General features: G+C 39.9%; 2 protein-coding genes, 1 long non-coding RNA gene and 1 other non-coding gene across 15 annotated transcripts; all 4 read right to left on the bottom strand.

The window, feature by feature from the left end:
* Positions 1 to 2,304: 2,304 nt before the first annotated feature.
* On the bottom strand, positions 2,305 to 25,409 carry VNN1 (vanin 1). Of its 12 annotated transcripts, none has more exons than XM_044924218.2 (11): positions 25,351 to 25,409; positions 24,391 to 24,465; positions 23,935 to 24,115; positions 21,579 to 21,735; positions 20,187 to 20,317; positions 12,586 to 12,778; positions 11,330 to 11,621; positions 10,558 to 10,919; positions 5,506 to 5,676; positions 4,162 to 4,296; positions 2,305 to 2,456 (listed from the first exon to the last, which is right to left on the bottom strand). In XM_044924218.2, exons 4-11 carry the CDS (start codon positions 21,630 to 21,632, stop codon positions 2,421 to 2,423), a joined length of 1,374 nt encoding a protein of 457 aa, XP_044780153.1. In that variant the 5' UTR covers positions 21,633 to 21,735; positions 23,935 to 24,115; positions 24,391 to 24,465; positions 25,351 to 25,409; the 3' UTR covers positions 2,305 to 2,420. The 12 variants fall into 12 exon arrangements, with proteins under 12 accessions (XP_044780153.1, XP_044780154.1, XP_044780156.1 ...); XM_044924219.2 differs by having other exon boundaries at positions 24,391 to 24,573; positions 25,351 to 25,387; XM_044924221.2 differs by having other exon boundaries at positions 25,216 to 25,352.
* Positions 13,531 to 13,639, bottom strand: LOC112587696. Its single transcript, XR_003112192.2, has one exon. It is a non-coding gene; the product is annotated as a U6 spliceosomal RNA (small nuclear RNA).
* Positions 25,410 to 31,573: 6,164 nt separating the features above from the next.
* Positions 31,574 to 40,287, bottom strand: LOC123327683. The gene is made up of 6 exons (XR_006542339.2): positions 39,561 to 40,287; positions 36,427 to 36,662; positions 34,551 to 34,734; positions 33,506 to 33,711; positions 32,981 to 33,359; positions 31,574 to 32,022 (listed from the first exon to the last, which is right to left on the bottom strand). It is a non-coding gene; the product is annotated as an uncharacterized LOC123327683 (long non-coding RNA).
* A 6,611-nt stretch (positions 40,288 to 46,898) lies between these two features.
* VNN2 (vanin 2) lies at positions 46,899 to 71,029 on the bottom strand. Its single transcript, XM_006059299.4, has 7 exons — positions 70,798 to 71,029; positions 70,547 to 70,677; positions 61,254 to 61,446; positions 57,330 to 57,618; positions 55,253 to 55,626; positions 53,561 to 53,731; positions 46,899 to 47,499 (listed from the first exon to the last, which is right to left on the bottom strand). Exons 1-7 carry the CDS (start codon positions 71,008 to 71,010, stop codon positions 47,308 to 47,310), a joined length of 1,563 nt encoding a protein of 520 aa, XP_006059361.3. The 5' UTR covers positions 71,011 to 71,029; the 3' UTR covers positions 46,899 to 47,307.
* Positions 71,030 to 72,089: the final 1,060 nt, after the last annotated feature.

Below are 72,089 nucleotides of genomic sequence, written 5' to 3'. Positions count from 1 at the left end.
TTCCCTTTTCAGTATCCTACCATTTTGCCTTTTCATACTGTTCATGGGGTTCTCAAGGCAAGAATACTGAAGTGGTTTGCCATTCCCTTCTCTAGTGGACCACATTCTGTCAGACCTCTCCACTATGACCCGCCCATCTTGGGTGGCCCCACATGACATGGCTTAGTTTCATTGTTAGACAAGGCTGTGGTCCGTGTGATCAGATTGGCTAGTTTTCTGTGATTATGGTTTCAGTGTGCTTGCCCTCTGATGCCTCCTCGCAACACCTACCATCTTATTTGAGTTTCTCTTACCTTGGACGTGGGGTATCTCTTCACGGCTTCTCCAGTCAAGCACAGCTGCTGCTCCTTACCTTGGACGAGGGGTATCTCCTTACGGCTACCCCTCCTGACCTTGGACGTGGAGCATCTCCACTCAGCCCTCCTGTGCCCGCACAGCTGCCGCTCCTTGGATGTGGGGCTGCTCCTCTCAGCCGCCTCAGCCAATTACAAACAGCCCACTAGACTTTCCCAAATAAGCCAATTACTTAAGCTATTGCCAATCAAATAATTTCTTGCTTTGGATCTCCATCTTTCCTGTAAAAGTCTTGTCCCTAACTCCCGTCAGAGGACCTCTTCTAACCACTTTTGGTTTGGTGCTGCCCTATTCAAACTCATATTTGCTCAAATTAACTCTTAGAATGTTTAACATGCCTCAGTTTATCTTTTAACAGTTCATGCTTGAAAACCTTCATTATTATTGTCGTTGTTGTTCAGTCCTCAGCAATAATAAAATACAGTTGAAATATTTTAAAAATAAACACAGCTGTTGTTGGTTCTACTACACATAGATGTCCCAATGCAATGGATGCTAAAGAGCTGTTATGGGCTGGAATATAGTGAGTATCCTTTGAGAGTGTGAGGAGTGGGATATTCCCTGGCTCCAGAAAATAAGGGTGAGGAGCCATGCATTCCTGCTGGGGCATTTTTATTTTGCATTTGTTTATTTTTTTCCCTTTTTGCAACTTTGAAATTTTTGGGAGATCAGAGATCAAGACAACATGGGAATATCATTATCACAGTGAGCAGACCACATGCATTTTGAACCCTCTCCAAGGACTGACTGCTCTTGGAATCTAGAAATTCTGTTTTATTTATGTTTTTATTTCTTTTAATTTTTATACAGATATATTCCTAGATCTAAGGAACTTTTCCCCTTCAGTATCTTCTTCGCCAACTTGAAAGTGAATACTTTTAGTAAAGGAAGAAAGAAAATACTATGGCAACATTTTGACAGTTTGGGGGATTTTTTATGAAAAAATATGAATTGAGATGGAGAAAATGTCCCTACCTTAAGCCCACACTAATCATTCTCTCCCAACTCCACTGGCTTCATTAAGTCTCTATTAAATAAGCCATTGAAGCAGCTCTCCCATCATCACAAAGATGCATTTAGTAAGGAATAAAGAAAAAGAGAAAGAGTTGGATGAAGAGAGTGACAGTCCATTGGTTCCTCCAGTCAGTGTTCTACAGCAGTTAGAATGTGTCTTCATGATCATAGTCTTCACGATCATAGTCTTCACATTCCAGAGCTATAGCTAGCTGCTTAACTGGCCCAGATCCTGGTCCTGGCATCTGGGTTCTATTCACCCAGCATCCTGTCTCAAACCTGCATGAAGAATCCCATCAGTCCAGGTCCACTGTTGTCAGAACACCACCAGACATGGAGTCCCATTGACCCTAACACCATTCATGTCCCCACGGGGTATGAACCAGATCAAGGAGCCCTTGCTTTCTCCAGCATCCATGCCCAGGAAATATTTGACTGCAGGAAATCTAAGTTTTCTAAGATTAAGCCAAAACCACAGTCCATAGTTAGGAAAGCTCACGAAATCTTTAACCCTGGCCATTGAAATTTACGAAGTTCTGAACTATGACTAGAAAGAGCAATAGAGCAGCCAAGTGCTCCTGCCATGCCTGGAGGCTGAAGGAACATGAGACTGTGGAGCAGGAGAACTCAGACCTCCAAGTGCAAGCAGGCTTATTTTCCTGTAGGATAGCATTTTTGATTGTTGGCTTTTGAAGAGACCCATAGTGTTTCCTGTTTGAGATCACCATACCCAAACCAACCTTTCTCCCATAAGCACTTTTCTAGAAGTACAAACAATACCGACTCATATTTTAATCTGCACCTGTGTCCAACTAGGTGCCCCTTCATAAGTGCTAGGGCCTCTGTGTATAGTCATTGGGGTATATCTGTGTGTGTGCATGCAAATTATGAATGAACACATGTCTTTTGCATTATTATCCATTTTAAGAGCCTTCATTTTTAGTTTTTAATGAAAGTGCCATATTTTTATTAAATTATGAAGAATCCTCATGGTTTTCCTCCGCTGTTTTTTTCTTTCTGCCTTCCCATTCAGCATTGTTTCACGTTAGACCTTATTTACTTTTCCATGCGTCTGTCTTTGGATTGAGCTGTTGGTATCAAGTGAGCATCACAAATACTTTCAGCAGAAGAAATAAAAATTACAGTTAAAAAGCACATCAAAACTATCATTAAAAAATCTATATTCATTAAAGAAATCCAGAGTGAAAATAACCAGAGCTGGGTATGAATGTAGTAAATGGCATTTTTTAGAGTAAATTCACTGCTGCAATGTTTAACTAAAAAAAAATCCTTTAAAGACAATGTAGCAAATTTGTCACAGGAAAAAATATCAGACAGTATATTAATATGAGCAGTTCTTAAGTGATCTCCAGGAAAATTTAATAACTAGGAACTAAAAACTAACACAACATTGTAAAGGAATTATACTTTCATTAAAATTGTTTAATTAAAAAATAAAATAAAAAAATGTTATTTCTTTCAGAAATGTCAGTTAATACCAAATGCAACAAAAGACTATGATGTAATATCTTAGAATGATTGAATATTAATCATGTTTATAAAATTATATTCACTTATTTGAGATATTAGCCTTTTAGACATATTTGGTCATAAGTTAATCAAGGTAATCTTTTTGTGATGTTAATATAACAGAAAGCAAATGAAAATATTTTATTTCTCTTTGGGTGGAAGAATAAGAAAGACTCAAGGATAATTTGCCCTTATTGGTTTTCAATACTAAGATGCATTGTTCTTTAATACTTTAGAGCAGGAGATGGCAATGTTTGTAAAGGTAGTAAATATTTTCAGCTTCTTTGGCCATGTAGTCTATGCAGTCTCCATCACAACTACTCAATTCCACACTGCAGCATGAAAAACACCATCAACAGTACTGAACTAATGAGCATGGCTTCCTTCAATAACACTTTAGGTATGGAGACTGAAATTTGAATTTCAAATGATTTTCTTGTGTCACAAAATATTAGTCTTCTTTTAATTTTCTTTTTCAAATCTTCATAAACCTGAAAACCTTTCTTAGCTCACAGGCCATTACGAAGCCAGATTTGACAAACGTCTACTTTATAGTCACCCTATTAATTTGCTTACAGGTTGACAAGACAGGCAAAGCTCTAAATAGGCAGTCAATCACTACTGAAAAGCGCATAAAAAATCTTCAGGCTCTCGAGTAGATTTCTAGATGTAAGCTCAACTGCTCTCTGGGATACATTAGTGCTAGCTATTCAAGCCACACCCAATTGGCTTTTGAGTTTCTTGACTTTCTAATCAAAATATACAGAGTGGCTGAACTATTAGAAAATATATGCACTTTAAACAATCAGGGATGATAGGAGTTTAGCAATAAATACATCACAATTAGTTTTCCTGTGACAGTCCCATAACACTGTAAAAGTTAACATATATACAATACTTACCATGAGCTGGGAAGTTGTCTAAGCACTTTAACTGTAGTAACTTATTTAATTCTCACTAAAAAAAAAAAAAAAAAAAACCTAACAGATGGGTATAACTGTTGTTCTTTTTCAAAATTTTATCACTTTATGTACTTCATATTGTCTGGTGTGTGTGTGTGTGTGTGTGTGTGTTTCTAAACAAGAGAAAAAATGTATTAGCAATTCATTGATATGAATGATCATGAGCACTATTATCAAAGTCCAAGACGCATTCTTCTTTTCATTTTTGTTATTTTTAAAATTATCCAAAATAAAAATAGAAAGTTTAAATATTCTACCAATCTAATGAGTACACAATAGGTATTATAACTATGAACATTACCCTTAGCGCTTGTGTCGTGAGGTCTGATAAAGCATTTGGAGCACTATCCTTCTCATATAACCTTCCAAAGAGAGTCACTGTCAAAACAGGTCCAGATGTTGGCTTCAGGCTGAACAAGCGTCCATCACTCGATACCTAATTAAAACACAGGGAAGCTGACTGAGAATAACTTTCAGTTGTACAACCTCACAACACACTTAAAATTCAGTACAACTCAATGAAGAAACAATGAAAATAATGGCCATATTCTACTCCATCTGAAATACTTGAAAAGGTACAGAGAAAAATTGGAGCTATAGAATTGGTACTTACTGAAATGTCTGTATTCTACATCTTACAATTTACTCATCTGAGAAGGCATCCCATGAGTTAATAAACACAAAACAATGGATTTGAGAATGCATGAGAGAACTCTTGTTTGCTCAGGCAAGAAAGACTCCTCCAAAGGCTCAGGAGAGCTTGACTAAGGGGCGTTGAGCTGAGCTTCTGTCATCCCTCATACTCATCACAGCCTCCTTATCTGCCCACTGTCCTCAACTCCCCACAGTAACTGTTTGGACCAAGAAAGGGGAGTAAGAGTGGCACCTGCAGATAAAGTCAGTGGGAGAATGTGGCTGAACAGAACACTTGTGCAAGAAGAAATTATTTCTGGAGTATTTTTTTAAAAGGGTTGCTTCTTGCCAGTTCAGCCACTATCCAATTCTTCAGCTTTTATTTCTTTCCTTTTCTGGATGGTCACCCAGGGCCTTCGAACACACCATGAAAAGAATTCTTTTCAACCGTTCTAGGCCATCCCTCCCCTAAACAAGGAGGCTTCCTCTGGTAGGACTGGTCCTGCAACTCTTCTCTAGTCTTCTTTCTACTTGATAGACCTTAAACAGTCCAGCCCACTCCCTGAAGTCCCCACAGCAAAATATATTTCTTTACACTAGTTATTCTCTAAAATAGGGGTCCCCAACCTCCAGGATCTAATGCCTGATGATCTGAGGTGGAAATGATGTAATAATAATAGAAATAAAGTGCACAGTGTCATGTGCTTTTTTGTTGTTGTTCAGTAGCATCCCAAAACTATCTCCCTACTACCACAATGGTCCATGGGAAAGTTTTCTTCCATGGAACCAGTCCCTGGTACCAAAAAGTTTGGGGACTGCTGCTCTAAAGGACTTTTAGACAAGAGATTCCACATGCTCCATGTCCTTGATGAGCCCTAAGTCCAATTTTACTCTCTCCAAATGAAGATTTTCATGATATTTGCAAGCACTTGGACAGGTTTTCTATTCAAAAGATGCTTCTTCTTACATTAAATCATTAAATGATTTATCAATATTAAGCAAAGATTTGTACCTGAAATTCTCCAGGTGCAAGCTGAATTTCACTCAGCAACACCTCAGGGAAGACATACTGGGTTCCGAACGTGCCACTGAGGGAGAACATTTCAAACCTGGTGGAAGCAGTCTCAACTGAGTCACCACAAGTGTGTAAATCTGTTGTTTTACACTTCAGCAGAGTACAAATCTAGGAACAAAATAAGAGAACAGTAAGTTTAAAAACAGTTAAGTCTTAGGAAAGCAAACTGAAACACTCTCTTGATCTAGAAAAAATGTCTATGTCCTTTTGTTATATTGCTTCCTCATTAGACTAATCTGCTTCGTTGCTGAATATTACTGAAATTAGCAAAAAAGAAAAAAGGACTTCGAGCCCTAATGCTTTCTGTGTACATGGCAAGTCACTTCAGTTGTGTCTGACTCTTTGTGACCCTGTGGACCATAAGCCCACCAGGGTCCTCTGTCCACGGGATTTTCCAGGCAAGAATACTGGAGTGGATTGCTGTGCCCTCCTCTAGGGGATCTTCCTAACCCAGGGATCAAACCTTCATCTCTTACATCTATTTCTGCAATTCACTGTAAAAAGATGAAACCACATAAAGAAATCATAGGTCCTTGGTCTATAGCCATGAACAATTATACCTTACTGTTTTCAAGTTAGCCATGCTTTTAGAAATCAAGAGTGTTCAATTATTTTTAAAAAGTTTAAACACTAGTTTAATTTCTATCTTATCACCTATTTCTAACAGTGAAGGAACTTTAAAGTTGTAGAGAACCCTAGAGTTGATCTAGAGACAATTCATGAACTGGCAGAGTCGCATACCGTACACCTGAGCAAGGGCTGAAAGCGCTTTCGTTATCTTACTTAGTTACACTATACTACACTATATTACAAAGCTATCTGTGTGTAAATCTAAGTGTATGAATCATCTCACCATGTGGATGCAAAACCCCCAAAAGGAAGAACCTTCTTCACTTATCTCCATCTATACTGCATCTTCAAAATTTTACTCCAAGCTATCTTCATTTATGGCCTGACTAAAGCAATGTCCCTTAACTGGTCTTCCTCCTTCCATATTTGAAGTTGGAGAGCAAGTGTTTTTGAGCAAGTGTGTCAAGATGAGATACAAATAATTTTCACGTAAAGGTACAGAGAACACATGCTTCTATTTTGTTCCCTTGCAATCCTACTAAAACAAACATTATTATTATTGTGGAAGATCTGGACCCACAAGATTAGGAGAACAGGAGGAAGACAGACTATAGCAAAAGTTTAGAAGTTTGGGTGTTGACACAAAAATGGTAACTGAGGAAGCAACTCACATACCTATAAATAGACTATTAGATAAAAAGATGTGGTACATATATACAAAGGAATAGTTGGAAGGTTTGTTGCTAAGTTGTGTCCAACTCTTCTGCAACCCCATGGACTGTAGCCTGCCAGTCTCTTCTGTGAATGGGATTTCCCAGGCAAGAATACTGGAGTGGGTTGCCATACCCTTCTCCAGGGGATCTTCCCAATCCAGGTATCGAAATGGAGTCTCCTGAATTAGCATGGGGAAAGCCTAGAATCAACCTGTCTACCTTGCAGAATAGGCTTCCTCGTGGCTCAGATGGTAAAGAGTCTGCCTGTGGTGCAGTTGGATCCCTGGGTCAGGAAGATGCCTTGGAGAAGGGAATAGTTACCCACTCCAGTATTCTTGCCTGGATAATTCCACGGAGCCTGGTGGGCTACAACCCATGAGGTTAAAAAGAGCTGGACATGACTGAGTGACTTTCATTTTTGCTTTCACATTGCAGAATACTCAAAAGATTCCATCCCTGGGAGTACTAGGTATCTCAGTAACTGAGAGTATGTTGGGGTGTTTAATGAAAGGAAAATTGGTAGGAAGTTGTTAAGGGTGCCTCAATGCTGAGTCTCCAGACATGGATGGGCAACGACCCTTCCCCAGTTCAAGTAAAAGATGGAACCTTTATTACCAGAGAGGGTAAAGCAGACAATGTTTAGATGGAGACTCTGAAAGACTTAGTAAGGGGATTTTTTGAATGAGTCATGCTGAATAGTGATACTATGCCCTTCTTGATTCTCTTGTTTTTCAGTCACCCAGTCATTTCCAGCTCTTTGTGACCCCATGGGCTGCAGCATGCCAGATCTCTCTGTCCCTCCCCATCTTCTGAAGTTTGCCCAAGTTCAGGTCCATTGCACTGGTGATGCCATCTAGCCATCTCATCCTCTGATACCTTCTTCTCCTTTTGCCCTCAATCTTTCCCAGCTTCAGGGACTTTTACAATGAGTCAGCTGCTAACTCTCTACATTCTGTTAAAAAGGCATTTTTTCCTTCAGGAATAGGGTTTCCTAATAAATTACAGGACAGGAGTCCCAGTTAAATCTGAAGTTTAGGTAAACTAAAAATACCAAAACCAGTTTTTAGTATAAATATGTCCCAACTATTACCTGGGCTTTTTTTTTTTTAAATCTGTGTTTATCTGAATTTTGAATTTACTGGGGCACCCTGTATTTTTATTTGCTAAATTAAGCAAACTTATTCAGTAAAGGAATTAGAAGAATTTTGAAATATGGGAAACTGACTCATCCCCAAAGGAAGTCTCTAAAGACACTTGCTTCAGGTATTCTGCTAGTAAAAAGCCCAGCTAGACTGTCCCCCCATGAAGCTTAAAGTTGGCAAGTATCAACCACATGCTCAGAGTTTTCAAACAGTTTCAGTTAAAAAGAAAGAAAGAAAAAAAAAGGTCATCATACACGTGAAGAAATTTTCTAAATTTAGAATTTTAAATTTAAAAGCCTGTCTGGCACCAGTGGCTTAGCTGAAGGATCACTGTTCAGCAATAATAACAAAGAGCTTCTTGGTTTTACTTGGAGCACTAAGCAACCTCCCAACACTAAGAAGAGACCTATGGCTGATCCCCTCAAGCGGAGTCAAGGCTCTGGGGCAGGCAGAGAGTTAGATAAGACTGAGAGGAAAGGAGGGAAAAGAGAGGAAGAGTTGAAAGAATGCTGTCTTGTTTTATAATCATTTCTTTAAACCTAAAATAGATCATAAATAATAAAAAATAATATATCCCATTTTTTTATTTTAAAAAGCAATATGGCAATAAAATACCATACATATGCACCACAAATATAATGCAATATATGTCAATATGCCATGTAATATATGATAATATTCATGTGGCAATAGATGCTTTTCTACAACATAATTTTTTTAACTAGTTTCCAATCATTGGACTTTTTCTACCTGTGTTCTTGATAGCATTTTTCCCCCTTTCTTCTAGCACCTCAGAGCTCTGAGAAGGAATATTGATTCCTCCCACATTTTCATCCTTTCCTTTTTTGTTGCTCTTTCTCTTAGGCCTATAAAGATAATCAAGTTTCTTTCATCTATTGGAAAAACAGAAACAGCATTATCATGAGTTCTCTGGCTAGCTCCTATCTTGTTTCCTTTCTTCCTGAATCAGATACACTTTTTGAAGTGTATTGATTGATTCACTCATTCTTTCAATATCCTCACTTACTTCTCACTTTTCAACCCACTGTAATCTGTCTTTCACTCTATCATTCTGAGCCCAGGAGATTCCAACAAAATTATATATTATTCATGCAATAATGGTAAACTTATTGCACAAATACACTTCAGTTTCCTCCTTCTGAGAGTCTCTACTTACCTTACCTTTGATAAGAGTTCTCTTTAACTGTTCCTTTATTTCTCAGTCATAATTGCAGGTTCCTATTCTTCTGTTTATTTCCTGCCCAAACACAGGAGCTTCAAAAGATTTCACCTTTAGCTCACTATTCTTTACCATTAGTCAATTTTTGCAATTCACTCTTTCTTGTGGGTTTATTACAACTTTTTTCCTGCTGATTCTCAAAACTGTATTTCTAAATCTAATATCTCCCTTAAGTGTCATATTACATTCAATAGCCTATTGGATACAACTGAATGTCCCCAAAGTAATGAAAAGCCCACACATCCAAAGCTGAATTTACCATCTCTCCCACTACCATCCAATTTGCTCCTCCTCTCAAATCCTGATCCGTCAAAGCATCCCATTCATCCATCTTGCCAAAAAGCTGGTACATTCTAGACCCTTCATTCTGTTTTCCTGTTCCATCTCAAATCAGCTACTAAGATTGGTTTTCTTAGTATTTCTTGACTCCATATCCTGATTTTATTCATATGAACATAATCTTGGTTGAAGCCCTAGTAGGACTATTTTAATAATACCACTAGTCATTTTGCCCTACGTTTCATGATCCACAGTGCAACCAAAACAATGTACTCATAAACAGTTGTGACAGCCTCATTCCCTTGCTGAACACCTTCTGGCAGAAACCATCACTGATAGAACAAAGTCCACATCTTAGGAATGACAGGTAAGGTCCTGCAGGGTGTGATCCTGGCTCTATGCTCATCTTCCATCCATCCTTGCTTCTTTAGTGACTTCTTTAGTGACTCAACTGTTTGCTCATTTCTGTATACCCTGCTTTTTGACACATCCACCCCCTTGCTCAGGCTCTTCACCCTATCTTGAATTCCCTCCCACTTTTTTTCACCTGGATAAAATAGCACAAACTCAAGCATCATGTCTTCAGAAACTTTCCTGGATCTCCAAATGAGACTAAATGTAGCTCTTTAGTATTATTACAGCAAAATGTGACTTCTTTGTTCAATCACATGCCAACCTATACTGAAACTATGGTCATCTGTCTTTCTCTGCTACTAAATTCCTCAAGAGGAGGGTCCACACTTACTCATCTTCATCTCATTAGTGCTGAATATATATCTGGTATGTGTTTGGCATTCAAGAAATGTTTGCCAAAATGAGCAAGCATTGGACTGACATTTAAGATCGAAAGTTTTAGCAAATAAAAATTTAGGATACCCAACTAAAGGGAAATTTCAAGTAAACAGCCATTTTTTTTAGTATACACATAAATACCAAAGTAGGACATACTCATAATAAAAGTAATCCATTGTTTTTTGACATTCACATTTAACTGGATGTCCTGTGTTTTATCCAGTAATTCCTCTGCCACCAAAGCAATCATTACCTGTAAATAATAGCTCCCTTCAACAGTATGTAGTCCATCAAATGCCCCCAGGGCATAAACTTCATCTGATCTTTTCTCAGACATCTTATAACTTAGATGACAGCAGAGATCTCTCTGACAAACTGTGTAATTTCCTCCAATTTCTTTGAGCTCCAAGAAGGTGAATTCATCAAAAAAGATGATGCCTGTAAATTCCTGGTTTCCCACTGAGTGGGCTTCTACACCACTGGCATAGGAAGTCCAATTCACCACCGGTGTGGGGTGTGGGTGGGAGTCCAGTTGTGCGAGGAGGAGTTTTCCCTCCTCTGTCTTCATATCATAATGAAATGCTCGTGGAGAATCAGGTGCATAGATGCCACTCCCTGGAAATGACATTTAAAAGAGTAAAACAAAAAGGAGTTGCATGGGTGTTATATTCTAAACTCATATGAACATTTTACTTCTTCTAAGCTGTATCTTTCATTAATTTCAGTAAAATATGCTGATAAAGTCAGAGGTGAAATCCAGTAAAGTATGACACAAAGAAGCCAAGAAGAAAATTTCATGTAAGAAGTGGTGAATTTTGAAAAAAAGAAAAAGAGTGTATATTCAAGTTAAATAAAACTAAACCAGTTTATGAAACAATTTGGGTTGAGATTGATTGTACAGCATGTCACCAGCTAGATATGCAAACATTAACAGTTGGAGGAATTTTGTTAAGGAGTACATGTTAGCTAGAAAACATATTTTTTTCCATTTTGATTACATCAAAATCTTAAAGACTACACATTACCTGTCATTTTCTTCAAGGGGTAATGTAGATTGGATGCTAGGAAGTTGACTTTCATGCCCATAGCCCAAGCTGAATGGAATTCAATAGCTGACAAATGTGGCAAAACATTCATCCAAGCTGTTGGGAAGAGTATGGTGTCCACACGGGAATCTCTCACCAGAGTCACAGCAGGATCGTGGAAGAGAATATCAAAGCACGTGAAAATGCCAAACTTTCCAAAGGTGGTGTTGAAAGTCACGACCTCGGGTTCCTTGGGTGCGTTGAATTGATCTTCATTCAAGAAAAGATTTTGCTGCGATAAACAGAAGATGATAGGGGGAAATCTCTTTAAAGAAGTTGGCCCAGATGTCATGGCATCTAAAAAAGTTCAAGCTCACATTTATTAAACTGTGCCAACCTCATCTATGACCACTGTCTCCACAGGGAAAGAACGTTAGAGAATTAGAGATGACTATGCTGATAGGAAACTTTGGCTCAGGTTCCACATTTGATAGATATGTATAAGGAAATCCTTATCTATTAACACCTTCTTGAATTATTATATAAGACATAAAAGAGAAATGATAGATAGCTTCTATTTGCCAAGTGCAGTTAACAATTTTCTGCAGACAAAGAACTTTGCTCCTTTTCTCTTTGAAAACAAGACTGGTAAGTTTTTCATTCTAGCTTTACCCTTTGCCAGGTCATGTCATGAAAAATACAAAATGCAGGGCTTCTCTGTTGGTTCAGTCCCTGGTCCAGGAAGATTCCACATGCCACAGGGCAACCAAGTCCATGCACCACAGCCACGGAGCCAGTGCTCTAAAGCCCATGCTCTGCAACAGAAGCCACTGCACGGAGAAGCCTGCACCCTGCAACAAGGAGCAACCTCTGCTCACCACAACTAGAAAAAAACCCACATGCAGCAACAAAGACCCAGTGCAGTCAAAAATGAATAAATAAATGTTTTTTTTTAAAGGAAAATGACCATCCATCATTAAAAAAAAAAAAAGGACAAGTCCAAAAGGCAACATTTTATTTCAAGTCAGGTCACTCCTATTGACTCCCACACACTTCTAATGACACACTCCTGTGTTCCTAAATGTACAGGAAATATCCTTTTTCTAGGACCTTATCACAAATAATCATTACTTTCTGTGCTTTGTTTATACTGTTTTTAAAATGAGCTTATTATCAGCAATAATGATTGTTTCCCTTCTTGTTCACTTTATTTTGTTAAGCATACAGTAATTGAATTACTTGCAAATAAATTCTACCTTATGGTAGCGTGCCACCAGTTTTCCCTTAGAATCAAACACCACATCAGTGTTGTATTGGTAACGACCGTCAGGGGGACACTGAGGGTCGCTGGCATTGCATGACTTCTTGTCCCCGATATTTGCCACAATGTAGATGGAGTTGTCCTTGGCCAGACAGCTGAGTCTTTGTTGCACTGGGGTGCGACCAAATCTGTTATATATTCATTGGAAGAGGAAAAAAACATAAAGCTTAGCTTTTAATAAAATTCAGAATGATAGTTTCTTGAATATATATGTAAACACAAAAATAAATTCTAAATAGCATAGATAGAAGGGAAAGATTAACACAGAAACTTCAGAGGAAGTACATGTGTGTGGCAATTTGGCTGTAGAAAACTATTCTATGATGAGATTCTGGGCTATGCATTTTTTTCATAGCATTTATCATATCTATAATTAATATATTTATGTATATGCTTATCTTAGGCTTCCCTGGTCACAAAGCTGGTAAAGAATGCACCTGCAATGCAGGGGAGCTGGGTTGGGAAGATCCCCTGAAGAAGTGAATGGCTACCCACTCTGGTGTTCTTGCCAGGAGAATTCAGTGGACAGAGAAGCCTGTCAGACTACAGTCCATAGTGTCGTAAAGAGTCGGACATGACTGAATGACTTTCACTTCATAATGTATATCACATCTTATAAATATTATGGGACAAAGACCCATATCTCTTGTTTGCTGAACCCATGCCTGAAAGAAAAATGGCATTAAAAAGTATTCTGAATGATAGAACAACATCTTGGAAGTAAGATGATTATGGGAAGAAGGCACCGGGAATCCTATCTTTCTACCTAATTCTAGGACTTCATCCGTTTCTTCCAAGTTGTCCAGTTTGTAGCATATAATTGTTCTTATGATCCCTTGTATTTCTGTGGTATTGGTTACAAAGTCCACCCTTTCATTTCCAAAATATGGAATGCTTCAGGGATTTTCATGCCATCCATGGACAGGGGGCAATGCTAGTCTTCTCTACCTTGTTCCAGTTTTAGCCTATGTGCTTCACAAGAGGAGTGCCTGTTTAATGGGTATAGATTTGAGTTCTGCTTGATGAAAACAGTTCTGGAGAAAGAGGACGTGATGGCTGCCCAGCAACGTGTTATGTACTTAATACCACTGACTACGTTTAAGGATGGCTAAGATGGTAAATTTTATGTAATGTGTATTTTTTTAATCACTTTTTTTTAAGTGGAGAAAAAAAGCTTTGGCTTGTTCAAGATGCAATAGCATCTTTAGGGGAAAAAAGGGAATTTTAGAGATGCATTTTGGGTCATAGGAGACGAGCTCTGCATAAGAGGTTAAGAAATCTTTTCCAAATGTAATAGACAAAGAGGTACTATTAAATGTTTTGAGAACAGAAGTCACATGATATGAATTTTCTTCAAAATTAATAGGGCATCGGAACATAGAATGTACTAGAATATCAGAGTATAAATGTGGGGAACCATTAGGAAGCTGTTATCATAGTTTAGTTTAGAAGCAATAAGGGTTGGACTAGAGCAGTAACAGCCTATATGGAAAAACAGAAATACTAAAATATTTGTTAATGCTTGATTTCTTTATTCCTTATCATGTTACCAGTAGTTGTCCCAGTAAAGCAATTAAAACACAATTTTGAACAGTAAGACCTCAGAATATATAACATATAGCCATATTTATTCTTTATTTGGAGAAGGCAATGGCACCCAACTCCAGTACTCTTGCCTGGAAAATCCCATGGGCAGAGGAGCCTGGTAGGCTGCAGTCCATGGGGTCGCTAAGAGTCGGACACGACTGAGCGACGTCACTTTTCACTTTTCACTTTCATGCATTGGAGAAGGAAATGGCAACCCACTCCAGTGTTCTTGCCTGGAGAATCCCAGGGACGGGGGAGCCTGGTGGGCTGCCGTCTATGGGGTCGCACAGAGTCGGACACGACTGAAGTGACTTAACAGCAGCATTCTTTATTGGCATAACACTAAAATAGTAAATGGCTAATAGAGGTACTAAAGAATATGTGACAAAACTGTGATAACTGTTGGAAGAATGAAAATTTGGTGCCATCTGCTGGCAATATAATCAAAATCATAGCAATGACCCACAAAACATATCCTTGAAAAAACCAACGATAGGAAACATCTTTTAAAAATTATTATTTTAATGCATCTATATAAAATGACCATTTAATAATATTTACCTTAATTTGCTTAAATTAATATCTGAAATGCACAAATATAAATATGAGACATTAAACCATTTGAAACATATTTATCTCAAATCTTTTCAAATACTCTAAGTGGTAGAATAGGCACATGAAATAGAATCCTACTGTTCTGGATTTCTAAAACAGCCGTGATTGCATATTTTCCTCTTGTCTATATTAATTTTGAAAGGGTAGCATGTATTCTAATCTATTTCCATCTAAACTAATTGTTCAGACTCTTTGCTATACCCAGAAAGGCTCCAAAATTCTTTGTTACACCACAAGTTTTGATTTGGAGTTTAAAAATGCATTTTGCTTACGTTAGACTGAATCTGCTTCTCACTTAATCCATAATATTTTCCAAGCCCTTAATGTACCCATTTGAATGTAGAGTTCCAAAGAATAGCAAGGAGAGATGAGAAAGTCTTCCTCAGTGATCAATGCAAAGAACTAGAGGAAAACAATAGAATGGAAAAGACTAGAGATCTCTTCTAAAAAATTAGAGATACCAAGGGAACATTTCATGCAAAGATAGGCTCAATAAAGGACAGAAATAGTAGGGACCTAACAGAAGCAGAAGATATTAAGAGGTGGCAGGAATACACAGAAGAACTGTACAAAAAGATCTTCACGACCCAGATAATCACGATGGTGTGATTACTCACCTAGAGCCAGACATCCTGGAATGTGAAGTCAAGTGGGCCTTAGAAAGCATCATTATGAACAAAGCTAGTGGAGGTGACGGAGAAGGCAATGGCACCCCACTCCAGTACTCTTGCCTGGAAAATCCCATGGATGGAGGAGCCTGTTAGGCTGTAGTCCATGGGGTCGCTAAGAGTCGGATACGACTGAGCGACTTTCCTTTCACTTTTCACTTTCATGCATTGGAGAAGGAAATGGCAACCCACTTCAGTACTCTTGCCTGGAGAATCCCAGGGACGGGGGAGCCTGGTGGGCTTCCGTCTATGGGGTCGCACAGAGTCGGACACGACTGAATCAACTTAACAGCAGCAGCAGTAGCAGCAATGGAGGTGATGGAATTCCAGTTGAGCTATTTCAAATTCTGAAAGATGATGCTGTGAAAGTGCTGCACTCAATATGCCAGCAAATTTGGAAAACTCAGCAGTGGCCACAGGACTGCAAAAGGTCAGTTTTCATTCCAATCCCAAAGAAAGGCAATGCCAAAGAATGCTCAAACTACCACGCAATTGCATTCATCTCACACACTGGTAAAATAATGCTCAAAATTCTCCAAGCCAGGCTTCAGCAATACATGAACCGTGAACTTCCTGATGTTCAAGCTGGTTTTAGAAAAGGCAGAGGAAAAAGAGATCAAATTGCCAACATCCGCTGGATCATTAAAAAAGCAAGAGAGTTCCAGAAAAACATCTGTTTCTGCTTTATTGACTATGCCAAAGCCTTTGACTGTGTGGATCACAATCAACTGTGGAAAATTCTGAAAGAGATGGGAATACCAGACCACCTGATCTGCCTCTTGAGAAACCTATATGCAGGTCAGGAAGCAACAGTTAGAACTGGACATGGACCAACAGACTGGTTCCAAATAGGAAAAGGAGTACGTCAAGGCTGTATATTGTCACCCTGCTTATTTAACTTCTCTGCAGAGTACATCATGAGAAACGCTGGGCTGGAAGAAGCACAAGCTGGAATCAAGATTGCCGGGAGAAATATCAATAACCTCAGATATGCAGATGACACCACTGTTATGGCAGAAAGTGCCTCTTGATGAAAGTGAAAGAGGAGAGTGAAAAAGTTGGCTTAAAACTCAACATTCAGAAATTTAAGATCATGGCATCTGGTCCCATCACTTCATGGGAAACAGATGGGGAAACAGTGGAAACAGTGGCTGACTTTATTTTTGGGAGCTCCAAAATCACTGCAGATGGTGATTGCAGCCATGAAATTAAAAGACGCTTACTCCTTGGAAGGAAAGTTGTGACCAACCTAGACAGCATATTAAAAAGCAGAGACATTACTTTGTCAACAAAGGTCCATCTAGTTAGTTCAGTTCAGTTCAGTCGCTCAGTCGTGTCCGACTCTTTGAGACCCCATGAATCGTAGCATGCCAGGCCTCCCTGTCCATCACCAACTCCTGGAGTTCACTCAGACTCACGTCCATCGAGTCAGTGATGCCATCCAGCCATCTCATCCACTGTCGTCCCCTTCTCCTCCTGCCCCCAATCCCTCCCAGCATCAGAGTCTTTTCCAATGAGTCAACACTTCGCATGAGGTGGTCAAAGTACTGGAGTTTCAGCTTTAGCATCATTCCTTCCAAAGAAATCCCAGGGCTGATCTCCTTCAGAATGGGCTGGTTGGATCTCCTTGCAGTCCAAGGGACTCTCAAGAGTCTTCTCCAACACCACAGTTCAAAAGCATCAATTCTTTGGTGCTCAGCCTTCTTCACAGTCCAACTAGTTAAGGCTATGGTTTTTCCAGTGGTCACGTATGGATGTGAGAGTTGGACTATAAAGAAAGCTGAGCACCGAAGAATTGATGCTTTTGAACTGTGGTGATGGAGAAGACTCTTGCGAGTCCCTTGGACAACAAGGAGGTCCAACCAGTCCATCCTAAAGGAGATCAATCCTGGGTGTTCAGTGGTAGGACTGATTTTGAAGCTCCAACACCAATACTTTGGCCACCTGATGCGAAGATCTGACTGAGTTGAAAAGACCCTGATGCTGGGAAAGATTGAGGGGAGGAGGAAAAGGGGACGACAGAGTGTGAGATGGTTGGATGGCATCACTGACTCAATGAACATGGGTTTGGGTGGACTCCGAGCATTGGTGATGGACAGGGAGGCCTGGCGTGCTGCGGTTCATGGGATCGCAAAGAGTCGGACACAACTGAGTGACTGAACTGAACTGAATAAATGCAGAGCTCTGTCCTCGGTCTACTGGGAACAGAAAAGGTGAAATGGAAGCATTAAAGTATATTTCCTAAGACAAAGCATTCAATCTCAAAATATAATAAAAAACTGTCAATTATGGAAGACAACTTTTACTAACTTTTAAAAAGTGCACATGAAATATTCAGCAAATATTTGTTGGGTCCTACAACTACACAAAGGCTTCCCTGGTGGCTCAGTGGCAAAGATTCTGACTGCAGTGTGGGAGCCGGAGAAGACACGGCTTTGATCCCTGGGTTGGGAAGATCCCCTGGAGGAGGGCATGGTAACCCACTCCAGTATTCTTGCCTGGAGAATCTCAAGGACAGAGGAGCTGGCAGACTATAGTCCATAAGGTCGCACAGAGTTGAACACAACTGAAGTGACTTAAGATGCACTCAGAGGCATGCACCACTACAGGGAACACCATGCTAGATATGTGGGCATCTGGGGAAAAGGCATTCTATGCAGAGCTGTCCACGCGCACAGAGTGGGAGATACAGGGTAAAGCAGGGCTGGTGCCCTTCAAAACCCTCTTCAAACTTCCACCATCTTCATCCAAACAGCAGCATTTCTTTGCCTAGCTTACCTTCATAGCTTTTAAACTATCTCCTGCATTTTTACTGATCTTTCTGAAGTCTTATCTCCACGAGGACACAGGAATGATCCTTATAAAACTGAAGTCAGAGCATGTCACTTCTCTGCTCAAAACTCACCAATGGCTACTTTCTCACCTAAGTACCAAGGTCATTAGCATGGCCCATGAACCCTTATACTATCAGGGCCCTCCAATCTGTCTGCCTTTCTGCCTCCATCTCCTACTTTTCTCCCACTTCTTCACATCATTTCAACCACACTAACTTTGTTGCTGTTCCTAATATGCCAGACATGCACTCTGACCACGGAACCTTGGTATTTAGAATTCCCTTGGCCTGGAAGGTTCTTTTCTCAGAAACCCATATGATTTCCTTCCTCACTTCCTTTAAGTTTTGCTTAGATACCACCATGAAGCCCTCTGGTGACATAAAAATTTAAACCTCATTGTTTCCACCATATTCATCTTTCCTGTTTTATTTTTTTCCTATAATATTTATTTCTACCCCATACTGTAGATAGGTTGACAGGTGATAGATAACTAAACAAATATCTTTTTTTTTTTCTAATTTCAATTGGCTGTTTCCACACTTGAATATAAGCTCCAAAGGACAAAGATTTTTAATTCTTTTTGTCCACTCCACTGTCCAGAACTGTGCTTGGACATAATAGGTATTCAAAAACTGTGTTAAATAAAAGCAAGGACAGAGATGTCATTGGTTGATGGGAAAAAAGAAAGACTACCAAACTTCTTGAAATGGAACAAATGCAACATCCTGGTGGGAATTCTCAGAAGGCCCTAGGAAATTTGGTTCTAGGGAAAAGTCATTCAGAAAGAAAGAAAGGCAATTCCTAATGGAAGTGAGAATAGAAGGCTTGTCATTTAGAACTGAACCTTGAGCATGGGACATGGTTAAATAAGAAATAATTATGATGCGATGCCTTGCAATTAAAATAGTTTGTTAATATTAAGGTAAATAACATTGAACTTTGTAAAAAATCAAGGAGTCCCTATATGCATAGTTGTTAGTTTGTGTGGTTTTGAGAGCTTTTCCAAAAAAGGAATTCCTACAATTTTAGCAATAGTGCATTTGGAAATGTGAGTCAACTGACATGATTCTCTTAAATGTATAGTTCATATGTTTTCCTTTATATTATAAGTAATAGTGTACTTTTATCAGACTTCATATTTCTTATTCTAGATTTGATTTAAACCACTTATATGGGACTTCCCTGGTGGTCCAGTGGTTAAGACTCCAGGTTCCCAATGCAAGGGGCCCAGGTTCAATCCTTGGTCAGGGAACTTGATCCTGCATGTAGCAACTAAGCTCCAGAACAGCCATATAAATTTAAAAAATAAAATAACCACCAACACAATTCTGCTCTATCCACCTCCTAGGTCCTCATCTTAAGCTTTAAGAATTTCATATACATTCATGTTATCCAACTATCTTATTGATGAGAAAGGGAAAATTTTAATATTAAGCTGACATGTGACTCTGTTTCACTATTTTCTCACATTGTTGTAAAAGTACAGACCTACACAGGAAAGCAATTTTCTGCTCACTGGTATGGAGTCAGAAGAGTAGAGTTTGGATATGGTTCTTCCTCTAACCAAACACCCTGTGACCTTAAGTAAGTTATACTATCATCTCTCCAGATTCATTCCCTCAGTGGAAATTCACATTGGAATTAGATTCTGATGTCATCTTATAGCACTAACTTCATATTCACTTTCTTAATACACATATTTGTAGGAGATGAAAAATTATAAAACTATCCTGAAACTTACAGATGATAGTGAAGCTTATACAATGATCTACAAAGTTTTCTCAGATTAAGTTCATGTTCATGGTTAAATTCTCCATAATACATTTCTTTACCTGTCAGGATTATTACAAGGGATCCAGTTCACTTGAGGGTCTGGGATATCCTCCAAGTATGGGAAGATAGATTCCCTGGTGAAGTTAAAACCATAAATGCCATCTTCTGGGGTCACAATGATATGTGCACCCTGTTACAAATGAAGCAGAATCAATATATTGTTCAAATAAGCAAACAATAAAAGAGGAGGCCTGCAAGAGGACCTGAGTGGCTGAGAAACAAAATTTGCCTTTTTTTTTTCATCTTATTCTTCTGTTTTTATATATTTATAATTTATTTTCTTTGCCCAACCACTTTCATTTCCTAATCCCACAGTTATCATTTCTATGTCACTTTTTCATCATTTCATAGCTGTTAATATTTTTCCAGGCTACGCACAGGCTTGCCACCTGCTGCAGTTGTTAACTATAAACCTAACTCTTCCCTGAATAAACCCCCTCCCTGACCTTTGGCCAGTTATCTTGCCTGAGTATGTAAGGATACTTATCACTCACTTTTCTGCTCCAGCCTTCCCCACCTCATACCCTACAAATGCAATCCCCATTTCTCAGAAAGGAGCTCTGATATGGTTATCTGAATGGTGCCAGGCCTAGAGGTACAACCTGAGCTCACCTGGGCAACTCTAGTGGAAGAATCACCCTGGAAGCTGCTGTGTGTGTGACCGTTAAGGAAGCAGTTGAAATAAAAGTGAAAAAAAACCTCAGAATTCTTAATAACCTTTTAAATCTTTGTATGTACAAGAATGTAGGTTGATAAATACATGCTATATGTATACATTCATGACTCTCATCAGACTTTATATATCCCTTGTCTTTACCTGCTCTACGCATAATTTATTTCAACCACATTCATTCAAACCACACATGCAAACTTAACCCTTCATTCAATTCAAGAACTTACTAAGCACTAACATATGTACTTTTGTAATTAGTATGAAGTATATAATATACACTGGTAAGTAATTTGCAACTTAAGTTTGTTTTGGTGTTACAAACTAACCTACAAACTCTTAATAGCACAAAAGTAGCCAGTACTCTAAGAATAGCTATTAATTCCTGATCCATTTATCCTCCAACCCTCCACCTGTAACAGAAAAGAGCAACAAAATCAACAAAACAGTTGAATTCATAGCAAGTTCCTCTAAGATTTGTTGTCACCTAATAATAACCAAGTTGTGTTTTCCAAATGTTGCTCTCACTGTTAGGGAAGTATGTAATAATGTCTTTGCCCTAAAAACTAGGAGCAGGAAGGACTTTGATTGCAAAACAAGGTCTTGGCTACCTGAGACATATGTCATTCAAAGGTGTAATTGACCCTGACAGTGGTTCTATCAAACTAGGATGCCACCCTTTCTCTACATAGGAGCCAGAAGCACACTTGAGAAATGGTACCTGCTTTGATGCTGATGTCACTGCTCCCTCCAGAAGATCCAAATTCCGGTTCATTACTGCCAAGGCCTCTTCAGGAGACACTGGCACGAGGGTGGCATTAGGCAATATGACTGCATGCTCATAAACAGCTGCAATAAAGGTATCCAGGGAGCTGGCTCTGGAGACACAGAAAAACAAAACGGCCACATAGTTCAGCAACTGAGACATAATCATGCTGAAGTCCAGCGACTGCTGAAAAGCAGAGTAAGCGCTGTTATTTATAGAGAGAGAGAACACAGTGAATCACGTGGCTCCCAGAACTTAGTACTTTAAAAATAAGTGACAAAAGCTAGCTTCAAGAAAGCCTTGTGATTTTTACATCTCCAGACAAAGATGTGAACAGATCTTACATAACAAATGACCTTCTCTTCTTACAGGGCTCTGTGAGGATCAAATAAGAAAATGCATGTACTTTCCATCTGCTGGGGTTATCCTAACAAAGTACCATACACTAGGTGGTTTAAACAACAGAAATGTATTGTCTTGTGGTTTTGGGGGATAGATGTTTCAGAGGAAGGGATTAGCAAATTGGCTCCTCCTGAGGGCTGTGAGGGACAGATTTGTTCATGCCTCTTTCCTTGTATTTAGCTGTCTCCTTTCTGTATGTCTTCACCCAATATTCTCTCTCTGGGCACGTCTGAGTCCCCCAGACTTTTACTTTTTTTACAAGGCCACCAGTCAATGGCTTTAGTGCCCATCCTACTCCAGTATGACATCATCTTAACTGATTACATCTGAAATGATCATATTTCCAAATAAACTCACATGCTGAGGTACAGAGGGTTAGAACTTAAACATAGGATATTTCTGGAGTTCATACATCTTAGAACTCAACACCTAGTAGTTTATGTAAATAATTTGAAGAATAAACAGCTTTTCAATTGTGAATTATTATTACTATCACCTTGTGAATATTTGAATTTCATATTTTGTTCACTTTCGTTTCCTCAAAATGGTGAAGACTCAGGACAAAGAGGAATATTCATTGTCTATATGACAAATCACTCCCCAAAAATAATGGCTTCTAAGAGCAAGCTTGTATGATCTCACATTTTCTGTGGGTCAGGAAACCTAAGGCAGCTTGGCTGGGTGCCTCTGTCCCACAATTACCAAAGTTTGACTGAGAAAAGAGTCAGTTCTAGATTCTAGGCTCACATGGCTCCAGGCAGGCCTCAGATCCACATTGGCTATGGCCCAACATGTTCCTTTCTGTGAAGGCCCCTGGTCACACTAAAAGGAAACTCACATGCTGGCATCCAGCTTCCCTCAAACCTAGGTAACAAGAGAACCCACCATCCAAGATAGAAGCCGCAGTCTTTAGTAATGTCATCTAGAAAGTGACAGCCCATCAATTTTGTTGTATTATATTCATTAGAAGTACGATGCAGGGAACCCAAAGCTGGTGCTCTGTGACAAGCTAGTGGGGTAGGATGGGGTAGGAGATGGGAAGGGGATTCAAGAGGGAGGGGACACATGTATACCTATGGTCAATTCATGTTGATATATAGCAAAAACCATCACAATATTGCAAAGCAATTATCCTCTAATTAAAAAGAAATGTAAAAAAACAAAAAAACAAAAACACCCAGTCAGTACACTTGTTGGGAGGGACTTACTTACCCAAGGGCATATATGAGGCACAGATTACTGTGGACCATCCTAGAGACTGCAAACCACACAAGTCGTAGAGGGTGAGTATAAAGAATGAGAGGGAGAATAAGAAGGTGATAGAGGGAGAGAGAAGAGGGGGGAAATAATATAAAATAGAAAAAAGCTTAGAAATTTTAATATGGAATTAGAAGGCAAATTTTAGTTGTGAATTAAGGAAAACTTTTTTTTTGATGTTTACAGAATTAATGCTTATGGTTATTTTAGTTTTAGATTTCACTTTGGATGGTGTTTTTATTTGTTCAGGTTGCAGAAGAGTATATATTATTATTTTTTTAAACTTCAGGACTATCGTAACTTTATTCTGTGACTGCCAAAGCAGCCAAGAGGTTGTGTTAACCCGTTCCTCTTAAGTCTGTAGCAAATACCAGCTCCCTCTGCTTGCTGATCTCCTTTGGGCTTTCCCTTCCCAGGTGGTCAGAAACACATGTACTTCAGTACTTCACAAGGGTGTTGACCCGAAACAGACTATGGGATATTTCTCCAGCAAAGACGGGTTTATTCAGGATCAGCAGAGAATTGCAATTCGGGATCTGCCACCATGGTGAGCAGGGCAAGAGAAAGAGAATGCTTTCATAGAGAGAAAAAGGAAGTTGAGAGGACTAGAGTTAACAAAGAGTCCCTGGTTTTTCCTTGGCTGAGTTCTTACCACAAACAGTCCTTGCCAGGAAAGGAGAGAGTGGTCTTCTTCCTCTATGGCTCTGCTGTTGTTACGGAGCATAAGAACTTCCCCTCTGGTCTCCCAACTCTATTTAATAGAGGTTTCCATTTATCCATTTTTTTCTCACAAGGAGATTGTAATCATTCCATACAAATTTATAAAGGAAGCTCTGAAAGAAAAGTTAAAACTGGAATGAGTCACCTAGAGATTTAAAAAATATACCTCTTTGATCTTATTCAAATTAAAATTTAAATAAGAATCTCCCATTGTGTTTCCAGTCTGATATAACTAGAACTTCAAAGTCCTCTCTCTCATTTTCTCAACCAAAAAAAAAAAAAAAAAAACCCACAGCTGAACAACTGAAAAGCAGCAACTTTTTTAGATATGCCAGAGAACTGAAGTCAGCATACATCATTACCCGCAAAGTTAGAGAGACAGGCTTACCTGGAGTAGAAGTCCACTGAGGCAGGCAGTCCTGGTACAATCACTCCAGCTGTGTTTGCCAAATTACTGGACAGCCTTGCAAGATAAACACGAGGTCAGGGGGGCAGGGTTTGGAGGAGGTTTCAGTATTAGGAGGGTCCTCACGTTTTTATAACTTTTACTCCAGAATCCCAACCAGGTTCTCTGAGGGAATAATGAGGAAGTAAAACATCCTGTGCTGTTTCTTAAAGGAGGAGGAAAAATGCATCTACTTTGAAATACATCCAGAGCATTCTGTTCTTTTAACCAAACCTGTCTTCAATGGAAGAACTTCCCTAGTGGCTCAGACAGTAAAGCGTCTGCTTACAATGAGGGAGACCCGGCGTCGATCCTTGGGTCGGGAAGATCCTCTAGAAAAGGAAATGGCAGCCCACCCCAGCACTCTTGGCTGGAAAATCCCACGGACGGAGAAGCATGGTAGGCTACAGTCCATGGGGTCGCAAAGAGTCAGACACAACTGAGCGACTAAACTGAACTGCACTGAACCTTTCTGGGGGACAGTAAAACCCCATCTCTAATCCCCTTTAACCTGCCTGTCCCAACTAAAGGAGGAAAGAAAACAGCTGAGAAACACTTGTGAAGGTCAGAGCCCAGGGACACAATCCTACTAAAAGACAGAGATTTAATAGGGCTATTAAATAGCCCTATTTAAGCTGATGGATGGAATTCTATTGCAAGAACAACAAAAAATAAACAGATTTAATAGACAGAGGGCTAGATAACTCCTCCCCTTCCCCACATTTACTACTACATCAAGCTGGCAGTTCCAGCCTACCTGACACATACCATTTGGGAGAAATCTTTACGTGGATGATTATTGTTCTTGCAATAGAATTCCATCCATCAGCTTAAACTGGGACTGGTGACACCAATAGCCTCTCTTAGGATGCCTCAGTTAAATCTTCTGATCCCTAACATTACCTTAAAACTGGGTTTTCCTCTTGCTGTGTGTTGAGCCAGAAGATATAATCAACCTAAAGGGCAGAAGGAAGGATTTTTTTACTTGCAACAAATAAGAACACTGAGGATATTGCGAAATGGGGGAAGTTTTACACTAAGGGTACATTGGTATTCATGAAGGGCCTTGAGCAAAGAAGAATTCAGCATAGGCTTAGGGCCAGTTGGCAGACTCCAGGCTCTAGTTGGCTGGAGTTAGGAGTGCTAAGTCACTTCAGTCATGTCCGACTCTTTGCGACCCCTTGGACTGCAGCCCGCCAGGCTCCTCTGTCCATGGAATTCTCCAGGCAAGAATACTGGAGTAGGTTGCCATTTCCTTCTCCAGGGGATCTTCCCAAACCAGGGATCAAACCCGTGTCTCTTTTGTCTCCTGCATTGGCAGGTAGGTTCTTTACCACTAGCACCAGGAGGGTCATCATCTCTTCTTAGATTCCAGTCAGCCTGGTGGTTGAGTGAGTAAGTCCTCAGTAGGTGTTTGGATCCTACAAAACAGCTCAAGAATGTGCTTCAGACTGATCTTTACCTTCAGAATTGAACTGGGAGTCTTTACAACTGATATATTGTCTCCAATACAGTCAAGTCCTATTTCTGGCCTCAATATAGCTGTCTGTTTTTTAATTTTTTTTAATTGGAATATAATCTTTATAATGTTGTGTTAGTTTGTACTATACAATGAAGTAAATTGAAGTAGCCATATGCACACATATGTCCCCTCCCTCTTGGACCTTCCTTTCACCTCATCCCCATCCGACCCCTAGGTCATCACAGAGCTCTGATCTGAGCTTCCAGTGCTTTACAGCAGCACACACAGCATTGCATGTATGTCAATCCCAGTCTCCTGGTTTGATCTCAGAGGTTCCTTTAAAAAAAAAAATCTTTAATTTTTTTGTTCCCTTAAAATCATTCTCTATGGAGACCTCTTCTGCAAAGACAAGCATTGTGGCCAGGCTTAAATCACAAAATGGTATAGGTCTAAACTGGCTTCTCTCATGTTAAGAAAGCCATGTCTGATTCTTCTCCTCTGGGAGGCCCCCCTCTCCTATCTGTCTACAGGTACACAAAGGAAACAATGAATGTGGCAGTTTAAGGGATTAGACTAATTCTTGTCCCAGCACTGCCACTAGCTTGCTGTGGGACCTCGGAGAGTTCATTTCCCTTATCAGCGATCTTCTCAGTTGATCCAGCTAATCTAGTTGATCTAGCTGATCCAGCTAATTGCAGTTCAGTTCAGTTCAGTTCAGTCGCTCAGTCCTGTCCGACTCTTTGCCACCCCATGAACTGCAGCACGCCAGGCCTTCCTGTCATCACCAACTCCTGGAATTCACTCAAACTGATGTCCATTGAGTCGGTGATGCCATCCAGTCATCTCATCCTCTGTCATCGTCTTCTCCTCCTGCCCCCAATCCCTCCCAGCATCAGGGTCTTTTCCAATGAGTCAACTCATTGGAATGAGTCACCAATTCGCATCAGGTGGCCAAAGTATTGGAGTTTCAGCTTTAGCATCAGCCCTTCCAATGAACACCCAGTCCATTCTGAAGGAGATCAGCCCTGGGTGTTCATTGCCCATGTGTAGAGTCTTCTCTTGTGTTGTTGGAAGAGGGTGTTTGCTATGACCAGTGCGTTCTATTGGCAAAACTCTATTAGCCTTTGCCCTGCTTCATTCCGTGTTCCAAGGCCAAATTTACCTGTTACTCCAGGTGTGTCTTGACTTCCTACTTTGCATTCCAGTCCCCTATAATGAAAAGGACATCTTTTTTGGGTGTTAGTTCTAGAAGGTCTTGTAGGTCTTCATAGAACCGTTCAACTTCAGCTTCTTCAGCATTACTGGTTGGTGCATAGGCTTGGATTACTGTGCTATTGAATGGTTTGCCTTGGAAACAAACAGAGATCATTCTGTTGTTTTTGAGATTGCATCCAAGTACTGCACTTCGGACTCTTTTGTTGACCATGATGGGTACTCAGTTTCTTCTAAGGGATCCCCGCCCACAGTAGTAGATATAATGGTCGTCTGAGTTAAATTCACCCGTTCCAGTACATTTTAGTTCGCTGATTCCTAGAATGTCGACATTCACTCTTGCCACTCCTGTTTGACCACTTCCAATTTGCCTTGATTCATGGACCTGACATTCCAGGTTCCTATGCAATATTGCTCTTTATAGCATCGGATCTTACTTCTATCACCAGTCACATCCACAACTGGGTATTGTTTTTGCTTTGGCTTCATCCCTTCATTCTTTCTGGAGTTATTTCTCCACTAATCACCAGTAGCATATTGGGCACCTACCGACCTGGGGAATTCCTCTTTCAGTGTCCTATCTTTTTGCCTTTTCATACTGTCTATGGGGTTCTCAAGGCAAGAATACTGAAGTGGTTTGCCATTCCCTTCTCCAGTGGACCATATTCTGTCAGACCTCTCCACCATGACCTGCCCGTCTTGGGTGGCCCCACAGGGCATGGCTTAGTTTCATTGAGTTAGACAAGGCTATGGTCAATGTGATCTACTACTGCTACTGCTAAGGCGCTTCAGTCATGTCCAACTCTGTGTGACCCCATAGACGGCAGCCCACCAGGCTCCCCTGTCCCTGGGATTCTCCAGGCAAGAACGCTGGAGTGGGTTGCCATTTCCTTCTCCAATGCATGAAAGTGAAAAGTGAAAGTGAAGTCACTCAGTTGTGTCCGACTCTTTGCAACCCCACAGACTGCAGCCCACCAGGCTCCTCCGCCCATGGGATTTTCCAGGCAAGAGTACTGGAGTGGGGTGCCATTGTCTTCTCCACCATGTGATCAGATTGGCTAATTTAAGGGAGGTCAACAAAATGCTGATCTCACAGGGTGACCTTGTGGATGAGATAAGATGAGCATCTGAGAACACCTGGGTGTATACCTATGCACACGTGTTTTATGTGCAATATCATGACTTATAATAAGAAATATATATTTGAACTTTATCCACATAGAGAAACGTCTCAGGCTACAGGTCATGGGACTGCAAAGCGACTAAGCAACAGAGCGAATAACACTTGACACTTTTTCCTCCACAGAGCATTTGAAATCCTTGGAATTTTTTGTGATAAAAAAAAAAAAAGGTGTCTTTTGTTTTTTTAATAAAGTGACTTTTGGAAAATATTAAGGCTGAGAGCTGGTTGATAGGAGAACCAACCAAGTGTTTAGAAGCTTGGAACTTTCAGTCCCAATCCCCTGAACTCCAGAGAAGGAAGAAGAGCTAAGAATTGTGTTTAGTCACCTATGGTCAATAGTTTAATCAGTCATACCTATGTCATGATGAGGTTCAGAGAGCTTTCTGGTTTGTAAATGGGAAGACATGTGGGAAGACTCTCATGCTCCAGAGGACAGAGAAGTTAGACTTCCTTTTCCCATACCTCACCCTTTGCACCTCTTCCATCTGGCTGTTCTTGAGTAACATCCTTTTGTCATAAACTGGTAATCAAGTAAGTAAACTGTTGCTCCGAGTTCTGTGAGCACTCTGAGAAACACATCAAACCTAAGGAGAAGGTCCATGAAACTTCTAATCTATAGCCAGCTGGTCAGAAGGACAGGAGACGACTGGGTCCACAACCAGAGTCTGACATGGGTAGAAGGGGACGACTAGGTCCACAGCCAGAGTCTGACATGGGTAGAAGGCAGTCTTGTGGCATCCAATGCCACCTGCAATTAGATGAGGTCAGAATTGCATCTAACTGTTGGACTCCCAGCTTGTGTTGGAAAATTTCTTGATGGTGTGGGGGGAAAATTCACACATCAAAATCAGGTGTCAGAATCATAGCTGGTAATCAGAAGCGGTATTAGAGTCAGAATTCTAGTGTGTGTGATAAAAGATTAGATCTCTGTTTCTCTACAGTTTCTAAGTCTACTATGGGTCTCAATCACTCAGTTGCAGGGACTCTGTGAGCCTACGGACTGTAGCCTTCCAGGGTCCTCTGTCCATGGGATTGTACAAGCAAGAATACTGGAGTAAGTTGTCATTCCCTTCTCCAGGGGATCTTCCTGGACCAGGGATTGAACCCACATCTCTTGTGTCTCTTGCATTGGCAAGCAGATTCTTTACCACTTAGCCTCACCTGGGAAGTCCTCTAAGTATATGCACCTACATATTAATATTTAATGGCTAGAACACTGTCAATCTCCTATTGACATTAATCTAATTGATAAAGTTGTTTATATTGTAAGACTATATATGTTTACCATAGAACTTAATAAGCCTTTTTTTTTTTTTTAAGATTGTCTGTAATCATTATTATATGACTTGAACTGACTCTGATGAAAAAAATTTTTTTTTCCTTCCAGTGAATTATATACTTTGCTGCCTCAGAAACACTAGCTGAAGCCATAAGAGTGGCTTCACTTTCCAAAGTAAGAATTTCAATGAGGAAGACATAGCTGTGAGGGCTGAGTCTAGCAAGGTCCTTATTAATAAGTCATAGTAAATAAAATGAGAATTGGGGAGGAGAAGGGGGAGAGACAAAAATAGAGCTCAAAGAAATAAAAGACATGGGATGTTGAAAGATAAGGGCCAAAACAACATGGGATATAATAAGAGGGACAGTAGGTTGTTTAGTCACGGTAAGAGCTGAGAACACCCATGGGATGCAGCAATTCTGTAGTTCCTGGGACTAGAGAAGGGGCAGAGGTTGGCTATATAAGATGTAAGGGGTGAGGGGTGGTGAGCAAGCTGGGGCCACTAGATACCAATGCAAGCGCCAAACAACTGTCTAGAAGAGAGAGAAGAAGACTGGAAAGAACCAACACAAGGCCCTCATGGGGAAAAAGCCCACATCCTGCACAAACAGAGGAGTCCAGAGTACAGGTTCTATCCTAGCCCCTGGAGAGAGATTCCAGGCATGATGGAAACAGAGAGACCAAAGGCATTTTCTGCTGCCTAGAATGTCTCCAGCTTCCTGGAACTGGATTGAATTAAATCAAGTGGAAATAAACACTTGGGAAAAATCTAGAAAAGCGATTGTCATATGTTTTAGGGGAGGGGAAATGTGTCCCCAAACTCGGAGTGATCCTCAGCCTCTCCCACACATCCTAGAGAGCTCTCTTCTCTCAGATATGTGTATCTCTTCCCAGAGTTAATAAGTAACCAACCAGGAAAAGGACTCAGGATGCCAGGGTCAAAGGGCTGAAAGTAACTGGGAAAAAGGTGACAGGGTGGCCTTTTCTAGGGAAGATCCTGTCTAGCACAGGCTGCAACAAATTCCAGAGGATGAGAGGGTTTAACCAGGATTGGGTGCATTCTAAGAGAACAATTTCAGAAGGAAAAGGTGCATGTTCTGAAGTAGATCATTTATTCATTTATCTCTTCTTAAATTTCCATTCATAAGTATCTAACTTCCATAAAAATATTCCATAAAAGTAGAATAAAGAGATAATGGAACAATTTCAATTTGTTAAAAAGTTATTTAAAAGATACCCTTGTTTTTAACTTTCTGTATCCTAACTGACTAGGACCAAATACCCTCCACATTCTCCACACTAACCCTGTGCATTTACAAATGAGAGATACAGTATTTGCATACGTTAGAGCAGTTACCACACAAGAACTCTTCGTGGCTCTCCTCCCGTAGATAAATGTTGCACCATACAAGGACATAGTGACACATACTTAAGTGCACCCACACAGAAGATGACTGCAACTCCCAGAGTGAGTATGTAAAGTGTGGGCACTCATTCACTTCTTTTTAAATCTAGTCATGACACATCTAAATAGATACTACAGGCTGGGCTCTCTCTTTTTACCCCCGCCCCCACCCCCTTGCCAGGCTAATCCTGAGAGGATGGCAGTGAATGGGGATCACGGTAGTTACCCGGGGCCCTGCCCTAAGCATGGAGGATCCCTCTCAAACATTCTTCCATAAAGGGCTAGAACCAAGATAGGCAAAGGGGCTTCGCCTTGGCTCTGCAGACATCCCTCTCTTGAAACCTAATCAAAGAAAGCAAAGCATTAACTTCAGTGCAGATTTGGTTTCCAGTCCAGAGGCCTTCTCTGACAATGTCACTCTAAAAGCAGCATGAAGTAATCAAAAGCCCACAGACTTTGGAACCAGAAGCTCCCTGTTTAAGATCTACATATCTAGTAATATCAGAAGGACTTTGGATGAACATGCAGTAAATAAATCTACTGCCCTGGTGATCTATGCAAATAAAGAAAACATTAGTTGCTGGCTATCATTGGCAATCAATATTTTTATTTTAATTCCTCCATAATTTTGTTTCTTTTATTCTCAAAATCATATTTATGTAAGAAAATAAAACCCCAAATTCTCCATCACAGCCTAAAGACAGTCTAGAACTACAACTTGTCTTCATATCATAGTGTCTTTGTATAAGTTGTTTATATTAGGTGAACCTCAGTGTTACAATGCTGTCTCATTATTTCAAATTTTCATTATGTCAGTCTACTCCGTCTGTTCAAAGGAATTTATCCTCCTGAAAATCCTCTACCTCACAGTGTCTTTCAGGGGAAAGCTGACTCCCACTGAGAATGATCTGTGCAAAAATATAACTTGTTCCAAATGTGCCACTGAGGAAATCTTCAAACTTGGTAAAAGCTGACCCCACAGGCTCACCACAGGTTTCCAGGTCAGGGGTTTGACATTTCAGTAATATGCATACCTAGGTAGGAAAAGAAAAGAGAAGTGGTTGGAAATCTTGGAAATGTTTTCACAGCTTAAAATACAATTTCAAAGAATAGAAGAACACTCTTTAGCTTGCCTCCTAAGTGCTTTCTTCCCCAATTGCAGCTCATAATCTGTTAGCCAACCCTAACATTAATTTAGTGAGTCAAAATTAGCCCTTTTCTTTCAATGCAGCAAAATGGAATAGACTGCAGCTAAGTCGTTTCAGTCATGTCTGACTCTTTGTGACCCCATAGACGGCAGCCCACCAGGCTCCTCTGCCCCTGGGCTTCTCCAGGCAAGAATACTGGAGTGGGTTGCCATTTCCTTCTCCAATGCATGAAAGTGAAAAGTGAAAGTGAAGTCGCTCAGTCGTGTCCAACTCTTAGCGACCCCATGGACTGTAGCCTGCCAGGTTCCTCCGTCCATGGCATTTTCCAGGCAAGAGTACTGGAGTGGGTTGCCATTTCCTTCTCTAATGGAGTAGACTAGAACTTTCAAAAATAGAATGTGTTGTATATAATCATAGCCATGTATAATTTTTGTTTGAATTATTTTATAAAATGTTTGTTTCACTAAGTATCTTTTTGAGATATGTCTTGATGGCACTGGGTTGTGATGTGCAATGGACTTCTTGCTCTGGACTCAAGTTGAAAACAGTTTGCAAAACACAGCCCTAAAGTAACCTAAGAGAAAAAGAAAATATATGGGGATTGTAGCTTTTTAAACTTTAACCCTGTCAGCTGAGAACTAATCAATCTGTTTTATGTTTTTACCTTGCAGCTCTAATTCTGTACTTGCCAAGACTAAACAAAGCATTCTAGGGAGAAAAGTTCAATGACAAATATAACACTATTCCAATTAACTGAATCCAGCACAATTTTTAAAGAAATGCGGTGATGACCTAGAAAACAAACTAGTAACAAAGCCATTCTTACATACTTGAATGTTTCTACCTGTAAGTAGTATTGGCTTTCTATTGCATGCTGTCCGTCAAAGGCACCAAGTTCATATACTTCATCAGTTCATTTCTCAGACATCTCGTAAGTTAAGCGACAGCACAGGTCTTTCTGACAAACTGTGTAATTTCCTGTGTTTCTCTTAAGCTTGGTGAAGATGAACTCATCAAAATAAATCATCCTTGGAAAATTCAACTGCTCAAATGAGATGGCTTGACACCTCTAGCATAAGCACTCCAGTCAGCAGCTGCAGGGTAACTGGGTCCTCGTCAAGGTCGAGACTTCGATTCTGAGAGCATCAGCTGGACACTCTCTGTCTCTGTTTCCACATTCTAGTGATACACCTTGGCAGCCTCCAGTGCGTAGATTTCACTGCCTATGGGTTACATGAAGAAACATGAATAGTGGTTTCAAATTTTGCATGGTCACAAACTAATAGAATCATTTCATAAGAAATGAAATATAAAGTTATGAAAGCATAAGGATTTTCAAGATAAGGAAGGAAATACCTATTATACTGACCTGAGTTCAATTTGAATCTGTGTCCTCCATAAGAGTCTGCTTACACTGAAACTATCATTTGACTTGGATGGCTTTTTTTATTTTTTTAACTTAAGCTCCCCTTTCTTTAGCCAACTTGACAACAAACCAAAAAGTTTCTCAGACATGAAGAACAATTTTAAGTATCCACCAACCTATCTAATTTGTTTGTGTTTGAGATTCTTCACCTGGATCAACAAACAACAAAACAATTAGGAGAGGAGCCTTCCCTTAAACATGGATTTTTCAAGGATAAACTCTAAAAACCTGATTAAGTCTAAAGTGATTTTATCACCCCAACAGCAAGATTTATTTCAATATTACTAATGGATGGTGGCTGCAACTTTCTTTAACTCTGCCTTTGCTTTTTTTATGTGCCTTGAATTCTCTCTAACTCCAATTTCCCCTCATGTGAAATTGACAATATACTCTTTGCTTCCTTCTTTATTCCCAGGAATAATGTTCTTTAAATAATGTTGGTATAGAAACCCATGGTCTTATTAATTTTGTGACATTAAAGTTAATAAAAGAATCATTAAAGAACTTTTCTGGTGGTACAGTGGGTAAGAATCCACCTGCCAAAGCAGGGGACACAGGTTTGATCCCTGGTCTGGGAAGATTACACATGCCTCAGAGCAACCAAACGCTTGCACCACAACTACTGAAGCCCACACGCCCCACAAGAGAAGCCACTGCAATGAGGAGCTTGTGCACCCCCAAGGAAGAGTAACCCCTGCTTGCAGCAACTAGAGAAAGCCTGCTCACAGCAAGGAAGACCCAGGCCAATCAAAAATAATTAATTAATTAATTAATTGGGGGGGGAAGAACCATTAAAGAAATGCATGGCTTGAAAATGGTGCCCCAAGACTGTGTTTGCCCTTTGAGGCAGGACTGGAGGGGGAGGTACTGGTCATGTGCACCTGGTGTTGTGGGTAATGGTAGCAAGCAGGTTGACTCTCAGGGATCAGGCCCATGCTGAATAGAAGGGAGAATGGAAGGGCCCACACTGAGAGGAGGGGCAGTGTACCGTACAGGCCTTGGGGTAGAGGATGCTGTCAAGCTGAAACTCTTCCACCACCACCACAGCCAGGTCATGAGAGAAAATGTCAAAACAAGTGAAAATGCCCAATGTCCCAGAGGGAGTGTTGAGAGTCACATGTTCTGAATCCTTGGGAAAATCAAACTGAACTTCAGGTGCAAAAAAGATTGAACTGTTAATGAAAAGCAAAGAAGGGGAAGATTCGTAAGAAAACTGGCAAATAAAAGTGATTAATATTTGCAAAATCTCTTCTTGCATGTATTTTAGTGTGCATATTTAAAAACATTACACATAAATTAGTGTAAATTATATCCAGTATACCACTGTCCTGTAAGTTTTCTTACAGGCCCTTCAGCTTGTCCCCTGGACTCGATTGATATCCTGGCTGCATAGACCACACTCTCAGGCATCATTCTGAGACCCGCCCATGACCTTGGAGGCCACGACCCCAATCTACCTTGCTAATGAAGGCGTCGCTCCTCCCACAGCCACGTCCCTGGGAGATCTCATCCCCTCTCAACCCCACCTCCATCAGCCCCGCCCCTATCTCACCCCACCCCTCACTGGTCCGACCACCAAAAAACCCCCGAAACACTTCATTTTTCTCACAACCCATGAATCAACCAATGAGATCATATCTACAAATGATATTTAAAAGATGAATATTTGTCTTAAAGTCATTTGAAATTTCAAACCTCACAAATTTCTGATGGTTTTCCACTCAATTCTTTAAGTACTAATATCACGGCTCATGTGAAGTTTCAGTTCAGTTCAGTTCCCTCACTTCAGTCATATCCGACTCTTTGTGACCCCATGAATCGCAGCACGCCAGGCCTCCCTGTCCATCACCATCTCCAATAATTCACTCACACTCACGTCCATCGAATCAGTGATGCCATCCAGCCATCTCATCCTCTGTCATCCCCTTTTCCTCCTGCCCCCAATCCCTCCCAGCATCAGAGTCTTTTCCAATGAGTCAACTCTTCGCATGAGGTGGCCAAAGTACTGGAGTTTCAGCTTTAGCATCAGTCCTTCCAAAGAACACCCAGGACTGATCTCCTTTAGAATGGACTAGTTGGATCTTCTTGCAGTCCAAGGGACTCTCAAGAGTCTTCTCCAACATCACAGTTCAAAAGCATCAATTCTTCGGCACTCAGCCTTCTTCACAGTCCAACTCTCACATCCATACATGACTACTGGAAAAACCATAGCCTTGACTAGACAGATTTTTGTTGGCAAAGTAATGTCTCTGCTTTTGAATATGCCATTTAGGTTGGTCATAACTTTCCTTCCAAGGAGTAAGCATCTTTTAATTTCATGGCTGCAGTCACCATCTGCAGTGATTTTGGAACCCAAAAAAATAAAGTCTGACACTGTTTCCACTGTTTCCCAATCTATTTCCCATGAAGTGATGGGACCAGATGCCATGATCTTCGTTTTCTGAATGTTGAGCTTTAAGCCAACTTTTTCACTCTCCTCTTTTACTTTCATCAGGAAACTTTTTAGGTCCTCTTCACTTTCTGCCATAAGGGTGGTGTCATCTGCATATCTGAGGTTACTGCTATTTCTCCTGGCAATCTTGATTCCAGCTTGTGCTTCATCCAGCCCAGCATTTTTCATGATGTACTCTGCATAGAAGTTAAATAAGCAGGGTGACAATATACAGCCATGACATACTCCTTTTCCTATTTGGAACCAGTCCCGTGGAGTAGGAAATAACAATCCACTCCAGTATTCTTGCCTGGAGAATCCCATGGACCGAGGAGGCTGGCAGGCTACAGTCCGTGGGGTTGCAAAGAGTCAGAAAGGACTGATCGACTGAGCACACACATGCAATACAATCTTCTTCTTTATGAAAACTAACCTATTCTAGTTGCCAGATTCACAACAGCAGTGCAAGACCGAAGCACAGAATGGGTAGAAGAGGAAGAGGAGAAAGAAGAGAAGCAACATATTTTCTTATGAAGTTCTCCCAGGAAGACAAATGAAGGGCTTTTCTAATGGAGAGAATCTTTTCCATAATGCAAGCCACGTTCATACTAGGAGGCAGTAAATAGTTGGTCCCAGGCCGATCATCCTCCAGAAATGCAGCTTTAGGTACTAGAAATATTTTTTAAAAGGAAGGAAAAGAAAAGGAAAAAAAGATTTCACCCTTTTGTCTGTGTCCTTACATGTCAAGGTAGCATAATAGCTTCCCTTCTACCTTAGAGGGCCCTTGTGTGAAACCCTGGGATAAATGCATACTATGAAATTGCTTTTCAAAGTAATGCCCAGACCTTCCAGATTGGGGATGTTTATCCTAGAAGTAAAAAGGGGTTGAGGTGAGTAAATAGGTAAGACTACAGCTGGCTTCAGATACTTAAAAGACTCTAATTTGAAGATGAGTCACATATTTGAACATGCTATAGAGGCAGTATGGACACCAAAGGAAGTTATGAGAGATTTCAGTGGAAAATAAGATCCAGATTTCTGCAACTAGAATGTGCTAAGAAGTGGATTTACTAGTCATGGAGATTTCAAGTAGAAGACGATGCTTCCAGGCACTCAGAGTCCGTTCTGTTAGCACGACTCAGTGGAAATGGCCATGTTTGAATTTCAGCGAGGCTAATTACCAATTGTGAGACCTTAAGACCCCTTCTTTTCCTCATATTTAAAGTGGGAGATACTTTCCTGGTGGTGTAGTGGCTAAGATTTTGTGCTGCTGAGGCAGGTGCCCAGGGGTTCAATCCCTGGTCAGGGGACTAGATCCCACATGCCCCAACTAAAGATCCCACATGCTGCAACGAAGATTGCAGATCATGTGTACTGCAAGTAAGATCTGGTGCAGCCAAATAAATAAAAATAATAAAAATAAATGTATATTTTTAAAAAATGAATAAGTAAATAAAAAGGGAATAGTTACACCTGCTACTTAAATTGAATGAGACAATGTGCTTAGTGTACCAAGTGCAGATTCAGGAACCGAGTAGGTGCTCAATAAATAAATAAATCATGGCCATTATAGACTTTGTAACAAAAAGAAGACCGCCCAGGGACACTGATGACTTGATTCCTTGTAGAGGCCATTCAGACTCTTCATGGTTTCTCAATCCCCCTACAATTGATATTGAACTAATCTTTGAATAGAAAAGACAGATTTATGACTATTATTTCAGACCATTTCTTTTCTCTTGCCTTCAGGAAAAACAGAATAATACTGTCAATGTGCATATTCATTAAGGAAGGCCTTAATAAAACTATTATATATTTTATTTTGGTTTTCTTTTTTTGGCTAAATAATTAGGGCACTTTATGTTTCCTATTAGTTCCCCATGGGGAAAGCTCCAGGAAGCAAGAGATGTGTCAGTATTCTAAATAATAGTATTTAAATACACAAGGATGACTATATGGACTTGAATTATCCCTTTTAGAGATGAGTGTGACTAGGGAAGAAATGGTGGCTTTCTTTACCAATATTAGCATTTTCTTAAATACTGGATTTTTTCTTTCTACAACACAGAGCTGAAAGCTTGCCATTTGAATGTCTGAAAGACTCAATAATATTAAAGTTTCATCTGTCACCTACTTTCCTTACCTAAAATACTTCTTCAGAGACTAATTAATCAGGCTTTAGGACATCTTTCCCCTAGGAAAGCCAGTTTTGCCAGCCCAGGCAAATAGAGTGTATTTCAGTCTAAGCCTCTTGAGTTATTGCAAATAATGAGTCCTTCCTGCTCTGGGAAAAGCCCCATAAGCAAGCAAACACTGAGTCATAATTACGTGGTTACTGTAAACACAGACTGTGCAACATTTTGAGAATATTTTTCCAAAGGTGAAAATCCCAGGGTGAGACCTGACTCACATACAACAGCTCTTATGTTGCAACATTGGACTTGACTTTCCAATTAATTTCAAATGGTCAGAATTATTAAAGAAGTTTCTCTTTTTGTGCACTTGATAATAGCTTTAAGCAGATGCCTATAAATTTAAAAATTAGCACATTAAATAACTTTTTAATGCATTGATTTTGTCATCATGTATGATCTATTTTAAAAAGTAAGTACCCCTAAAATGATTTATTTTCATAATCTTTCTTATATTTTATGCAGATTTTCTTCCAGAAAGTTATGCTTAAACTACAGCTATAAACAATTGCTACACTTTCTTGAAGGACAAGAAAGCAAAATTTCAGATCCAGCTCCTGTTTAAAAAAAAAAAGTAACACTTTTTTTTTTTAAGTAATAATTAGCACTCAAGAGGGCACCATACTGTATAGATTCTATGTATTATTTCACTTTACATTCATTTTGTGGGGGTGGGGTGAGGTCAGGGGAGGGATTTGGCCATGCTGCATGGCTTATGGAATCTTAGTCCCTCAATCAGTGATTGGGGAGGGCCCCAGAGGGCCAATCAGGCCCTCAGTAGTGAAAGTTCAGAGTCCTAATCATTGGACCACCAGGAAATTCCCTACACATACATCTACTCTGTAAAGTGAAGTAGGAAAGGAAATTATATTATCTCTATTTCACTTCAGGAGTTTAGGTTTTCTGTCCTGCATCACTCAGCCAAGAGGTGGTAGGATATAGTCTCAGAAAAAATACCTCGTTCTCAAGCCCTGTGCAATTTCCACTCAGCATACCGATGACATTGCATGCCGATATCAAAGCCCTTTGCAACATAAATACATTCATCTTTTTACCATTCCTGCAAAGGAGGCAGGTATTCATGGGTGAACCCTTAGATTTCACAACTTTCTCACTTTGTTGAAAACCAGTTAATCACATCTATTGTAAAACTTGTGTGTACACATATTATTCATCCATAAATAACCAACCAGACATCATCACAAATCATTTACCAAACAGGAGACATGTCAGATGGTGCACAATATGAAGAATTAGAGAAGTTAAAGTCCGATGCCACAGACTTTGTCAGCAACAATACTAGTCAAGCTTACTAAATTTGCTATGTTACAATATCACAAATTTTTGTTTAAAGATCAAAAGGTAATGACTTTACCTCTGGGGTTTCTACATGGAATCCAGTTTGCTTCAGGGTCTGGTAGATCCTCCAGATAGGGATAAATGGTCTCCTTTGTGAAGACCCAGCCATAAATTCCATCTTCTGGGGTCACAATGATATGTGCATCCTGCTCAAAACAAGTAAAGGAGAAAAAAAATTTCTACTGAAGTCGAAACGCTCACATTCTTATGAAGTTTCAGATTTTCTTTCCAATGTCCCAGTCAGTGTGCCTGGCTGCCAGTTTAAGTGCTTTCTCTAAAACATCTATATTCTTGTTCATCAGGAGCAAAGCTTCTTCTTTTAGCACAGGTGTTTCTGTTCTGTTTGGTAATATAACAGCATGCTCAAACACTGAAGCAAGAAAAGTGTCCAGTGCACCAACTCTCAGGATAAAGAGCACCAAAATAGCCACATATTTTGGAAAATATGATATAATCATAGATAAAATTTAGTGCACTTTGTTAAACTCATTCTTGTACTTTGTATCACTGGAAGAGCTTTTATGTTAAAGACCTGACTATCTGCTACCACTGTTTATACTATCTAAGGAATAGATTATACAACACAGTGTTGAGAAAGAATATTGTGCAAGAAGTACATAATTGGATTGACTCTAGTGCATGATGCTACCGTTGGCACTGTTAAGAGGTCCACACAAATATAGAATTGGAAGCAGTGAGCCAAGCAGATGAGCCCACCCCATTCCAAAACACACTTGGGGTTGAACTCTTTTCTTTTAATAAAATATTTTATTAAACTATTTCAATATTTTCAATCAAAATATTTTATTAAATGGCTCAATATTTCCATTAATAGGACCAATGTGGAATCACTGTAGTAGGAACTACCATAGCAACAATTCGTGAAAACTTGCATAGTTAGCTGTGACAGACAAAACAGAGTCTAAGGCAAGCCTCAGTTTTAATAGAGCTCCCAAAATAACAGGAGAGAGCATTTGCATACATGCTAATGACTGAACTCAATGTTTATGACCAGTGGCCCTAAGTGCTTGCACCATAAGAAGCTATCAGCAGAAACCACAGTTGACAGTTTCTCTTGGAAAGCCTGACTAATAGTCTGAAACATTGGAACTTAACCTGAACACTGTGTAAAACATAGATGACAACATGGTCAGTGATGGTGAGTGCCCACCTGGCTGAGTCTCTGTGCCTCTCTGGAACCCAGCTAATGCTATGAAGTTTATGTGCAGAAACCAAAGAGGTAGGCTTTGGAGGCATACAATTTATTCATCTTTATAGGATCTGCTCACTGTTCAAGGGAGGCCCTCTTCCCCAAATACTTATACATGACTCAAAATCTAATCTTCAGGAGGTTTTTTCCTTATGCTTCATCTGACGTAGGGAAACTGGCAAGTTTTGGATATTTGTGTCTTTTTTGTTTCTTTGGTTGCTTCAGTTCTATAATTGTAAACCCTTTAATTCAAATAACCTTTTTTCATTATCAGAATATGCCTTCATTTTCCCAGGTCCCCTACTAAGTTTCCATGTGACTTCATGTCCTGAAATAATAATATCAATCAGGTACAAATTCATTTCAGAAAAAAGTAATCAAGGACAGTATTAGAATTACATAAGACAGATGAATTGCTTTAATAATGAGAAGGAACTTATTTTCATGTCAAGTTGAAATTCTACCTGTTGTTTCGCTTGACCTGACCTTCTGAATAGAATCAAAAAGAAACAAAGGAATTTCCCTTCACACTCCCTAATTCCAGGAAGTATACCAACTTTTTATTATTTTGAAATCAATATAAACATGTTTCAAATAGTTTGTTACCAAGTATGGTTAGTAATCTCTTGCCTCATATATATATGAGGAGTAGGAAGTGATTATGGATACAAGTTGTTTAAACAAGGTTTGAACTTAAATATTCAAGTACCTAACTTGAATGCCAGTTCAAAATTATTATGGCATTAAGATATTTAGAATCTAAAGTTCTATATTAAAATAAATATAATTATGTTTTTATTAATAAATATGTAAGTCACGAAATTTTAAAGTAGAGAAGGACCCCTGGAATAATGTCTCTGAGAGTTCGTTGGCTCTCCCCAGGTCTTTAGTTCCGATATCCATTACAAAACCTGCTCTCCATTTTTATTGTCAGAATTCTGATTCTGTGGCCAACCGTTATTCTACCAGGCTCACCATCAGCCCTTCTGATTTCACTCCTAGTAACCTAAACTTCCATCAATCCTGCAAACGATAAACTTTCCTTAACCCTTGCTTTCATTCAGTAAAATGTTTCCCATGTGTATATCAAATCAAGGCAGACAGTCAGAGCCTTCTCCCACTCTGTCCCATTTTATCTTTCCTGGTCTTAGCCAAAACCACTCTTCTTTTTACATTTTAATACATATACTACCACTCTGATCCTGGATTGATTCCTCACTAACTCCTGCCCCTCCAACTCAAATTTCTCACCTCTTGCCTTTGTTGTTGCTCACTTCTCTAAACACTGAATGCACTCATGGTCAATAGCCACAGTGTTAATTAGTTTCCATTCCTTAGTCTATCATTTAGCCCCTACAGCAGATCCTTTTCTACTTCATACCTTTAACTTCCCTCTATGAACTGATAACTACTGCCTCTATCTTTAGCTCAACTTCTTTCCTGAACTCCAGGATTGTTTATCCAACGAAATAGACTTCCACAAGCTCCTACAAAGCATCAGTCCACTTGCCAGCATCCATACCTATCAATTCCGTCTCGTATCCTCTCGCTGTCAATGACTGCTCATGCCCCTCTCTAAGTCCATTCCCTATCTTTGTCCACCAGATCCCAAACACAGTGCTTTGGAAATTCTCTCTTCCTCCCCACCATCAATTTTTCTTTGTCTATTGGGTTAATTATCCTGTTCCATCACCTACCCTAAAAAAAAAAAAACTACCCTCTCTTGATCTGACATCACCTTCCAGTTCCTGCCTCATTTTCTGGCTCCATTGTACAACAAAATTTTGTACATGGTTGTATTCTCTGTCTTAATTCCTTCCCTCCCATCAGGATTTTGCCTCTGACTTAATCACCTTGTCAAGGTCACCATTGACCTCTCCTTTACTAAATCAGTTGCTCAGTTCTCATTCCCAGCTTCATTGCCATGTTGGCTACCTCATTCTTAGAACACTTTCTTGCCCTACAATCTCCTGGTTTTCCCTTCTTCTCCATCCTCCAAACCACTAGCAAAGTAATTTTTTATTGAAGTATAGTTGATTTACAATATTGTGTTAATTACTGCTGTACTGCAAAGTGATTCAGTTACATACATATATACATTCTTTTCCATATTAGTTTCCATTATGCTTTATTATAGGATACTGAATATAGTTCTCCATGCTTTACAGTAGGACTTTGTTGCTTATCCATTCTATATATAAAAGTGCAAAGTAATTTTTAAAACTATTTAGTTCATCATGATACTCTAAAATCCCTTGATGGGTCTTTTAGCTTCAGGATAGAGTCCAGACTTCATTTATTCTTCAATGATCTCATCCTTGCCTATCTTTCTGGCCTCATATGTTTTCATTATCTCTCCTTATTCTTCCTCCTTTTACCCTCCCCTGCCTCAATATATGGAGAAGGCAATGGCACCCCACTCCAGTATTCTTGCCTGGAGAATCCCAGGGATGGGGGAGCCTGGTGGGCTACCGTCTGTGGGGTCACACAGAGTCGGACACGACTGAAGCAGCAGCAGCAGCAGCCTCAATATATTGGTCTCTGCTTGCAGCATGCCATTCTTCCTCGTCTTTGCTGGCATGACTAACTCTGCCTAGAACATCATGATTGACTCGCCCAGCTGGTAGCTGACAAAATTAATCCATCATTACATTCTGTACCTTTCATCATATGTGTTAAATAAGAAGCTTGAATGCATGACACAGTGTGAGGTATGAGGCATATTCCACTTGCTCAATATTTGATTATTATGATGAATGATAAAGATGACGCTCTGTCTCCTCTTCTTGACTGATTCTTAGAAAAGTAGCTTTTGTTTTATTCCTCATTACTATCCAGCACAGGATCTTTCTAGTCAGCTGTAGGAATCTAAATAAAACATTGTTGGACTTCTTAAAGGGCACAGGGAGACATCCCCAAGAATGATCAGAGAACCTTTATTTATAATGTGAAATAATATTAATGATAAGTATTGTGAAGTCGTAAAGTCGCTCAGTCGTGTCCGAATCTTTGTGACCCTGTGGATTGTAGCCCACCAGGCTCCTCCATCCATGAAATTTTCTAGGCAAGAGTACTGGAGTGGGTGCCATTTCCTTCTCCAATAATTCTATCCCCAAAGTAAAAAACCTAAGCAAAACCACAAAAACAAATGTAGGGACAAAGACTGTTGAAACTGATGATTCAGAGTCAGCTGACGTTATCTTTTGATTCAGTTTGTCACTGACAAATCACGTAAGTTCCAAAAAGTATATACTCAAAGTCAAAGATATGTGGCCACAAAGCCTGTGTTCTCACATAGGGGCACCCAAAGTTTATAGTTTCAGCAATCCTCCTGTAAGTGAAGAACATGGCAGCTCAGAAGAAGCCAGAGGATGGGCCCGCTACTTTTTTTTTTTACCAAGGTCTGGGTGAGAGGCCATGAGAACATGTCTGGGACAACCACTGTGTCACCACTGACCACTTCGACATTTTGTTCTTTACTACATCATCCCAGGTGGCATTAGTAGTTAAGAACCTACCTACCTGCCAGTGCAGGAGACTTAAAGAGACTCGGATTCAATTCCTGGGTTGGGAAGATACCCTGGAGGAGGGTATGGCAACCTCCTCCAGTGGTCTTGCCTGAAGAATCCCATGAACAGAGGAGCCTGGTGGGCTACAGTCTATGGGGTCGCAAAGAGCCGGACACGACTAAAGCAACTTAGCACATACGCACATTATCAAGCTTACCCAAGATTTCAGGGCAACAGGTTTGCCATGCCCACCATATTCATCAGTAGGAAAGAAAACAAATGAATATTATCTTATCTGCTGTATCAGACAAGATGAAACCAAGAAAACAGAATCTGAACCAGTTATTTTAAGAGAATTTAATGTAGGGATTTGGCTAACCAGGTATTTGGTGACTGAAGGACAAAAAAGGAACACTGGGGTAACCAGGCAATAACTACCATTCCTGGCATTCATGAACAAAAGGAAAAGGGGAGTGTATGAGCTAGAAGCTTTCCAGGGAACCCTGTGGAGCTGAGGCTCAGAGCCCTAGGGTGGGGTGCTCTGCAGCTGGTGTAATAAGCCAGCTCCTCAGGGGAAGGCCCCAACAGAGCTGGGACTCATCTCTTAAGGGGATAATGGTTGCTGCTGTTATTTTTGAAGGAGGGCAATGACATCAGTTCTGGGTATGGGAAAAAAAGCAGAACTAAAAACTAGAACCAACTGGTACTGGAACAAATAACTGCTGTCAGGCACAGGTACACTGTACTGTCAAGTGGGCAAACAGAAGTTCCTCCACTCCTTATCCAGTCTCTGGTGTCCCTCTAGCGCTGTCTATTGGCAGAACCTAACAGGGAGCCGGGGGACAAAAGAGAAATGTGTTTGCCTACCCTCAACCTCATCATCACAAAGAAGAATACGGCAGTGGGTTTGGAGCCGAGACAATAGCTGAGTAACTAGCACACTAATGTAACTGGATAACAGACACTGTGAAAATGCATGAAGTAAACTGATGCTCACTTGCATAGATTAAACTCATAATTCCTTATGCAAAAGTAAGAAATACGCAGAATATGTGTAATTTGATGCCATATATACAAAGTTTAAAAAGATGAAAAATAGTACTCAGATATTTTTATGCATATGTAATCAACTACCAAGAAGTCATAAGAATGATCAAAAATAATTTTAGGATAATGACTTCCTCTAATAAAAACAGACAACGGAAGGAGAAGAATGCATTTGGAAGGAAACACAAAAAGTATCCACTCTGTTCATAGCATCTTATTTCATAAACTGGGTAGACGGTACATATTCTTTCACTTAATGTCTTGTAGTATCCCTTTATTATTTTTTCTAGTATATTTGGCTTTCTTTTACATTAATAAGGTATTTAATTTATGAATAGGTTCCTAGTCATGAGGCATGAGTTAGGACTGACTGATAAGGCACACATCTACTCTCCATCTACACACTTCCTATTTTTATTTTCATGGGTCAAGAGCATATTTATGCTAGATGTCTCCCAGCAAGAGTAAATTATAAGCAATTTCTTTTACATCATGTCCCAGTGACAGTGCTCTCACTAATCCACTGATATGTTCTATACATCCCTAAGACACGTAAATCTGAATTCATATATGGTCATAGTGGGAGTATGGTCTGGCCAATAAAAGATATATATCTCCTACAGTAGGATCTACAGAACCATCATGTCCCAAATACAGACAGACATCCATTTTGGCATCCATTCTTAGTAATTTATTTTTTTTATTAAATTTAATCCATTCTTAGTAATTTAATTTTTTTTCACATGCTCATTTTATTTAGAAAGTAGCTCTTTCTAAAGAGCTACTCCTTCAGGTGCATTTCCCTGAATCAAGGCCAAATGAAACTATACTTGAGTTGTTTGGTAAATAAAATGTGCATGTGAAAACCACTGATGAGATACGGATTAAAACATTGTAATGCAAACAATTTTACAGTTAAGTGCTCTTAGTTTTCCTTGGGACTGGTGCTATTTGTTTTTCATTTTTGCTTTCGCTTTTAATGAATTCTAGTATAGCTGACAACTCTAAATGTGAATCAGGGGAAGAACTGTCCCTTAGAATCTGTGAGGAAATCCTTGTTTATATCTTTCTTAAACCAGTGAGTTTAACTTCAGAGGCTGACTACCAGTCAACACTGAAACTTCTGAAAGTGAAATATGACTGTGCATGCATCATAAAACACACCACAAAACCATTGCATAATGTCTAACTTCCTCAAGCAAAATGGACAAATCTGAAATGGTCTATGTTTTATGAAGAGATAAAAGAGCATACAGTTTTGATGATTTTGGAATATTTACATACATGGACATTCCCCATCACTAAAAACAGACTACTCAATGTTGAAAATAGTGTTACTATTAACAGTCATGGTCTTTGTGTTATGGTATTTGTGACTTTAAATTAAACCACAGCCGTTAAGTAGGACTATTTGGAGCTATGACTACCCAAGAAACAGGACTAGGTATTAGTTTTTCTAGAACATCTCAAAACAACTTTTTTGTTAAGAAAAACATTGGAGTTTATGTTTCCAGTGGAATTCCAATGGGTTTGTTTCCATCTGATTAGAAAGCAAATCCCCCCACAAACATTAGCACAGAAAACTGAATAAATTCAAATTGTCTTTAATGTCAAATGGAATTCAGTCATAAATCTCTTCAGTTCCCCTCATTCCCACCATTACTGCTCTCTTCCAAGGCCATCATTACATTTAAAATGTCCCTGAATCTCTTCTGCTCCTGCTAACAGACACACAAGTAGACACATGTTATATGGCAAACAAGGCTGGAGCCAGGATTTGATCCTCATCTATCTGGCCCAAACAGCGATCATACCATTATACCATACTGTGACATTTCAGCATAGCCAAAAAAAAGAGGCAAAATTACTGTAGTCCTTAAAAATAATCCTTGATGAGGAAAAAATATTTGGAAATCATTGGTCTATACTAGTGAGCTAGTCATTCAATGTTTCTTAGTAAATCTGAGATGAATCAATGAATATGATAAAGTGATGTTCTACACCATCACAGCATACTGCAAGGTTATGATCAGTAATAATGTGGGTATCATCAGGTACGTTGTTGCTGAGTTGCTGGTCCCGCCTGAGATGGAATGTGCGTCCTTGGTGTACCATCTCCCAAAGAGCGACACTGTTAGGACAGGCTCAGATGATCCATTCCTGTTTACCAAACGCCCATCTTCTAGTACCTAAAGAAAAAGTGGGAAGGGTATAGCCAACTTAATTAAAATATACATTACAAGCAGACTCATGATTCTGAAACCATCCTAGATATCACAGTTGATCAAGTAGGTTACTAGGAAAGGGGCCTGGGGCCAGGGCTTGGGGAGCAGGTGGGAAGGGTAGGGGACAGCTATTTTATATGTAAGGAAGACTAGAGCCTTTCTATAAGGTTCAATAATTGAGTTTACACAATCAAATGTAACACAACCTTTAACAGAGTCAGAAATCATCAGTAGCAAAAATTTATTGAGTCCAATTATATTCAGGATAACCAGGAGCCAATTATATTCAGGATAACCAGGAGCCAGAAGAGTACAGATAGCACTCTTCCCTCAAGAAGCTTAAAAGTTAATAGTAAAACTGAGCAGATTCCAAATATAAAGAGAGAAATCAGTATAATAGTATCTTGGCAAGAGAAGCAGGTATGTGCTTAGGAAGTCTGAGAATGAACTGGTCAGCTTCCCAAATTGGGAAACAACCTGCTACAAGGAGGAGCAGTTGGGAATTTCTCCCTGGGGTTGTATTATGGAAGACTGTACCAAGTGGAAATCAAGCAGCAAACGCTCATTCTAAAACAAATATGTGTGTGTGGCAGGGGCTGGGAGGGGTGAGGTGGGTGGCCTTCCCCAGACTCACAGTGTGCTAGACAATGTGCATGCTTTCTCATTCCCATTTGGTTAGAACCAGTGAGATATTCTCCCCATTTTATAGATAGGAAATTCAGAGGTTAACTGACTTGCACAAACTTGCATAATTAGTTTCAGAGACCAGTGCAGTGGTATGTAAGCTCACAACAACAGACTGTTAAATCTCCAGGAACTTTGACAGCTGGTTGTTAAACATGGCTGTTCTTGAAACTGATCATGGTAAGAGTATTTCAGTTCAGTTCAGTCTCTCAGTCGTGTCCAACTCTTTGCGACCCCATGAATCACAGCACACCAGGCCTCCCTGTCCATCACCAGCTCCTGGAGTTCACTCAGACTCACGTCCATCGAGTCAGTGATGCCATCCAGCCATCTCATCCTCTGTCGTCCCCTTCTCCTCCTGCCCCCAATCCCTCCCAGCATCAGAGTCTTTTCCAATGAGTCAACTCTTCGCATGAGGTGGCCAAAGTACTGGAGTTTCAGCTTTAGCATCATTCCTTCCAAAGAACACCCAGGGCCAATCTCCTTTAGAATGGACTGGTTGGATCTCCTTGCAGTCCAAGGGACTCTCAAGAGTCTTCTCCAACACCACAGTTCAAAAGCATCAATTCTTCAGTGCTCAGCTTTCTTCACAGTCCAACTCTTACATCCATACATGACCACAGGAAAAACCGTAGCCTTGACTAGATGAACCTTTGTTGGCAAAGTAATGTCTCTGCTTTTGAATATGCTATCTAGATTGGTCATAACTTTCCTTCCAAGGAGTAAGCATCTTTTAATTTCAAATCCCACAAATCAGAGCTTTGTTTCTCCCTTAGAGAGTGGCTTGTTACAATTTATAGTGCATCACTAGTTGAAGATTAGTGAAGAGAAGACTAAACCATATAGTCAAAAAGAAAAGCAAGGATTAGATATGCAAAAATTGTCAAGTCACAGAGGCTTCTCTGTAAGGGAGTAATGTATGCAAAATAATGGAACAAGAAGAAACACAAATAGACAACAGAACAAGAATAAAGAAAATGAATTTATAGAAAGAAACACAAATAGAGAGACAACAGAACAAGAAATAAAGAAAATGAATTTATCAGTTGTGGAAAGGACTGTTTGGATGGGGGAAGAACTTAGAGGGTAAGAAATTAGATGCTTCATAACTAGAAGTAGAAAATAGCTAAATATCCTCAAAGATAATTATTGTAGTGACACATAGACATAAAAACACAGCTCACTAACAAGCTGTCACATGCACAATCTGTTGGTAGTTAGTTAAGTGTTCCTTGTTTCCAAATTGTTCCTTGTTTACTAAATTGTTCCTTAAAGGAACAAGTATGAAATACCAGAGGTATATTTCAAATTATAGTTGGGTGAAAGTTTGAAACAAGTTAAACACAAATATTTAGTTTTCTTGTGACTTTTCATTAATATAGTAAAATCGTGTCTATGTTAACTTCCTTGGGATTAACTTTTCCATATCAGTGATTGTCTCTTAGGTTCTAGCTAGAACTTAGCATTTTTACTAGTTTCCTGTTACAAATTTTCCTAAAATATACTGTATAATTAATTGACCTCCTAAGTAGTATATACTCAATATAATTTGATCTTTTTGATTATTCTCTTATACCTGTAGTTCTTATCCACCAAAATCAAATCAATCAATCAACCCATCAAAATGTGGGACTATGGAAAAATACAGGTCTCACCCCCAGAGACTCTGATTTACAATGGGACCTGGTCTCTTACTCCTCCAGTCTGTCTGCACATTAACCTATACTTACATGATGTTCAGTATATGTGGCCTAATCCTGGCAACATTTTCCTCTAGTTGTTGATAAACGGTTAACTAGGGAAGCCTTCTGAGGTAACTAACTAAAAATACATCCTGATACTTGTACAGTGCTTCACTGTACAAGCGCTTTCACATGCATTCCCAAATCAGTGAGGAAGATATTCCCCCCACTTTATAGGTAGCAAATTCAGAGGTGAACTGACTTGCACAAACTTACATAATTAGTTTCAGAGACCAGACTTCTGATAATATACCAGTGAAAAAGTGCAAGTGAAGTCGCTCAGTCGTGTCCAACTCTTTGCGACCCCATGGACTGTAGCCTACCAGGCTCCTCTGTCCATGGGATTTTCCAGGCAATAGTACTGGAGTGGATTGCCATTTCCTTCTCCAGGGGATCTTTCCAACCCAGGGCTCGAACCCAGGTCTCCTGCATTGTAGACAGACGCTTTACCATCTGAGCCAAATAGTAAAGCAATGTTTCCCAGAGTTGTGGTTAGTAACACTTCATACTCTTAGCTAGGACTAGGGGTGGGGAAAAGATAAGAAGTAAATGTGTTGAAATCTCTGCAGAAGTGATCTTCAAAGATAATGTGTAAAATGTATGTTAATGGAGAGTCCATAACCAGGGAAACTGGGGAAACACTCAGGAAAACACGGTTGGTGTGACTCTTATAAAACTCTTGTCATCTATGGTATTAGAACTGATATCTCTAGAAACAGCAAGTTAACAGATCAGCAAGTTAACATGATCTGCAAAGTTTCTAGCAAAAGAATAACTAAAAAATAAAATTCTTGATCATTGATTTTTTTTTTTTTTTTTTACTGTTCATTTGGTTAGTTGGTTCTTCCTTTTGTCTATCTTATATGTTTACTTAGTGTCTGTTCCTTAGAACCTGCTGAACTTCAGGGAAAGTCATGCCACAGAGAATCTACACTTGTGAAACAAAAACCAGTACCCTAACTAGGAAACATCCTCCAAGGAACTGTTATATCAAAACCCCTGCTTGCCAGCAGACAAATGCCTCTTTTATAGCTCTGAGGAGTCAACACACAGTGTATCTCATTTCTTCTTTTTGCAAATGAGCTGGAGTAGATGAGATATGGCCCAAATGATAAATATAATGTAAGTGCCTAATTTATTTATTATCATTTTTGGCCATACCCTGTAGCATGCAAGATCTTACTTCCCTGATCAGGGATCAAACCCATGTCCCCTTCATTCGAAGTGCAAAGTCTTAACCACTGGACTGCCAGGGAAGTCTCTGTAAGTGCTAAATTTAAAGAATGAAGTCAGTCGTGTCCGACTCTTTGCGACCCCATGGACTGTAGCCTATCAGGCTCCTCCGTGCATGGGATTTTCCAGGCAAGAGTGCTGGAGTGGATTGCCATTTCCTTCTCCAGGCGATCTTCCCAACCCAGGGATCGAACCTGGGTCTCCCACATTGCAGGCAGATGCTTTACCGTTTGAGCCAGGGTAGATACAATCCCTTCCTCTCCTTCCTCCTTCTATCCAAAAATAAAGGGCCAGTGTCCAAGGATGGGAGGTAGCATGACTAATTCTGAGAATTTTGAGTTGAGATCAACAAACACTATCGAGTTAAGTGCTTAACCAGTTACTATTTTGTTTTATTCTCTCATTGTTTCCTACTGCCTGAAACCATTTGTGATGAAAAGTTTAAAATCCTCATCAACTAGCACCACCCGCTTCTTCAAGTATATTGATGTGGTTCAGAGTGATAGTCACATGGCATCTCAGACTTCGGAACTCTAAGGTGATCCGGAAAACGCCAACAGTTTTTTGTCCTTCTCCCATGGATGAGACTCCTTTGTGAGATAAATGTTCTGTCCTCTTTTGGAGTAATTCCTCAAAGAGATACAAGTCTAAGAGTACATGGCATGGGGAAAATTTTTCAAAATAGTACCCAGAAAATTAGATTGTGTGCTCAGTTGAAATGGCAAGGCTTAGCTAGGTGGGATGAGCGGTGACAAGGGAGATCCAAGAGGGAGGGGATATATGTATACATATAGCTGATTCACTTCATTGTACAGCAGCAACTAACACACCATTGTAAAATAATTATACTGTAATTAAAAAATAAAATGAATGGCAAGGCTTGCAAGATACAATGCACACATACCACTAGACCCCATGTCTTCCTAAGCTTACCTGAGTGAACCCTACCCTCCCTTCTTTCACTTCCTTGAATTTGCAGATAATTTCAACTTATCGACACATGTTTGTGCCAGGCTATCAACTTTTAACAATTGGATTTCAGTTCCAGATCACTTACATCAGATCTGATCATAGTTTTCTACAGGTGGCACCAAAGTTTTTGTTCCAGCCTCAATGTGCTCCTGAGATTCTCTGCCTTACTGGGTTTTATGGCAGCCAAGGATTCCAGTTCTCTGAGTTTCCCAGCCTTAAGGCTGCACTGTATGTTAAACTGTTGGTGTCACAGAATTAAACATTATTACAAATATGACATATTCCAATCTGATAATACAAGCAGACACAGATATATTATCATAAGCAGTCTGCAATTTTAAAGATTCCCTTGCTTGATGCTTTGGACTAATTAGCTTAGATCCTATTTTTCTTTTGTAAAAACAAAAAATGCAGTGATTCCATTCTAGTTTCTAAAACTCTGCCACCATTTGTCACAGTTCGATGAAGACATTAAATTCCAAACTTGTGGAGTGTGTGTATGTACATGTGTGTATATGCACCATGTACTAAGTAGCAGATATACACCTGCAGAATCATAATTTTAATTTGAGACCAGCTTAATTTGTGGATGAACTAGCTATGACCACTGTGGTTTATGAAATAAATATTTGATTTTCTGTTTGTCTTCACATGTTAAAAAAAAGAAATTAAAACTCTGTAAGTAAATATACTGCAATGAATGGTTTCTCAGACAAATAGGCCTTAGGTATCTTATTGTGTTATTCCAACAAAGAACAAAGTGTCATCACATAAGAATTAGTTGCTCTAAGTTACAAATATGGTCACAAACCGCCCCCCCCCTTTATCCATACCCTTTACAGTATGATCTCACAGCTCTTCCCATTGAGAATTCTGCATCATTTATTTCTTCACCCTTTGAATCTACATTGGTCATGTGACTTGCTTATGGTAGATGAAATATTTGCAAACGTGGTCCAAGCAGAGACTTGAAAAGAACTTGCCTATTTTGTCTTTCTCTATTTATGCTCTTGGACTCTTTCATTTAATTTAATATGTGGACAAGCCCAGGCTTTCTGGAAGATTAAGGGACCACAGAACGTGCCTCCAGTCATTTCAGGACATGGCCATCACAAACCAACCAACCCCAGGCAACTCACTTGCTAGCAGCAGATGCATGAATGAGCCCAGCCAAGATCAACTGAGCCCCTTCTAGTCCAGAAGAACAGCTTAGTTTACACCCAGTTCACAGCACCAACCACAATATCAGGGCTAAAGAAATGGTTATTGTGTAAAGCCACGAAATTTTGAGGAAGTTTGTCACACAGCAAAGGTTAACAGAAACTGTTTTCTTAGCCTGTTTTGTTTGACTTCAGAAAACAGATAAAATGAAGAAAATCTTAAAATTCTCCTACCTCAAATTTTTCAGGTGCCAGCTTGATTTCAGTAAGTAGCACTTCAGGAAAAACATACTCTGTTCCAAATGTGCCGCTTAGAGAGAACATTTCAAATCTCGTCAAAGCAGTTTCTACTGGCTGTCCACAAGTTGTCAAATCAGTAGATCTGCATTTCAGCATTGTGCATACCTGTGTAGAAGAGATGCAGATAAAATCCAACACCTTGAATCTAAGTTACTTGTACTAGAACTGTTGACTCAGTTTATAGCAAAGAAAATATTTTCTCCATTTGCTAAAGGGATTTGGATCATATAATTAATTGATTTATTGGAAATGGCAAATGATTAAGAGCCAACCCACACATCCTGGGCAACCAGTGGATTGAAAGAAAGAAGCCAGTTTTCATAATAGGAAAGAACAAATCCGACTCCATATTGGATCTGGTTCTTTTACTTTAACCTTTGTATTCTATTGTTTTTGCTACAAGTCAATCACTAAATGGAGATTGGTGCGCTCAATTGCTCAGTCATGTCCAACTCTTTGCAACTCCTTGGACTGTAGCCTGCCAGGCTTCTCTGTCCATGGAATTTTCCAGGCAATATTACTGGAGTGGGTTGCCAATTCCTCCTCCAGGGGATCTTCCTAAGTCTCAAACATCTCCTGCATTGTCAGGTGGATACTTTGCCACTGTGTCACCTGGAAGCCTAAATGGAGGTTGTCTATAAGCTTAAATTATACATAATGAACTGTCTCTGAGAATAGTACCTTTCATGTAATAAGCTAAAATACCTTTGTTTAGCTCATAGGGAATATCTAGACTAGGTCCACTTATGAATGACTACAAGAAGAAAAAATGTACATTTCCCTTCCAGAGTCTGACTGGAACCAGGACTTTACCTTTTTCCCTTTCAGTATAAAAGAAGCCTGACTTCTACCTCAGGAAAGATGGTTCTTTGGGACACTAATCCACCACCTCAGTCTGCTGGCTTTCCAAATAAGGTCACTGTTCCTTGCCATAACAACGCATATCTCAATTTATTGGTCTGTCCCACAGTGAGCAGTACAAGCTTGAACTTGGTATCAGATATAAACCATTCATCTGGCATATCAGATAATGGCATTTGGTCCAAGAAAGTGGAACTCTTTGGGCAACAGAAGTACTAAAGTCAAAAGGATGATTAGAATTTTGACCATTTCTTTTTTTTTTTTCCATATCTGTTTCCTTAGAAGAAAGCAATGAGGCACAGAGTATAATAATAAAATACAAATGCATAGCCAACACGATACAAAAAACTTGCACTTTAAAAATTTGTCATTGGAAGGGCAGGAAATGACTAGGACATATGGTTACAAGAGCAGTTAAAATAAAAATGATATCCCTCCTTATTGTTAGTTTTAAAAGTTAAAATAAGACTTTATATTTAGATATGTCAGCAAAATTACTTAAGGAAGCCACTTAAATATGCAAGCTAGTTCATTAGTCAATTAGAAAATCAGGTTAATATTTTAATGTATTCAAAGCAAGCAATCAGATGATACTTAGCTTCCCTGCAAATATCATATGATTAATCCCAAAGCATGTGTGTGTGACACTGGCAATGCATGGAGTCAAGCCAAGAAAAAGCACTTGATTCCCTGGGGCAAATATGAAAAGTTAACCCTGGAATGTACTCACACCCAAACACTCGTTTTCACTTGAGTTGAGATTACCTGCCAATATTCTCTTCTCCGTCTCCCATGGAGTCCTGCAAAAGCTCCTAGAACATACACTTCATCCCCCTCCTTTGCTAACATTCTGTAGCTTAAATGACAGCAGAGCTCTTTTTGACAGACTGTAAGGTTTCCTGTACTTTCAGAGAGCTTTGTGAAGTTGAACTCATCGCGGGAAATAAATCCCCTGAAGGAATTTTTAGGTCCTGGAAAGGGTGTGATGGAGGTGGCGTAGGCACTCCAATTCATGGCTGGTGGGTAGGTCAAGGAGTTTCGGGGATGGGAATCCACCTCTGCAAAGAGGATCTTTCCTGACTCTGTTTCCATATCATGATGGTAGACTTTGGGAGAGTGTGGTGCATAGATACCACTGCCTGTGGATGGAAGACAAGTCTTTTAAAAACAAACAAACAAACAAACCCAACACCCCCAGTTTCCCCATCAAAACTGAGCATATGGTCATGTCACAAGATTAGTTACGACATAGCACAAGGCACTGAACACCTAAGTACTTCTCCTATTCTCCACTGGAGGAGATTAAATTGAATGATCAGTGGTCTCATTCAATAAACTTTGAACATAATTTATTACCATAACAGAAAATTAAGCCAAATATTAAAACCACTGAATCATTGAAGTGTTTGAGATGTGCATGCTAAGTTTTTACAATAGTGTCTGATCCTCGGAGATCTTATGGGCTATGGGCCACCAGGCTCCTCTGTCCATGGGATTCTCCAGGCAACAATATTGCAATGGGTTGCCATTTCCTCCTCCAGGGGGATCTTCCCAACCCAGGGATAGAACTGGCATCTCCTATGTCTCCTGCGTTGGCAGGCAGGTTCTTTACCACTAGCCCTTTGAGAGGTAAGGAAGGTAATATAAAAGAACAGTCCCTCCTGTTCTCCATTGTGGTGGTTTTCAAATATGTCCAAAAATTCTTCATCACTCCTCTCTCCAATGAGTGGATCTAATTTGTTTTACCTTGAGTGTGGGCTTGGCTTAGTGACATACTCCTAATGAATATAACGTGGTAGAAATGATGGTAGAAATGTCATAAAAAGCTGTGTAGCTTTCCCCTATCTCTCTCCATCTTTCTCTCATTACTAGCTCTGGAGAAAGTCAACTGCTATATCATGAGGATACATCACATAGCCCTATGGAGAGGCCCATGTGACAAGAAATGAAAGTCTCCTGTCAACAGGCACTGAAAAAGAGAGGAACCCTACCAAGAGCCATACAAGTGAGCCATCCTGAAAGCAGACCTGCCAGCCCCAGTCAAGTCTTCAAGTGACTTTTAGCCCAGGCAAAACCTTGATGTAACCTGAAGAGATGGCCTGAGCCATGAACACCCAAGCTACTCCCAAGTTCCTGACCAACACAAACTGTGAGATAACAAACGTTTGTGGTTTTAAGCCACTTCCACTTTTTACTTCTTGAGTAATTTGTTGTACAGCAACATGTCAATAATACACTCCTTTGCCTTCACCAGTTTTAGAGCACATCTTGTTTAGTTTCCTATTTTGCTACATACTGCTGCTGTGTAGTCACTTCAGGCATGTCTGACTCTGTGAGATGCCATGGACTGTAGCCCACCAGGCTCCTCTGTCCATGGAATTCTCCAGGCAAGTGTACTGGAGTGGGTTGTTATGCCCTCCTCCAGGGGATCTTCCCAACCCAGGTGTCAAACCCAGGTCTCTGCATTGCAGGCACATTACCACTGAGCCACCAGAGAAGCTCTTGCTACCTACCAGCTGATGCCTTTAGCAGGTTACTTGCATTTTTGTGTGTATCAGTTTTCTAATCTATAAAACCGGACTGATAATACTCAGCCCACACATAGAGTTGTGAGGATAAATGAAATAATACACATAAAAGTCTTAACACAGACATAGCTATTATAACCAACAGTAGCTGTTCTTTTCTTCTTTTTTTTTTTTTTTTTTTTTGGTGAATGGATACAAGCTTAGTGAGAAGTCCAAACAAAGGACTAAAAAAAATTACAACAGGTCGTATCCAAAGCATGAGTTTCTCCCCATTTAGAAATATAATCTGCAAACCTCATCTGATCAGGGATTACCTGTCATTTTTAGGCTGACATTATGTGTGTTTGCTGCAAGAAGATTAACTCTCATTCCCATTGCCCAAGCCGAATGAAATTCAATAGCTGTCAAAAAGGGCAAAACGTTCATCCAAGCTGTGGGAAACAATATGGTGTCCACATGGGAATCTTTCACCAGGGTCACAGCAGGATCATGGAAGAGGATATCAAAGCACGTGAAAATGCCAAACTTTCCAAAGGTGGTGTTGAAAGTCACCAACTCTGGCTTTTCGGGGACATCAAACTGAAACTCACGGTAGAGGTTGTACTGTAATAAACACACAGGATAAAATCAGAAAAGCCTTATTTATTGAAGAGATGACACATGAAGACCCTCCAAGTTAGTAATTACCTGCTCAACAGTGGGAAATATATAGAAAGTGAATGCCACTGTGATTGGAAGCTAATTTTCAAAGAAAAATATGGAGAAATATAGTTTTTCTCTGTCTCTCTGTCTCTGTCTCTCTTGCTGTCCTTTTCTTTCTCTCTCCCCACTCCTATCCCTCCTTACCTCCCTCCCTCTCTCAATTAGGGGCCAAATAGCTCCCAATGAATTGCAAACACTATGTGCTTCTTGAAAGCCGAAGATATACATCACTATTCTTTGAGTCCCTGATACCTAAAAATAAAATTGTTGTTGTTTAGTCGCTGAGTTGTGTGTAATTCTCTGCAACCCCAGGGACTGTAGCCCACCAGGCTCCTCTGTCCATGGGATTTCCCAGAAAAGAATACTAGAGTTGGTTGTCATTTCCTTCTCCAGGGGATCTTCCTGACCCAGGGATTGAACACGAGTCTCCTGCATTGGTAGGTGGGTTCTTTACCACTGAGTCACCAGAGAAGCAGAAATATAATAGACACACAATAAATATCTGTTAAGCAGGTGAGGGAGGCCCCATCCCTCTTTACCATGTCCCTTCCAAAGTAATCTCAGGGACTGTTATCCAGTTTTGAAAAGTGTTGTTAAACATAGATGTTTTATTTCATTCTGATTTCTTCCAAGTCAGCTTGAGAAACAAACCTAGTCTAATTTGATAATCAGGGTCAATAGCTTAATAAAATCATTTGCAAAGCAGGAAAAGCTGAGAGTTGGAAGCAAGATTATTAAAACTCCTCTCAAAGTTTATTTTCGATCTAAAAAATTTGTAATTGAAATTTACTAGCATTTTAAGAATCAGTCGACAAAGTTCTCTTATCAGATCCATATGTCAGAGGATATGGATCACAAACTGTTCTTAGGTACCCTGATGGAAGAGTGAGAGCTTCTTACTTTAGGATGACTCAGGCCCTCACTAGCTGCCCACATCCTGTACACTGTGCCATCCTGCCATTTACTGGGTCTGGTTAAGTGGATTGATCAACTATGTTATCAGTTTAACTAGGTAAACACTTACAGAATAGAAGAGTAGCTGCAAAAATAGCCTTTAAAATGATACTAACAATGCAAACACAGTCTCCAAAATAACAAAAATGACATTCCTATTCCCAATTTGAGACACATTTGTGAGAACATAAAAGTTTAATTACATTTGAAAACAAGTTGTCAGACCCACAAGATTACATAGAAAACTCTTTGAAAGTTTTGGGTCTTATTTATAAACACACAAATAAATGCATAAAGAAATATAAACATATTTTTAAGGACTCATTTAATTTTTTTTCCATAGAGGTATGTGATCAAAAACATTTGAAAATCATTGATGCTATATCTTTCTTCTTGACTAAAATTTATTTTTTACCTAGGACTTCCAGGAGATAATTTCTCCACTCAGAAGATTCTGAGGTTCGAATATAAGATGATTAGAAAAAAGAATACGGGACAGGAAAAGGGACATTCACACTGACCTGCACACCCCATATTCATGTAAAAGGTCAATCTCTCTCCCTGCCCAATTTGGTACAAAATTATGACTTTAAGTTATTTTATTCCTTCAGGTTATTTTACTCAGATTTTAAAGTAAAAATTTTATAATTTGACCTTAAATCAATAAAAGGATAATTAAATCAACTGGTATAGAATCTAAAAAAGAAAGATCATTTTTGTAACTTGATAGAAAGCAAAGAAATTAGCTTCTGTGAAACTAATTCATACAATATGAAAACATCTTTTATCATTTTAGTGTTAAATGGTATCCAGGTCAGGAAGCAACAGTTAGAACTGGGCATGGAACAACAGACTGGCTCCAAATAGGAAAAGGAGTATGTCAAGGCTGTATATTTTCACCCTGCTTATTTAACTTATATGCAGAGTACATTATGAGAAATGCTGGGCTGGATGAAGCACAAACTGAAATTAAGATTGCCAGGAGAAATGTCAATAACTTCAGATATGCAGATGACACCACCCTTAGGGCAGAAGGTGAAGAGGAACTAAAGAGCCTCTTGATGAAAGTGAAAGAGGAGAGAGAAAAAGTTGGCTTAAAGCTCAACATTTAGAAATTTAAGATCTTGGCATCTGGTCCCATTGCTTCATTGCAAATAGATGGGGAAACAGTGGTTGACTTTATTTTTCTGGGCTCCAAAATCACTGCAGATGGTGACTGCAGCCATGAAATTAAAAGACACTTACTCCTTGGAAGAAAATTTGTGACCAACCTAGACAGCATATTAAAAAGCAGAGACATTACTTTGCCAACAAAGGTCCGTCTAGTCAAGGCTATGGTTCTTCCAGTAGTCATGTATTGATGTGAGAGTTGGACTATCAAGAAAGCTGAGTGCCAAAGAGTTGATGGTTTTGAACTGTGGTGTCGGAGAAGACTCTTGAGAGTCCCTTGGATTGCAAGGAGATTCAACCAGTCCATCTTAAAGGAAATCAGTCCTGACTATTCATTGGAAGGATGGGTATTGAAGCTGAAACTCTAATACTTCAGCCATCTGATGTAAAGAACTGACTCATTTGAAAACACCCTGTTGCTGGGAAAGACTGAGGGCAGGAGAAGGGGATGACAGAGGATGAGATGGTTGGATGACATCACTGAATCAATGGACATGAGTTTGAGTAAACTCCGAGAGTTGATGATAGACAGGGATGCCTGGCTGCTGCAGTCCATGGGGTCACAAAGAGTCGGACATGACTGAGCAACTGAACTGAACTGACTGGTATCCAGATGGCAGTCATCTCAGTATCCTTTGTATCAATATTAAAATTATTTGTTTTATATATGCAAAAACTTTATCTTGATTCTGGACTTACAAAACCTTTCTTACAGATCTCAGTCTACAATTTAATCCACACTTCTAAAATGTCATTTTTTTTATTGCTCTTTTAAAAAAAGTATTGGTAACATTGTATTGACAAACCTAGATGACAAATTTAGACTGTGTATTAAAAAGCAGAGACATTACTTTGCTGACAAAGGTCCATCTAGTCAAAGCTATGGTTTTTCCAGTAGTCATGTATGGATTTGAGAGTTGGACCATACAGAAGGCTAAGAGCCAAAGAATTGATGGTTTTGAACTGTGGTGTTGGAGAAGACTTTGAGAGTCCCTTGGACTACAAGGAGATCCAACCAGTCCATTCTAAAGGAAATCAACCCTGAATACGCATTGGAAGTACTGATGTTGAAACTGAAGCTCCAATACTTTGCCATCTGATGTAAAGAGATGAATCATTGGAAAAGGCCCTGACGCTGGAAAAGATTGAAAGGAAAAGGAGAAGAGGGTGGCAGAGGATGAGATGGTTAGATAGCACCACCGACTCAATGGACATGAGTTTGAGCAAATTCCAAGTGATAGTGAAAGACAGCCTGGCAAGCTGCAGTCTGTGGGGTTGCAAAGAGTCGGACATGACTTAGTGACTGAACAACAATAAAACATCGTATTATAAGGAAATGAAGCTCTATCTCCTAAACATAGAATATACCCTTCTCAAAGGAGGCTCCATTTTACACAGTCACCCCCTCTTACCTTATGGTAACGCGCCACCAGCTTTCCCTTTGCATCATATACCACGTTGGTATTGTATTGATAATGGCCATTAGAAGGACACATCGTATTATGGGAATTACATGGCTTTTTGTCACCCATATTTGCCACAACATAGATAGAGTTGTTCTTGGCCAGGCAGCTGAGTCTTGCTTGTACTGGTGTATGACCAAATCTAAATCAAATTTTAATTAAAACATTTCAGTGTCAAAGAGAGAAAGGCCAACACTGTATGATATCACTTATACATGGAACTTTTTAAAGTCAAACTTGTAGATACAGAAAATAGAATGGTGGATATTGGAGGTTAGATTGTGGGAAATTGGGGACATGTAGTTTAAGGGTACAAACTTGTTACTAATAAATAGATAAATCCCAGAGACTGAATGCATAACATAGTGCTTATATTCATATATATGCATGTATGATAAACTTTAAAATTGCTATGAAGCTAAGTCTGAATTTTCTCACATACACACAAAAAATACTAATTATGTGACATGATAGAGATCATATTTAGAAGTCACAAGTTAAACTTGATTAATTTTTTTCCAAATGGTATCTATTACTCCAGCAATTCATTATTCATTCTCCTGTAGCAACAGTTTTCATCTCTTCAAGAGATCATTCCATCAACACACACATATACACTAGTACCTCTCATCTGTGGAAAATAAATAAAATAAAAACCTCTCTTGACCCCTAGATGCCCTTCTAATTTATTTTTTTCTTAGGTCCCTAGGTTCTTAGGTCCCTCTTACAACAAAACTCCCCGAAAGAGCTGGCCCTCTTCCTGGATCAGCCCATCTTCTCCTATTCCCTTTGGAAGTGCTCAGATCAGGCTTCGTTGCTATCATCCCACCTGATAACCCCTATTAATACAAGTGATGACAGCCACATCTTACCTTATCTTGTACTACTTCTGCATCAGCTGATGGAGTTACACTCTCCTCCTGGCAACACTTCAGCCCACTTATTGGACTCCACTCTCTCATTCTGCTACTTACTGGGTGCTTTTCTCCACCTCCTTTTCTGATTCCTCCTCTTCTGCCCTGAGTCTAAACACTGAAGTGTCCTGTGGCTCAAGCATTAGATTTCTTCTCTTCTAACTCATTCCATAGGTGAACCCATTTTGGTGTTAAATATTGTCTCTCTATTAGAGGTAAGTTTCTCTTCTTTTTCTAAGGAAACTTTATTCTTTTATTATTTCCAACAATAATCCAGCTCCTAAAGTCTTGAATTTAAGATGTATTGGGGAGTTTGGTTCTTGGTAGTTTGGGAATAGGCAAATGAGCTCTCATTCTGGGTCGTGGAGGCGAGGGTGTCTCAGTTTGTTAGTGGTGCAATCCAAAGCTACATTTACTATCTGGGTGGTGGAACGCCACTGGAACCCCCTGGAAATGGTAGCAGTGTGAGCCACTGCACCAAGACCAGCTCTGAGGGCCGTGACCTTTGGACTCTGGAGATTCCAAGACAATGAAGTGACAAACAGCAGCATAAAAAGGAAGGGACATGATTTTTCCATTTGTGCCTTTCTTTCTAGCTGTGACTCCGTGGCCTCATGTAGCAGTTATGCAAAATAGTCTATAATTCTTATCTTTGGACTTGAAATGAGTGTAAAAAGGAATGCTTGCATGGCTTATTGAAAAATCTGACTACTGTGTCTTTACAATGAACAGAATAACTTTATATGATGAAACTAATGTTTTAGTTCTTACTATAGAAATACTTTTTTTTTCTAAGTTTGTACATGATTAAGGACATAAAAAATGTACTTGACAGGTCTCTTGTTTTACCCAGAATAAAGAATATGCAGACGTGCGGTTACATCTGTGAACAGATCATTCTTTGAGACAGTTCTTCCTCCTCTGAGGACCAAGAGTTTTGCTCTTTAACATTTCTGACCACTGTGAAGTTGGCATACCTTTGTGTGTGCTCAGATGGTCAGTTGTGTCTGACTCTTAGCGACCCCATAGACTGTAGCCTGACAGGCTCCTCTATCTATGGGGCTCTTCAGGCACGAATACTGGATGGAGAGCCATTTCCTCCTCCAGGGGATCTTCCCAGTTCAGGGATCGAACCCACATCTTTTACATCTCCTGTATTGGCCGGCAGATTCTTTACCACTAGCGCCACCTGGGAAACCCAGCATAGCTTTATTGATAAGTTATTAATATTACTTGAGAATAGTCACACTAAATGTGAAAGGAATAGAGTGAGCGCTATGCCAGGATATCTTTTTTAAACTAAGTATGATTATCAATATTTAAAAATGCAACAACTATTCTTTTATAGATGATAGATATTTTGTTTTATTTCCTAAAGCTTAATAGATTTGAATATGGACTTTATTTGTAGAAAGCAAATAAGAGGAAATCTATAAAAGCATGTCTCAAAATAATTACCTATTTATCCATCTTATAAACTACATTATGACATGTGTTTCATTGTGCACAATGTGATTTGGAAAAATATATGGAAAAAAATATGAGGGACCCAGATTTACTTAGATATTTATAGATGGTTCCTGATTTGAATGGGTACTCTTTCTGCCCCCTTCTGATGCCTATGTCAGAAGCTTTCTCTATCTCCTTTATACTTTAATAAAACTTTATTACACAAAAGCTCTGAGCGATCAAGCCTCGTCTCTAGCCCCGAATTGAATTCTTCTCCTCCCGGGGCCAAAAATCCCAGTGTCTTCGCGTGATTCAACAACAACCTTTCATCTTGGGGACTCATACGGGATCCTTCAGGACAAGGTAAGGATGCTTGGAGCTCTAGTTCTTTGTTCTCTTAGCAAACACGTTTTCTGCTGTGCTTTACTAACTCTGAGGTGTGCTTGTGTGAATGAATGGCACGCCCTGCATGAAGCAAGTAAGGAGCCCTGCTCTGCAGTTCCATGGTGATCTCATACGGCTTATGGCAGAAACCTGTCAGGGGTTTATACCGACCTGCCAATGCCAAGAGGCACCCAATGTCTCCTTCAGGAACGGACCAGAAATGGGCAAAGCGTGTGGACCAAACTCTCCTTTCTCGGTCAAACTTTTCAGTGTCTTTGACCATTTCATAACTCCTTGGGAATTAGAAGTACTAACCTAATCTATCGGATCATAGACTTTCAAGGGACTTGTGATCTATACTGTTATTGTGTACTAAGGCTTAGGTCCCAAACTTGAATTGGTATTCAAGAAAGCACCTAGCCTCGCCAGGAATCGAAAGTTCGGAAGCTAGATGGAGCTCTAGCTCCAAGAACATCTCTGAGGTTAAAGGTTACTCAGATTGGGACTGCAATGGGTTTTTTTTCTTTGGTAACGCCGGCTCTTAGTGCATCAGAGGAGGCTGTTATACTGGTGTGGTGATGCTTGGAAAGAACATTTCAGTTTTATGTTTGTGTTGGTCTTATTGTAGTCAGGAAATACTCAGGGTCGTGCACAGGCACTCAGGTGATGAATGTTTCCCCCAGTAGTCTTAGCTTGCGAGGCATTCCGGAAGGTTACTCTGATTCACGCCGGGTGACATCAGAGGCAAGCAAGGTTAAAGGTGAAGAGCTGGACGTCAAGTTGGGATGCTATCAGGTCTACCCCTGGTACATCCTCACCCCATCTCGGTGGTAGAACTGGGAGGGAAGTGGACTGCGCCTGCGTCAGTAAGGGACAGACTAAGTCCGACCAGGAAGGAAAAGCTTTCATTGTAACGTCTGTCTACACCCCCATCTAGAGCAGGGAGGGACGCCTCCGGTAGAAAAATGGCTATGGTCGCTTTTTTTCTCTCTTACAGATGGGAGCTAACAATTCCAGCCTCACTCCTTTGAACTGTATCCTGAAAAACTGGGATAGATTTGATCCCCAGGGTTTAAAGAAGACACACCTGGTCTTCCTATGTGATACTGCATGGCCACAGTATCCATTGGAGGACAGCGAACGGTGGCCAGTTGGAGGGTCTCCTAAGTATAATACTGTTCTACAATTAGACCTGTTCTGTAAAGGAACAAGGGAAATGGGTAGAAGTAGCATATGTGTTGCCCTTTTTCTCTCTGCGAAATATGCCAGACTTATGTCCTAAGGGTATAGATTTGGGCGTGAAACCTTCAGCTCCCTCGTTTACATCTCCTGTCTCAGTACGAACTCAGACTACTCTGGTTTCAGTAGAAACTCAGACCATCAAAGTAAGAGATGAGATGGAGGACAGGAGACAAAGAGAAAAAGAAAAACATGTTTCTCCAATCTATCCCTGGGATCATATGCTCAGAGCAGCCAGAGAGACTGAGGAACAGCCACACAAGCTGTTGCCTCTTTATAAAACACCCACCGGGAGAAATAATCAGTCTGTGAGAGTTAATAAGCCTTTTTCTTATCAAAAAATACAAAGAATCAAGGAGGATCTGGGAGACTATTTAGAGGACCCAGAAAAATATATTAGAGCTTTTAAAGGTGTTACTCTGCTTTATGACCTCACTTGGAAGGATGTGATGTGTATCTTGGGACAAACGCTGACTCCCGAGTCAAAGACTCGAGTTTTGGGAAAAGCGGTTGCTTATGGAGATGAATTGGAGAAGGCAATGGCACCCCACTCCAGTACTCTTGCCTGGAAAATCCCATGGATGGAGGAGCCTGGTGGGCTGCAGTCCATGGGGTTGCTAAGAGTCGGACACGACTGAGCGACTTCACTTTCACTTTTCACTTGCATGCATTGGAGAAGGAAATGGCAACCCACTCCAGTGTTCTTGCCTGGAGAATCCCAGGGACAGGGGAGCCTGGTGGGCTGCCATCTATGGGGTCGCACAGAGTTGGACACGACTGAAGTGACTTAGCAGCAGCAAGTGTTCTGGAGCTTGCATTTAACAGGCAGTTTAAACTCAAACACCAGATGAGTCTTTCTCATGACTGCATTTCTGCTTCCTTACTGTAGATCTCTAGACATTTGCTGGTTACATGGGTGAATGAGTGACTGAATAAATGAAAAGGAATGGGTTGATAAGTACTCTTATCCATGTTAATAAATCTTATTTGAAAATGTTTTTCTCCCTGATTTTCTACCTCCAACCCTGACCTTGTATTTCATGCCAGACTCAAATATATATCCACCAGGGTTACATATCCACTTGGATGTCTATTAAATTACAGCTCAAACTTCAGATGCACAAAATTGATTTCCAAGTTCCATCCCAGACTTGCTATTCCTTCAGTGCTCCTGTAACCGACCAGGACCCTAGGGGACCTAACCAGGACAGACTCCCCCACCCCACCGCCACCCTGCCATATCCTCTACCTGCCTCTTTTATGTAGAAAAACTTTAGTCTCCTAGGCCTCTCCTGAGTCACAAAAATTTAGCTCAAGAATTAATGATTGTAAGAATGTAAAGACATAGTAACAAAAAAACAGCAGTTGGGCCAGGAGGACTGGTAACAATTTAAACAATGGATCAGGCATACAGGAGCACAGAATATTAGGTCTTCCCCTGAGGACATAAAAATCAGTGTCTGACACACATTCCTAGTTGTTTTGCAGACACTAAAACCCTCACCAGATGGGAAAAGCTAAGTGCATGAAGGCCATGAGCATGTAGCAGCCAGACTGGCTGGAATCTGAGGATTGATGATGTTAACCCCTGTGACATCCTGTTACCTCTCCATCAGCTAATCAGAGAATTGTGCATAAGCTGATTACATACCCTGCAACTCTCTCCCTTACCTTGCCTTTAAAAACCCTTCCCTAAAATCCATCAGGAGTTTGGTTCTTTTGAGCATTAGCCACTGGTATTCCTGGCTTGACATTGAGCTTTCCTTCACCACAACCTTGTATCAGTAGATTGGCTTTCCAGTGCCTGGACAAGAGGAACCAATTGGTTCACCAACACTCCCTATGTCCATAAATGGCAAGTTTGTGTCTCCAACTGCTTAGGCCAAACATTTGGGAGTCACTCTTTTGTTTGTTTGTTTGGAGAATTTTGTTTTGGCTATGAAGCACGGCTTGTAGGATCTTAGTTCCTTGACCCGGGATTGAACCTAGCCCCCTAAAGTAGAAGTTCATAGTCCTAACCATTAGCAATAATCTTTGGTGTTGGGCTACTTTGTTTACTTTTATTTGTTTGGTTTTTTCTTGGAGGTGGGGGGTGTTGCAAAAACCCCTATATATCTTGGCTCCTCCCTTACCTCTTTGGAACAGTCCAAAGAAGTATCTGAGCCACTGGATCCCAGGCTTAAGGCCTTGGTAAAGTCCCAAATAAAATATGATTGTCAAATTTTAGATTGTACTTGTTTTTTTCTGTCAACACCCCATTATTATCTCCAAATGACATTCTACATAATAAATGAGTTTGTTTACATCTCTCTTCCCCCACAAGAATATTCATAAGCCATGGGAAGGGCAAAGACTTTGCTTTAATAAGTGCTATATCTCCTATTCTTAAAATAGTATCTGGTATATAGCAGGTGCTCAATAAGTAATCATTGCTGCTGCTGCTAAGTCGCTTCAGTCGTGTCCGACTCTGTGCGACCCCATAGATGGCAACCCAACAGACTCCTCCGTCCCTGGGATTCTCCAGGCAAGAGTACTGGAGTGGGTTGCCATTTCCTTCTCCAATGCATGAAAATGAAAAGTGAAAGTTAAGTCGCTCAGTCGTGTCTGACTCTCAGCGACCCCATGGACTGCAGCCCACCAGGCTCCTCCATCCATGGGATTCTCCAGACAAGAGTACTGGAGTGGGTTGCCATTGAATTAAATGTGACTGCACTGGATGACCTCATGTGAAGAGTTGACTCTGATGCTGGGAGGGAGTGGGGGCAGGAGGAAAAGGGGACGACAGAGGATGAGATGGCTGGATGGCATCACAGACTCGATGGACGTGAGTTTGAGTGAACTCTGGGAGTTGGTGATGGACAGGGAGGCCTGGCGTGCTGCAATTCATGGGGTCACAAAAAGTCAGACACGACTGAGCGACTGAACTGAACTGAACACTGGATGACAGTGCAAACCCATTTTCTTTCAAAATTTCTTTTTTGTAGCATAGAGCTATGAAAGAGGTATTTCAATGCTTTATTTCATAGAGCTATGAAGAGGAATAGAGGTAAATACCTCTATTCCACCTGGAATAGACCTTTCCTCCAACCTTCATCATGTGGCTCTAGTGGTAAAGAATAAGCCTACCAATGTAAGAGACATAAGAGACGTGGGTTCCATCAGGAAGATCCCCTGGAGGAGGGCATGGCAAACCACTCCAGTATTCTTGCCTGGAGAATCCCATGGACAGAGGAGGTGGGCTAATGTCCATGGGGTCAGAAAGAGTTGGATACAACTGAGGCAACTTAGCATGCCAACCTTCACCAGTTTTCATAGCTACTGTGATATTTGACTAGCCCATACATTGGCAAAATATGTTGTTTTTTTTTTTTTTTTTTTTTGAACTAAGAAATCCATCTCAGAATCCTACTGTGAGGTGAAAAATAAATGGATTGTCCCCTTCTCAAAACTTCTAGTCAGAAAGACTGTCCAGCTGTCGCCCCTTTTCTTCCACAACAAACACCATGGGAAGCATCAGCTCAGAACAAGAAGAACAGGAAAGTGGAGCTGCTGACTGTCATGGAACCCAATATTCTCCTCATTGTGTGGTTAAGCTCTTTAGAGCTGAGAAAAGCTGTTTTCTGATAACCCTTACATAAGCTTCAGACTTATCAGTAGTGCCTCAAAAAGCATGGTCTCCATAATCGCCAGCAAAATATGGCAGAGGAATGTTTAATAAACTTAATTTGAGGTACCAGAGTGAAAAAAAAGTATAAAAGGGTAAGAGATGGTGCGAGGATCTGAGAGTTGAGAAAGAATGAGTATAAGTATAGAAGTGTGCAACCTGTACCTGAATAATTCAAGCCTTAGTAGATAGTAGAAGTTATATATTAATATACATATATATTAAATATTTTATGTTTGAAAGTTTCTAAATTAATTTTTCCCAGGAAATTTAGCTTTATGAGCCTAGGAAACTGCAAAATGTCAAAGCATTAAGTCTTATGATTCAGGTCTTTCTGCAAAGGGAAACAGATTCTAGAGCAGAGAGACTATGAAACTGAAGTCTGGTACCATCAATAGAGACTGTCAGGGAGGTGTTTAACAGGAGGATTCCTACGTGCTGTTCCTCACAAGTCCTTTGTTTCCTTTTAAGCGAAACAGCACGCTGCTGCCAGGAACTGAGGTCATTGTGTGAGACAGGCTTGCATCTCCCTTAGTAAACATTCTCTTTATGACAAAACTGCTTAGTCTCGATCCCCTTTCTTGAGGTATGGATTGTCTCCTGACCTTGTGGCCATTATTAATCCCTTGTTCCCTTGGTAACTGTTGCTGTACATTTGATTTTCTGATCTTTATCATAGTCGAAAGAAACTTCTTGTACCCCAGCCTATATATACTCACAGAAAAATTATTAAAGCACCTTTGCTCCATCAGAGCTTAGGTCCTCGTGTCATTTTTGTTTCTCTCTCTCTCTCTCTGGCTAATTCTCTGGAGCATAGAAACCTGTCATGCTCACTCTCCAGGCTTCTAAGACCCTCTCAAGAAGGCACCCTGTGCCTTCACCCCCTCAAGAGGGTGCCTGGTGCCTTCATGAGCAATACAAACCCTGTGTCAAGGGCTTTATTGGTTCTCTGCATAAACCAGGGAATATCAGCCTCTTTCTCTCTTTCACTTTCTTATCGTCGACTCTGGACCACCAGGTTCTGGTCTGTTAAAGGACCCCAACAAGAGACCTTGGAATATTTTCCGAGCACAACCCACTGTCCACTTCAGAAATTAATTTACTATTTATATTAATGAGATTGTCTTCCCCTTAGTTTCTAATCCCAATGATGAATATTTATATATTTCTCCAAATTTAATAAGCATATTAGATTATAGATAATTGTTAAATGGTATCTAAGTACAATTTTAAAAAATCAAATGAATGTCTATATATATATATATATATATATAACTCATACCACATACATGAACAGTTAGGATTCATCATTTTCTGTAGTAAGCATATACATTTTAGAGAATCACAGTACTTTGTACAAACAACTATGACTGGGACTTCCCTCATGGTCCAGTGATTAAGAATTCACCTTCCAGTGTAGGGGGATGCAGGTTCTATCACTGGTTGGGGATCTAAGGAACTAAGACTCCACATGCTGTGGGGCAATGAAGCCCAGGCATCACAACTGGACAAGTCTGCATACCGCAACAAAGACCCAGCATAGCCTAAATAAATAAGCAAATATTTTTTAAAAAATAGGATACTTCAAATACCTGTGAGGGTCTTGACATGGAATCCAGTTCACCTGAGGATCTGGGATATTCTCCAGATAAGGGAAAATGGTTTCCCTGGTAAATTTCCATCCATAAAGTGCATCTTCTGGGGTCACGATGATCTGAGCACCCTGCTCAAAACAAGTTAAATCAAAATTATTTCTCTATGTATGTAGACAATTCAACACTCTAGTCTTCATCAGCTCTCATGCCTGTCTTATGAATTATGATTAACAGAAATAAAAGAATACCTGCTCAGCTGCCTGCTTAATTGCCTTCTCCAGAATATCTATGTTCTTGTTCATGAGGAACAAGGCCTCTTCTGGAGAAACAGGTGTTTCTGTGTCATTTGGCAGTATGACAGCATGTTCATACACTGCAGCTTTAAAAGTATCCAGAGTGCTGACATGTAGAATTATTAGGGCAAAAACTGCCACGGAGGTTTGTAAAGAGGAAGTGCTCATGGCCAAGATATCCTGAGTTCTGCAAGTGAAAGTAACATTCATGTAGTATTTATAGAGGAAGGAACATTTATGTAACATGTGACTGCCAGCTCTTATTTTATAATCTCATGAATATTATGTCTCATCATTTTGGAGGAAAAAAATTTCAGTTCCATGAATACAATCAAAAAGTATTACAAGGACTGTACAACATGGACTATTGATAAAGTGTAATGACAAATTTCAAAAGAAGAATTCAAATATAACACAATTGTACCCTTTTATTAATAGAAAGAAAATAGTTAACTAAATTAACTCTCATGTGAAAACCATGATACAATAAATTTCAGTTTTAAAAATTACAAAAACCAGATAATAATTTTTTTTTCTATTCTTTTGAAGGATCTACATTGTGTTTATTTTCAGAAGATGAGAAAACTTTTAAAATATTTACTACTAGGAGAATGCAGTACAGGGTGATATTGGGGGCAAAATTCACCCAGATCAACACTCTGACTTACTTATTAAAGACTCTGAATGTGCACTCCATAAAAACAAGATTTTGTGTCTGGTTTGCTCATTGTTGCAACCTTAGTGCCCAAAGCACTGATCCTCCAGGAGCTGGTCCCTGGTGTTTGGCCAGAAGAGAAATCAAGAACCTCTCCTTAGGGAGCCTCTGTCATTAGAGAGTTAAGCCTTCTTCCTCCCCCACTCATTTCCTTCCTTCCTTTCTCTTTGGAAATAGATGCAAGGGAAGGGGAAGTATCTCACTTGGGCTAGTTATTACAAAGATCATCTCTGTTGTAAACTCAGATAAAATGGAATTTTCATTTTTCTAGGGGCAAATGACCACAAAAATGAGCTTTAAAACACACATACACATACATTATGTGACCACTGATAACCTCCTGAAAGAGGTGGAAGTGTTAGTCGCTCAGTCATGTCCAACTCTTCGCGACCCCATGGACTGTAGCCCACCAGGCTCCTCTGTCCATGGGATTCTCCAGGCAAGAATACTGAAGTGGGTTCCCATTTCCTTCTCCAGGGGTCTTCCTGACCCAGAGATTGAATCCAGGTCTCCTGCATTGCAGGCAGAGTCT

The sequence above is a fragment of the Bubalus bubalis genome, chromosome 10, assembly GCF_019923935.1.
Source record: "Bubalus bubalis isolate 160015118507 breed Murrah chromosome 10, NDDB_SH_1, whole genome shotgun sequence".
Taxonomy (NCBI): domain Eukaryota; kingdom Metazoa; phylum Chordata; class Mammalia; order Artiodactyla; family Bovidae; genus Bubalus; species Bubalus bubalis.
This window is presented reverse-complemented; position numbering and strand designations above follow the sequence as displayed.

Bases quoted from the DNA above. Each gene is read 5' to 3' on its own strand.
- VNN1 (XM_006059301.4), bottom strand. From the start codon at position 21,791: ATGATTATGTCTCAGTTGCTGAACTATGTGGCCGTTTTGTTTTTCTGT. The intron at 11,622-12,585 runs GTAGAATTTATT...TGTTTATCGCAG, and splicing joins TGGTGGCACGCTACCATAAG to CAAAATCTTTTCTTGAATGA. The intron at 10,920-11,329 runs GTAATGTGTAGT...TGTCATTTCCAG, and splicing joins CCCCTTGAAGAAAATGACAG to GGAGTGGCATCTATGCACCT.
- VNN2 (XM_006059299.4), bottom strand. From the start codon at position 71,010: ATGAGCACTTCCTCTTTACAAACCTCCGTGGCAGTTTTTGCCCTAATA. The intron at 61,447-70,546 runs GTATTTGAAGTA...AATTTGATTTAG, and splicing joins CCATGTCAAGACCCTCACAG to ATTTGGTCATACACCAGTAC. The intron at 55,627-57,329 runs GTAATCCCTGAT...TTCCATCCACAG, and splicing joins TGTCAGCCTAAAAATGACAG to GCAGTGGTATCTATGCACCA.